The sequence below is a fragment of the Coptis chinensis genome, chromosome 1 (genome assembly GCF_015680905.1).
Source record: "Coptis chinensis isolate HL-2020 chromosome 1, ASM1568090v1, whole genome shotgun sequence".
In the NCBI taxonomy this organism is placed as follows: Eukaryota; Viridiplantae; Streptophyta; class Magnoliopsida; order Ranunculales; family Ranunculaceae; genus Coptis; species Coptis chinensis.
Window position 1 is genome coordinate 33,419,849 of NC_141456.1, and position 72,089 is coordinate 33,491,937.

The 72,089-nt window shown below is 37.6% G+C and overlaps 3 protein-coding genes and 3 long non-coding RNA genes across 6 annotated transcripts; 1 reads left to right on the forward strand and 5 right to left on the reverse strand.

Moving 5' to 3' along the window:
• Nucleotides 1-12,851: 12,851 nt before the first annotated feature.
• LOC147523573 (uncharacterized) lies at nucleotides 12,852-13,705 on the reverse strand. The gene is made up of 3 exons (XR_015196663.1): nucleotides 13,663-13,705; nucleotides 13,336-13,409; nucleotides 12,852-12,927 (listed from the first exon to the last, which is right to left on the reverse strand). It is a non-coding gene; the product is annotated as an uncharacterized LOC147523573 (long non-coding RNA).
• A 15,990-nt stretch (nucleotides 13,706-29,695) lies between these two features.
• LOC147523574 (uncharacterized) lies at nucleotides 29,696-31,600 on the forward strand. Its single transcript, XR_015196669.1, has 2 exons — nucleotides 29,696-29,846; nucleotides 29,937-31,600. It is a non-coding gene; the product is annotated as an uncharacterized LOC147523574 (long non-coding RNA).
• Nucleotides 31,601-38,476: 6,876 nt separating this feature from the next.
• Nucleotides 38,477-39,473, reverse strand: LOC147523575 (uncharacterized). The gene is made up of 3 exons (XR_015196676.1): nucleotides 39,375-39,473; nucleotides 39,008-39,134; nucleotides 38,477-38,860 (listed from the first exon to the last, which is right to left on the reverse strand). It is a non-coding gene; the product is annotated as an uncharacterized LOC147523575 (long non-coding RNA).
• Nucleotides 39,474-40,320: 847 nt separating this feature from the next.
• On the reverse strand, nucleotides 40,321-41,437 carry LOC147523576 (uncharacterized). Its single transcript, XM_086571528.1, has 6 exons — nucleotides 41,373-41,437; nucleotides 41,102-41,195; nucleotides 40,931-40,963; nucleotides 40,664-40,845; nucleotides 40,492-40,579; nucleotides 40,321-40,388 (listed from the first exon to the last, which is right to left on the reverse strand). Exons 2-6 carry the CDS (start codon nucleotides 41,154-41,156, stop codon nucleotides 40,321-40,323), a joined length of 426 nt encoding a protein of 141 aa, XP_086427654.1. The 5' UTR covers nucleotides 41,157-41,195; nucleotides 41,373-41,437.
• Nucleotides 41,438-42,216: 779 nt separating this feature from the next.
• On the reverse strand, nucleotides 42,217-53,621 carry LOC147523577 (uncharacterized). Its single transcript, XM_086599077.1, has 7 exons — nucleotides 53,615-53,621; nucleotides 53,404-53,531; nucleotides 43,990-44,098; nucleotides 43,591-43,899; nucleotides 43,417-43,518; nucleotides 42,928-43,213; nucleotides 42,217-42,851 (listed from the first exon to the last, which is right to left on the reverse strand). Exons 3-6 carry the CDS (start codon nucleotides 43,990-43,992, stop codon nucleotides 43,139-43,141), a joined length of 489 nt encoding a protein of 162 aa, XP_086455203.1. The 5' UTR covers nucleotides 43,993-44,098; nucleotides 53,404-53,531; nucleotides 53,615-53,621; the 3' UTR covers nucleotides 42,217-42,851; nucleotides 42,928-43,138.
• A 25-nt stretch (nucleotides 53,622-53,646) lies between these two features.
• LOC147523578 (uncharacterized) lies at nucleotides 53,647-54,895 on the reverse strand. The gene is made up of 2 exons (XM_086571539.1): nucleotides 54,829-54,895; nucleotides 53,647-54,239 (listed from the first exon to the last, which is right to left on the reverse strand). Exons 1-2 carry the CDS (start codon nucleotides 54,893-54,895, stop codon nucleotides 53,647-53,649), a joined length of 660 nt encoding a protein of 219 aa, XP_086427665.1.
• Nucleotides 54,896-72,089: the final 17,194 nt, after the last annotated feature.

A 72,089-nucleotide genomic window follows, 5' to 3' on the forward strand; every position in this document is an offset into this window, starting at 1 on the left:
CTATTGGAGGCGTACTAGGCCAACGACGTGATGACAAACCCATTGTCATTTACTACGCTAGTAAAACTCTTAATGACGCTCAACGCAATTACACAATAACTGAGAAAGAGTTCCTAGCTGTTGTTTATACTTTGGATAAGTTTCGCCCTTACCTAGTTGGATCATCCACCATCGTATATACTGACCATGCCGCACTTCGATACTTACTCGCGAAAAAGGACGCGAAACAACGATTGTTCCGTTGGATCCTTCTCTTGGAAGAATTCACCCTGGAAATCAAAGACAAGAAAGGAACCGAAAATGTCGTGGCCGACTATTTATCAAGGCTGGTTGGTGACATTGATAGTGATTCTGAAGCCATCTGTGATTCCTTCCCAGACGAATATTTGTACTATATTTTCTTATCTCCATGGTACGCGGATATCGTTATCTACCTAGTTACTGAGGAAGTTCCTTCCTCTTGGTCACATCCTGATCGTAAAAAGTTCTTATCCACTGTAAAATATTATTTATGGGATGACCCCTACCTCTTTAAGTATTGTTCCGACCAACTCATTCATCGCTGCATTCCCGATTGGGAGCACACCAACGTATTATCCTTTTGTCATGAACAATCTTGCGGAAGTCATTTCAGTGGAAAGAAAACTACGGCCAAAGTGTTACAATGTGGTTTTTACTGGCCTACCTTTTTTCGCGATGCACACAAATATTGCATAGCCTGCATTCGTTGTCAGCACCTAGGTCGAATTACAAAACGCAATATGATGCCCCTAAATCCTATCTTGATTGTGGAAATTTTTGATGTTTGGGGCATTGATTTTATGAGACCCTTCCCGATTTCTCAAAGTTTTCTCTACATTCTAGTCGATGTAGACTATGTGTCCAAATGGATTGAGGCACTCTCATGTCGCTAAAATGACCATAAGACTGTCGTGAAATTTGTAAAAGAAAACATTTTCTCTCATTTTGGTGTCCCCAAAGCTATCATCAGTGATGGGGGTACACATTTTTGTAATAATTTTTTTGTGTTTTTAATGAAGAAATATGGAATTACTCACAAAAGTTGCTACTCCATATCACCCGCAAATGAGTGGCCAAGTGGAAGTCTCCAACAGAGAGATAAAGTCCATTATGGAGAAAACTGTCAATCCATCAAGAAAAGACTGGTCTCTCCGCTTATCGGATGCCTTGTGGGCATACAGAACAGCTTTTAAGACACCTATAGGGATGTCTCCTTACCGCATTATTTTTGGAAAACCTTGTCATCTGCCAGTTGAACTTGAGCATCGTGCCCTTTGGGCCATCAAAAGCCTCAATTACAATATCAACGAGGCAGGTGAGAAGCGAAAACTGCAATTAAATGAGCTTGAGGAGATTCGGAGTGATGCTTATGATCTCTCGAAATCCTACAAAGCTAATATGAAAAGAGTACACGACAAGCATATTTTGCGTAAGGATTTTAAAATTGGCCAAAAGGTTTTACTGTACAACTCCAGATTACATATTTTTCCTGGTAAATTGAAAACACGATGGTTTGGTCCTTTCATTGTGTCAGCTGTGACACATTATGGGGCAATCTCTTTGCTTAATCCACAAGATAACAACATATTTCAAGTCAATGGACAACGCCTAAACCATTACCACGAATTACGCTCCCCAGATGTTGAACAGACTCTTCTTTAGGATCCGGTCTACATAGACTAGATGTTTCGTTTGGTGTACTCAATCTTGTTTCTATAGAGGGTACGCCATTTTGGTAGTCGAGCCATCTTCTATTTTATGATCTCAAAAGTTCTTTGAAGTGTGTGGTTGTAAGCGCCGGAACCTTAGTCCACGGAAACTCTATTTCAGAACTGATATAAATGTCTTTTGCAAAACGAGCAAACGTGCATGTCGATAAACGATGGGTACCTAAAATTTCACTTCCTTCCTTCTCTTCCCTTTTCTACTCTCTGCCTCGCGAACTTCAGCTAATCATTTGGTGTAAGTCTCACTCATCACGAATAGGGAATGGTCGTAGTACTTTTGCTCATAAATGACGTGTGCGAAAGATGAGATGGTGTATGCATTGTCAAACACCCTTCTGTCCAGGTCTCGACTTCCTATCCGATATTAGCCAGTTTAAGGTATACTTTGTCTGACACCAGCTGCTCAGGATAATCTTCGCCGCCGCGCCGTTTCTCCCACGGGTTGGGAATCGTCTTGAGAATCTGATGTTAAAAGACTCATAAACGTCTTAGGAATCTGACATTAAAAGACTCAAATCGTCTTGAGGATCTGACGTTAAAAGACTCACCTTGTAGATATGTATATATTGTTGCCTTTATAAACAAATTCCCCGTGCATTAAGTTGTGCAAATAGAGATTCGTGTTCAACCTCGGATGTTACATACTTGGAACACAAATAGGCAATAAATTCCACCAGACCAACCCCTAGAATTGGTTACTTTTAGTTCCCTTTAGGGCGGTTTGAGGATAGCCGTATGTAATAAGGGCAATATTATTAGACCGTAGTGCGCACGGTCCAGGATGGTACTGTCCTGCCCATAACCCAATAATACATAAAGGTAAAGCCACAGTCTGGCTGGATTGGGTTCACTCCAGAGCCGACATGACAGTTGCCTATGAATTTAGATGTTGAATCTTCTGGACATCCAGTGTGTTTCACGTAATCTCTCTTGTATATAAATAAAACATTTGTTTATAAATAAAACACCCTCATTTATTTTCAAAACTCTTGTGACCTTTGAGAATGACTTATATAATTGGATAGAATTTTTCGTGCTGATCATTTCGATATCTCGTTCATCCAATTCGGAGTCCAAACGAGTCGTGGGTGAGCGTTTAGATTTTTTAGGCTTAAATCGGGGTTTAGACTTGATTTGGGCTTGGGAAATTTTTTTGGCCCAACCAAATCTCGAAATCTCGGGCCATTTAAACCCGACCACACACGTCATCATCACACACTTCGTCTTCCCCAATATCCGAATCTTGTCCCCTCTCGATTAAGTCTCGCACGAGACAGGCCCACGTTATATCCAGGTCTCGCGCGCGACTCCTACAACTCCAATTCCAATTCCCTTCCGTCATCAAGTCCCATTTCTCCCCCTCACCATAAATCAATAGCCAGCCTCTCCCTAAGAGCAGTAATGGCCGGAAACAGGCGAATTTGTGTGGAGAAATTTTTTGGAAATTTATTCAAAAATGGGATGTTTGCTCCATTCTTTGATAATGAAATTCACTCTAGAGGATGGGAGTACTTGTTATATGCTAATGGTGGGCTTTATTCTAAGGATTTGGTGATGAAATTTTACGACAATGGGAGCTTTAATGGCGACCATTTTTGGGTTACCGTCGATAGTGTGCGCCAGTAAGTCACACCCGTTTTGATCTCCGGGATCACGGGCATTCCTCTGGTCGACCACGTGCTGACTCAGCAGCAGTCCATGTACCCATGGACTTCGACCTAATGCTCAACACGCTAATCGAGGGAGAGTACAACATAGATGGGAAATGCACGTATCAGCGCTCGGTGCGACAGAACCAGCTGGTTGGGACTCAATGGCTGGGACTGAACGTCATTGGCACCTCGAAGCCCTCGGACATCAACAAGACCTTCTTCCACCTTCTCTGGATCCTCCAGGAGCGAAAGGGTAACTTCTGCATAGTTACATTTCTTTTTGATATTATTACGCATGCCACTCTTAGGTCAGCCCCTCTTGCCGTTCTTGTAACACAAGTTATGATTAATTTGGGTTTCCTGTCTGCCACTTCGCTACTCCCTATACCACTATATGAGAATATGCTTGTCTTCAAGAAATGCATACTAACCCCTTGGGAACCCACAACACCAATGGTTGCAGAGCACTTTAACGTAGGACCATCTCACCCACCCTACTTTGATGAGACTGCTATGAGTAAGATGAGTCACCCTATGGATGCCTTACGTGCTATGAACAGTGGCATGAGAGACATGTACACTCGCCATGTATCGATGAAACATGCCTTGGGCGAGTTAAGGACGGATATGACCACTCGCCACGGGGCGCTGACAGACAGCATGGGCAAATTTCAGCAGGAAATGCGAGCTTCCATGAATGCATTTCAGGACCAAATGACTACTTGCCAGAACAAGTTCCAGCGAATATTCATGGCAAACCAACATCAGTTTCAGGCTCAGGTGTTGGATACTCTGGGTGATATCCAAGAGCAGTTAGCCTCCATAGAAGCTCGTCCTGCATGACGTCGCAGGACTCCTGGTTCTTCTTCTGCAGTCCCTGAGGATTCTCCTGCAGCCCCCGAGGATTCTCAGTAGACAGTTTATTTTCACCGTTCTTGTATATTAATTATGTCGGATATTTTATTTACGTGTTTGCATTTTATTTTCGAACTTAGGATGTCTGTCAATTCCTACATTCTCCAAAATTTCTGCCTTGTTAAATAGTATGTTAGTTATCTCCAATATTATATTATATAGGTAGAAACATATATGATAATATTAGTAATAAAAATATATATAGATATATAATATATACATATATTTTTAACGTCACAATTAACGGCAAAATTTTACCGTAAACCAACGTTTTGCAAAACGGTCATGAAATCATCGCATCCTAAAAACGGTCAGAAAAATGTCATGAAATCGCATCTAAAAACGGTCAGAAACGGCTCAATTTTCTTCTATAAATAAGTTCAACACATTCTTCACATTTTACTCCTTTCACTTTCTCCCATCTCCACTTTTTATTTTAAAAATCGTTTTTAGATCACTCCAAGTTTCAAGATTCATGGATGCACTAGAAAAGTTTGAGCAACAGCAGATTGAATATGCTACTCAAGTCTTCATGCTCGGTTGTTTTATTATAGTAATGTTGTTAATGTGGCATATAGTTCTATCTAATATTTATGTTTGTATTTTATTTCACGTATCATTAAAATGTGTTTCCACTCCTCTGTACGGTCTTACATCTTATTGTAATATTATATTTACATCTTCCTTTGCCTTCTACTTACGCTATTTATTTACAAAAAAAAAAAAAAAAAAAAAAAAAAAAAAAAAAGGAACTCCTTGTCACATGCCCCATTATTCTCGTCCACACTACATTAACGTTTGCGCCATATTTTAGAAAATACACGTGGTCTAATGATAAGTGTAATATGAATAGTCTACCTACGAAATGAACGATCAATTCTATCCGTAAGTAGGCTAAAACTGTGGTTTTTTTAATCTCAATTATCAAAGCTTCTACTCTCGATGCGAATTGCACTAAGTGGAGTAGGAAGTTCGTTCCACTCCTAGTTCTCTAGCATGGATTGTTTTCTAAGTCTAAGAAATCAGTCTTAAGTCTAATGAGAGTTTTACGAAATGTTATGCTAACAAGATGCGTTAATTTAAATAACAAGATATAATAAATAACAAGATAAAATATAAACTAAAGTTAATCTACGAAAGCTACGGAAATACGATTGTTGAATCTAGATAAAGAAATAGAGGGGAATTAAATCCACCTCGAATCCAACTTAATAACCTAGTATAGATTGTCGTATCTCGATTCTTACGTTTTCACGGCAAGAATTTCGAGTCTAATCCCTAGTGTTCATGACATTTCTACCAAGTACTAACTAGCATATGAAGTCGCCCACCCATTCTCATGGCGAAACACGACCTTCTAGAGTGGAATAAATTCTACAACGATTCTATACTAAACAACTAAGTTTTCATCAATGCTTCATCAACCCCTCTAATGGAGGTTTTAGCCTTGAGTCATCAAAACATCATTTCCCATATTATTATAACTAAACATAATATCAAGATTCAAAATTTACTTAATCTAAACTAAACAATGATTAAATTCTATCTAACAACTAAGAAATGGTAACCAACAATAATTAAAACTAGATCTATAAATTGAAATACCACAATTCGAAATTGCTAAAATAACTATTTTTATTTATCTAATCAATCAAGAATAATGATTCAAATACTTAATCTAAAACAAGAACTGAAAATGGAACTAAACTTAAATTAATTAAATGAAAACAGATCTAGATTTATCTATATTATTTTAGGTCTAACTAGCTACCATTAACTATCTACCATTAACAAAGAGCTAAGCTTTTGTTTTTATATGTTCAGATCCAAAAATCGTGCATGGGCTTGGAGTCATGTTTTGGGCCAGAGGATCAGGCCCAAAACCCAATTCTTTCAGTCCAAAAAGGCCTCTTCAGCTGCCGTTGGCTTCAGCAGACTTTTCGTCCACTTCTACTCCTCTGATTGGGTCAAGGCTTGGTCCATTGGAAAGCTATTTCCGAGCCGGTCGTTTTGACATAAGGTAGGTCCAATTCCAAGGTCTGAGTCCCAAGATATGGTCTTCGGAAGTTCTCTTTGTCTTTGTGCCTTTGTTTAAGCCTACGTGGACCTTGACTTTTCATCTTTTGACCGGGCTTTACAAAGGCTTTGTCTTCTTGAATCTTAGCCTTTAATCACCTAACTCCTTAGTAACCAACCATTGCTCCTTTATCTCATCAAAGTGGCATTCCCTCTGCACATAATTGACTTTGAAGCTGAAATACATAAAAACACGTAATCAGTATTAACTCTTACTTATTACTCACATAATTGGTCTAAAAGTATGACTGCTAAGGGGTTAAAACTACAGTTTTGGGCTCTTATCATCTAACTACCCTGTGACACCTCGATCCGTATTTTCTATTAAATCGGATTGATGCCTATTTATAACAAGGATAGATACCTCTAAAACACCAACTTTCCTTTTTCCGCTGAATTTTCTTCACTACTCCATCTTTAATGGCCCTCACTCGAATTTTTGTGCCCGAGCAAAATTTTATGGAAAATTTCCAAAACGGTCTTTTTCATCCATTTTTTGACACAGAAGTACGTCGAGGATGGTATCCTCTTTTACATCATAAGCAGGCATTTTTTTTCCAGAGAATTGGTCATGTTGTTCTATAAACACGGTTATTTCCAAAATAGGAAATTCTTTGTCCGAGCAAATGGATGCGAGCATGAATTGACTATGGAAATTATCTCCGAGGTACTTCAAATTCCCATTACAAACCAAGGGGTACACCTTCAAGATTCACCATTCGACAATATCAGGCATCTGATGTTTGCAACGATCCTTCACGGTGAATACAACTAGAAAAACCGTGTTGTTTATCAGTGATCCTTGCAAAAGAACCAATTATCTGTGATCCAATGGCTGGCTCATAATGTGCTCGGCACGTCTAAGACTTCCGAAATAACAAAACCCCTCATCCATCTACTATGGGTCTTGCAGACTAACTGCAATGATTTTTGCATTATTAAATTTATCTGGAACGCTATCGCACGTGCCAGGAAAAAGGCAGCTCCTTTGCCTACCATTGTGACACTTATCATGATACATTGGGGGTTTTCTAGTACTTCTCCTAATACACCTCTCAAAATAGCTAACATTCTTACCATTCACTCAGTTTGTAGGAACGGTTTCTGGAATCCCGACGTTGCAAAGAACCATGTCAGTATAGAAACCGAAAAAGCTTGTTCCGCTGACAACATCTTCACTGAAAATGCATTAAGCAATGTATTTAATCCTATGGAAGGCCTTTTAATTCAACAAGGACTCATGACATTATACAAACGTCGAACATTATCATCACCGGTCTCCTTGAATTTCGACTGCGGACAATACAGAAGAGGAACAAGCATAATTCTTGCAGTCACAACCTTTTTCTCGGCAAATCACACTCTCATAATGGAGAACCACTTAGATTTACCAGGACCTGAGTGAAATTATGCAACGAAATGGTACATTTGCCGGGATTAATGACATCGAAGATCTTATAAATGGATTCCTTTCACAAAAGGATCCTCGCCGTTACTTGGGCCCATGACACAATTTAAATTTTGCAATTTTATGTTCTTTGTCATTTTCTTTTTAGTTTTTAAATATAGTGCAATTTCCTATGGTAATTTGTTTTACTTAATTATTCTCACAATATTCTAATATTTGTTTATCTTTGTCTAACGGTAGCATCTTTCTTCACACATCTTCTACAATGGAAGCTCCAAAGATGATTCGGAACAATCTTTCCATTCGTTCTGAATTCTCCTGCATATGGACATCTTTTCAGGGACTACATCACTTGAGTCCGTTGGAACTCCCTTATTCTACACCCGGAGCAGACATACTCCCCAGGTTTGGCAACTTATTTTTACGATCATATGGAAGATCTACCTGTTGTACAGGGTTTCCCTTTGAACGGATTTACAATCCGTATTGGTAACACCCGACACTCTTTTTACGAGCCAACAGTTGCTATGGCTCTAGACCTTCCCCATCCAATACATGGTAGAAAACAACTTTAACGACTATTCTTGGGAAAAATTTGCCGCCCGTTATGGCGATGGCCTTGCCCAGGTCAGTGAACGTGCCGTAGCTGGCCAATGGCCAGACTTTACTATTCCACTTGCTAGTATGACCATAAATGTTGGAATTGCCATGTTATTTATTCTTCTCCAACATCATGGGGATTGGCATTTTTCCACCGTGATCAAAGTCGGTTTATAAGGCGTTCCATGTACTAGCCCAAAGAACATACATATACCGACATCACGACCCTAGTAATTGAGAACCTAAAGAGGGCTCTCGGTCTTTTTCGGCAAAGACTATATCACTTTGCCGATCCAAAGCATGCGGGGATAGTGAGGACGTATTTTCCACAGTTTGCGGCCACTTTTCAGGACTGGGTTAAGGTCGACTCTATGTGTCCAACCAACAAGATCATTCGTTCTTTGCAATTTCGGACATGGCGATGCCCTGCAAGGTATCTAAAGAAAGTGTGTTCCTTCCCTAATGATGATAAAATGATAGCTCATCTGGACACTGCAAAGAAGAGGAAGTGGAGCGAAGTCTGGAAAGCTATGATAGATTGGCGTGACACAAAGGAATGGCATTTCTACAGGGACAAAGCAAGGATGGACCATCCCCAAGTTCTTGGTTGGGGCAATGTGAGTTGATGCATGTACATATTTGTTTTACATTTTGATATGAGATAAATAAATAACCTAACAGTGTGCCAATCTAACAGTGTGCTTTCACTTTTATGATGTATAATATATAGTGTGTTATAATAAATTTATGTGGAAGATGTCAGCTATATTTTTGCTCAAAGCCTCTCAGGTATACTCTTTCTTTCTCTTAACACTTTGAGGACACAGCGTTCGACTGTTTGGGGGTGGTGAGAACCTTTCGCAAAAATTAAACATGCATAGTTGTATATAGTTTACTTTATGTCTAAATAAACATATTTAGTGACAAATTCTCGTTCCCTTTTCTATGATGAAAAATATTTAGAAATCTCACCATAGCATCAGAACTAGGACTTGTTCTTAGAAACTTAATTTACTACGTATGCAATAGTTTTTATATCTTTTCATGAGCATTCATGCACTGACTATCATTAAATGTACACAGCAGTAAGTTTCTGGAACCCATGGTTAGACAACTTAGTTTCCATATCCTGTAAGAATCTAACCAAAAAGCCTCAAAATGTGTGATATGTGAGTAATGACACAGATGAGTAGTTTTTTCGAATAGAGAAGTTCACACGTGTACTTACTTGATCACTACCCAAATCCTAGCGAGAATTTAGGCCTTCTTTGGATCGATATAGCAAAAAATTCACACCTATAAAATTTTTTTACCACTAGTCGCCCACTAAACCTTTCATTAACCCTTTCTATTTCACCAAAAATTCATTACCCATTTATTAACCATAAATAAATAAGCCTACCTAGATAATGAGTATGAGAAATAGGATGAAGTAGCAGGAAAATGAAGAGAAAAACCTTGTTATAAATCAAAATCAGTTACCTATTTCAGAAGAAAAGAAAAAGAAAAATAGAAATATGTTTCCAAAAATCAAAAGAAATATCAAAGTTAGAATTCCCCCCAAAATCAAATCAAAAGGGAATACAAAAGCTTGAAAAATCCAAGTATGGAAACCCATGTTAGAAGCAGGAAAGAAAATAAGGATTTCTCTAGTATAAATATCTTGAAGACCTTATTCTCTCATACTTATCATTTTTTTTTGAATTTTCTATTCCATTTTCTTCTACACTACCTCTTAAACTCCATAAAACCTAATAAAGACCTCTAGCTCAATTAGGAGTAAGATAGTGTGATAATAAGTAGTAGTTGTGACTTCTTGACCTCGGCTCCTCTGATTGTCATTGAGTATGTGAGGAAACGTGAGCCCACTGCACACTGGAGATAACAAAACTTGAGTGGAAAAATTAAGAGAGAAATTGTGTTTGATACATACCCGCGGAGAACCTACTTAAGGACGCTTATCCAAAGGATCCGAAACGCCCTGCTTTCAGTACATTTCATTATAAGATCACTGCATGCATGCTCATACGTAGATGTTTTGATTATTGTATGTATATTAACTTGAATTTCGAAAGAATTAAATCCTTGTTTCCCCCGCTAGTGAGATGTCTAGATACCTGAGATTAATTTAGGAAACATGCCTTTGTTACTGAGTCGTTGTAATATAAACGAAGTTTGTGAGTATCTTCTCTGGAAAACTCTCACGAGGCTATAACTCGTCCACTAGGGAATTCCTAGTGGTTCAAGGCCTTGTTGTATACGGTCAATGCAACCGCACTCTACGAAATGAGATTTAGCTTAGGACAACACATTTTTGACCACTTATCATTTTAATGTCTCTTCTTTGCTTGAGGACAAGCAAAGTGCTGTTTGGGGGTGGTGTGATAAGCACTAAAAACTGTAATATTAAACCCCGAGAGACATAGCATTTTGATCGATTATGTGTTTAATAATCATGTAATAATTATATTTTTGTACTTTTGCAGGTTTCCACAGTTAACATGAATATAATGATAAACATGTATCGAAGTACGGGAATACTAGAATATTTGAAGTTCCCCACTCAACCCCAGTGAAGCCCAACAAAGCCTGACTTGTCACGCCCCGAGACCCAACACACATCCCGAGGACGTGGAATGAATCTCGAGGCCGACACCTATCCCGATTCTACCGAAATTTCGGCAGAGTTTCCTTTGTTTGATCGACATTCGTAAACCCTAAAACCTGTCATAACCTGGAAATCCTAACTACAACCTTCCAACAACCATATATATACAACCCAACCTTCTAAACCACATTACATCCATCCACCACTGTGTAAGTGTAACTGCGACTTGAATACATCAAATATTACATCAAAATGAGCGAAGCTCTCTCTATATATACAACCAAAATGACTAGACTATTACTATACAACCAAAAGGAAAAGAGTTATGCTCATTATATACACACAAAAGAATAACCTAGATTATTTCTATACACCCAAAATATAAACTTGACTCGTCTCTCGTCAAGCATAAGGGAATCCTCCCAAATCACCATAACCGGCTATCACTGGGGTTAGGAAACCCTCCTCCATGGTAGAACCGCGCTCGTCTGAAATGTTAAGTAGGATGAGCAAACAACTATGCCCAAGAGAAGAAACGCATAGCCAATAAATATACTACTTCTAACAAAACGGTTAAAACATGCGAGGTTTTATAATAATATCAAAATATCGTTGACTATACAATAAGTCACTAGCTAGCATAAATCATATCGACATGCTTCTTTAATATTCAAAATATAGCTTTCACAACCATCATACAACTATTGTGGCGGCATCCTACTAGAATGGTGAGGGTGACGGTACTTTCGGCCCGATCCGCGAGCAATCTCGGTTCAAGATTTCCCGATGTGAACCATGCACCGTTGTTTTCTGATTTTACCGGGCAGGGAGCTGAAATGCCGTTGTTGTGTTCGTACACACAAAAATCCCCAAAGCTTTTAGGGCTCGGTGGGCCCCAGTGACCCGACCCCCCATACACGGGTCGTCACCTAACTTATGGTGGTCAACCGCTCGACGACTATGACCTTTCGGGATCCCGACACATCCGAGTGGACTAAACTCTCACTCCTCACGCCTAAACCTCATCGAGGTAGCATGTAACCCCACACAAACTAATCACCATACAAATATGGACAACCGTGACGCATAAGCATGGTTATCTAGAAAAGTAGAAAAGGAATTCCCGGACTACATCCGGTGATGCATCCCTTTAAAGGTGGCCCACCACCTCGAAGGTGTACACCACAGTTGGAATCTGAGCGAACTGCCGTCTCGAATTGTGACAAATTCCTTCTTTTTAGGAATTCACAATTTCTTTTCTAAATCCCTCGTGATAAGCATAGTAATATCTATATATATATACTCGTATTTCCGATTGTTTTCAAATACTCTAGTTACATATTTAGTTTTTCTTTTAAAACTGTTGATTATGTAGGTGTGAGTTCCTGGATTTCCCACCATCAAGTAAAAGCAACCTATGACACCCAAACGGGTCAGTCATAGTAAATAACAACCGATGATTCCCAAACGGCGAATCATCGTAAATAACAACCATTCCGGGAAAAATCCAGAACCTCACACCTAGTTACAAACAACCGGGTAATCCTTACCCGCATTTCAAAATCCATCTCTCTGTCTCCTTACTAAGACAAAGAGACGAACCTTTCCCAAAACCGGTTTCTTCACTTTTAACAAAGAAAACAATCCTCGCTACCCGATTTTTACGTAAAACCCATTTCACACGAAAAGCTATCTATATATATAGTTTATAGCGAGGAAATACAAAAGTAAAACATGAATATCATATATACATGCATGGTTGATACACAACTATCTATTTCCTATTTAAACAATTCAAATCATGCATGAAAATAAGCAGGCTATATATTGGTATGTAGGTTCCTACCTTAGCAAGCTCCTTCTCCTCAAGCCCACTTAACCAAATCGAGCCCGCTTAACCGAATCAACTCGAATTCACTCCTATAACAACATATACATATACGTCGGTTGTTAGAATTGATCGAACAACGAGGAATTCTTAACTTAGTATAAGCCGAGAAGAAATCTCGACGTTAAAAAATTGGTTTCGGGTATTTTTTTCCTATAACTACTGTCAACAGAGCTACATGCCATTTCGGGCACTGTTACTCTGACAGTCTCTACGGCTATTCCGGGCCATGGCAGGCCCTCATATCGACGCCAATCCTATCACATCTCAATTCAAATTCCACATTTCAACTACAACCAATCCCACGCCCTTCGATTCATATTAAATCTCTCGAAATTCACATTAACAGTTATAATCGACATGAATCTCTCGAACTTCACATTAACAGTTATAAATTGACATGAATCTCTCGAATTTGCAATGAATAACCAAATTCTTACCAAGTCAGCAATAAAAATCGTTCCTAGCTCGCTGCTCCACCAAAATCGCAGCTCTCCTTCTCCAAACCGAGCTACTGCCGAAGTATACAACCCCCAACTCAATTAATTCCATCAATACATCACAAGTTATTGACATCGAGTTTAAATTATTTGATGGAGGCGAAATCACTCACCTTTCACTTCGATTTCGCTTGGTATGCTCGAAATTCACTAGCTTCTCCAGCTGCTACTGCCGAATTATACACCCACCCCATTCAAATATCTTCAGTAACATATCCAATCCATTGAAATGAGTTTAAACTAATTGTTTGAAACAAAATTACTCACCTTTCGTAGAAAACACGACGCAATTCAAATAATTTTTCGAATCTCCACACTCGCGTTTACTGTTGTTGAGGATTGGGCGTTCGAATTGAGGTTTTTAATCACTGGAATTGGGTGAATTTGAGTTTCTCTCACCTAGGGTTAAAAAGGTGCGAATTGGGGAAAAAGAGAATGGGTTTCGCGATTTCGGTTTTGTTTGGTGCGTTTCTTTGTTTTCGCGATTTTGGTTTTGGGCCTATTTTTGGTTTAGTGCGATACGGTCAAGGCCCAAGCCCAATGTGACCCAATTGGGCTTAAGGTCCTAATTAACTTCTAACCCCCACTAATTCGACTTAGCGTCTTGATTATTTTTCGGCCCATCCCGCTAAATTTAATCTTCTATATTCTATCTCACCGCAGGCTATAACAATAACCCACTCATGCGCGTGTAGAAATTTTTGTTAACTTCGTGCCGCCTTCACACGCTAGAAAAACGTCGGCATTCTCATCAAATTTTTCGCATATGGTCGCTTACCTAACGTGACTTATGAGTCGGAGTTAAGTTTCATCCAGTTACGTACGTTTGAAACATAAACCCGACGACCAATTTACATAACGACCCTAGAGTTGATATGAAATTTACAAAAATACCCTTAATACTAATTCAGGACTTTACATGACTAGAGTCAAAGTTTCCAAAAGAACAAAACCAGTGCAGAACGGGTCCACATATAAATAAGCAACAAACTTCCGAAGCTCACATCTGATAAATCTGGATGCCGACGTTGGCTAGTGAACTGCCAGAGCGACCAGGGCGACGAACTCTACGCAAAGACAGAAAGTTGTAAAAGTAGCAAAATTAGCACCGCCATTGGACATACTAAGTGAACCCACTCTGTGGGCCCAAAGGCATGATGAGTCAGCATAGGCAGGTGGCAAGTGATGGTCACAAATTTGTGCCACCTTGCAATGGGAAAGACACGTACCAATTCAATGTTTGAATTGAATTGGGCTAAAAGACAAAACAAATTATAATAAAACAAAACTTTATAAAAACGAAGTTTTGATCTTAACAAACTGAATTGGGCTAAAAAACAAAACCTGTTAAATGTTGGGACTTCACGTGAAGGGTCCCCAACCTATATATATGTGAGGGGGGGTCTTCATTATTCGGCCTTCAGCATTTTATGCTTTAGCTTATGCATTAGTTAGTTTTCATTCCAGTACTTTAAATTTTGTCATTTTCATTTCAGCAGCTTAAATATTGTAAGTCATTTCTTCTTTAGAAAAGTCATTTCTTTGCAAGTTTAATTCATGTCCTGCATTTATTTATTTAATGTATACAACAAGTTTAATTATTCCTTCAATGACCATGAGCTAATCCCCCCGGAGGAGGGTTATGCTGCTCGTGTGAGAATCTGGATTGACTCTTTAATATTCTAGAATCACTACTTAGGAATTAGGTGTAGATTAGACATCCGGTCCCAAAATGATCGATCATAAATTTGAGATCTTGATGCTCGAAATAGTCTCGAGAGACCCAAAATGTCTCGTAGCGACTCTGCAGTGTCGAACTTCTCTCCAATTTGTCCAGCTGATATAGAATCGAACCAGGAGCTGAAATGATATTTTAGAGATGAAGTATTAGTTCAACTTCTTATGCTAGTGCGATGCGGCTCAGAGATGGGGGCATTTCGCTAGGGATCAATACTCGACGTCGTCTTGGATTTGTCTATGAACTCGAGACGAATTAGAGCTGTAGTGATGTGATAATATAAACTGTTAAAAAATAATTCTTGCATAAGTATGATTAATCCTCTCCCTGTTTCTCTATCTTTGTTTATTTACATCGAAATCACCGTTAGTAATTTACATTATTTATATTTTCGTTAAATTAATTAAACCAACTAAAAAACCTAAAATCCTACTCACTAAAAGTTATAATTCCAGTTGTGAACCTTGCCAAGCCCTAAGGTTTGGATGATCCCTTACTCGACCTATCCTACCAAACCCACGTGAGTAAGGTAACTTGACTAAAAAAACGACTATACGGACTTTGGACTTTGGACTTTGGTCTTCGGACTTCAGACTTCGGACTGTGGACTTCGGACTTAAGTAACTAAAACCATAAACATACATTTAGCATTTTATCACTATGCAAAGATGATAAAAAAACTATCCTACTATGCTTGAATGCAATTAAACTAATATGCAACTATTCTAAATTATACTAATATGCAAAACTACTTTCCCTCAATTGGGTTGGGCTTTGCAGCTAGTATCTTGCCCGTTGTCTAAAGCTGTCTCTTCTAGGGTTATGGTGAATCACTTAGATTGCTTAAGTACCACGACCCATAGACGATAGTCCGTTTGGCAAGATTCAGACAAGAAACATTAGAGTTTAATGTTTCGCTGTGTTGGCTTACAACTTCAATTGTTGAAAAGGTCATAAATGCAATTATACTAGAAAGCAATAAAACTAAACTATGATGCAACTATATTAAGAATGAAATAAAACTAAACTACGATGCAACTATACTAAAAATGAAATAAAAAGAATGAAGATTCGACTAACTTAGATGGTAGATCTCGTCTTCGAGATGTCCTTCAAGCTTCTCTCTTTCACAAAAGGATGGATGATGCGGCTAAAATTACCTCAAGATCCAAAGTTCTAATCTTGAAATAAAACGTTAAACATAAACAACTTAAACCGGCAGCGGCGCCATTTGACACTTCTTCCAGGGTTACAATTAATTATATCCCCGGCAGCGGCGCCATTTGACCTTTGCCTCTTTTTGTGTGTGAGATGGTATATGGATGATATAGATAGATGATGGTCGTTGAACAAAATAGAAATATATCAAAATATAATTATCCCTCAATGAGTAAAGAATGAGTAGGGTATCGTTTCACTTTTAAGTGACAGGACTGGAAATGGGGTTTGAGGGATTAAAAACTATGATTATAGATATTGTAGATTCTAATGCTAAACTAAACTAAACTAACTAAACTATTAAGAATTTATAAGAAAGGGAATTCAAGATATTAGAATCCACCGATACCTTTAGATTCAATGACCTTACCTCGCCTTCATAGTTGTTCTCACAAGTAAATTACAATTAGGCAATCGAGCGAAGAGTCGATGCCCTTGATCTAAAACATCATTAATAATTACTCTACTTAAGGTTGTTCCTATGTTCACACTATTAATATCTTCTTTCCTTTTATGTGAGCTTGGGCAGTTATTCAATGAATCACCATCTAAGGCAAACACAAGGAATACTTCCCTTACTCTAAAACGCTACACAACTAGAAGAAAAGTAAAGAATAATATTATAATATTCAATTATAATAAATAAAACCCTATTCTAGTATTATATTCAATTGCAATAAATAAAAGCATGTCACTAGCAAATATTCAATTGCAATGAATAAAACCCTAAACTAGTATAATATTCGATTGTAATAAATAAAAACCTTAATCTATACTTCCATCTCCTGGTATGGGCAATGAAACTAATAACTAAAAACATAAAGAACTAACCCTCGACAAGAACACCATGAACCAGAAGAATCATTAAACCCAAGCACGCTTCATCTCCTCCCTTGAAGGAGAAGATTAGCCTTCCATAAAGAATGAAGAACACGAAGAACGAGAAGAAGAAGAGTGGAAGAACATAAGACTAGAAAGATTAATTTATTAAGACTCAGCTAGTTAAAACCGAATCTTTTATTATTAATCTCTCTCTGCCTCAAGTTCTGGAGACAAGAATATAAGTGAATTGGTAAATTACATGAGGCACTTAGGTCCTCTATTTATAGGGGTTACAATGAGTTCTAGAAGCATTCCAAACCGCCATTTGTTTCCTAATACAAATAGACTTCTTTTCGAGTCCAACTTCGCCTCCAAACCGAAAAAGGAATTGGCTCTGATGCCATTTCATACGATGCGATGCGCACGATCCATGCATCTCAGACACAAGCAATGCGTCTGGACGCGTGATCCATACGTCTCGGATTTGATCAATGCGTCTGGATGCACGATCCATGAATCCCAGATGCGGAAGTCTATTTTGTCTCTTCTACACTATCCTTATATCCTCTTTTACGGGCTTTGGTCCAAGCAACGAATCCTTTGGCCTTGGGCTTCCAAATAGGCTTTAAAATAGGTCCAAGTTGCATCTTTAATAGCTTCAATTCCTTGGCCTTCTCTATGATTGTCCACGGGCTTCCCATGTGATCCTTAATGCTCTGAATTGCTCCGTTTTACCCCTTTTTCTCTAATATTCCACAAAACTCTCTCTTTCACCTGTAGAATTATAAAACATAACTTACAAACACTATTAGTCCACTAAGATAGATAAACAAGAGGCATAATCGAGGGTTAAATTGCACTTTTTGAGCAGTTATCAGTACGACAGATTGAAGCAAACTGTGCAGCATCCTGGTAGCGGTGATGGTGATGTGGCTGAGCTGATTAGGATGCGTACTACCTGGGTGGCTGATAAGAAAAAGATGAAGGCCCTGAGGAAAAAACATCAAGACGCGCTAGAAGAGAAGGCTGTTCTGGTTAAGTTAATGATGGATCTGCAAGGGGACAAAACCGTCTGTGACTAAACTAAGCACGCCAAGGCGGTGTCAAGTGGTGGCTCCCAAAGCGCAAAAGGAATATGATCGAACTTGTGAAGATCATGCTATGTTGGCTAAACTGTACGTTGAACTGGTGGAAAAGCAAGATCGTGATGCTGAAAAAATTGCTGCACTTGCCGTAGCACGCGACCACGAGTAATATCCCTTCTACTAGTGCCGTTCCTACTGATAAATATTTTGTTGGTGATGCTTGACTGTGATGTTAGACTTGTTCTCTTGTAAGTGAAGAGGAATTTTTGGTTATTCTGTTAGTTATCCTCTCTGTAAGATAGTTAAACAATAGAACTGGTTTCTCAGGTTTGTCTGAGCAGTTCGCCTTTTGATACAGATACTCAACGAGTTGGTTTCCACGAAAGTGGCCGTTTGATATTTTGCAACACTTGCAAGGAATACCGATCTGGATTTTCTGGGTAGACCCAGCAGATCGGTGCATTCGCGAACTGGTTTCCTGGCCTTGGGCAGGCAGTTCTATTGATGAATGTCTATGGAATTCATGTTTTTGCTTATGCCTGATTGCTTGTAGCTAGTGTTTTGTTTATGATGCTTACGGTGTATAATGGCTAGGGAGCCTGAGATTTAGCTTAAGAAAGCATTTTGCTCGTTAAGTATTGCTCAAGAGAGCATTCTGCTTTGCGGAGAGTGTACAGGCTTATGAAAGTATATTGCGCGCTGAGAGCATTTTCATTTAGTTGATCCTAGAAGTATAGGTCCTCAACTAGTGAGACTTGGAGAGGCTTAGAGCCTGTAAGCTCAAGAGAGCGTGCTGCTCGCAGAGAGCGTATTTAACTTATGAAAGCGTATGACTCACTGAGAGCATTCTCACTGAGGATCTTAGAAGTATAGGTCCTCAACTAGTGAGAATTGGAGAGGCTATGGAGCCTGTAAGCTCAAGAGAGCGTGCTGCTTGCAGAGAGCATGTTTAGCTTATGAAAGTGTATGGCTCACTGAGAGCGTTCTCACTGAGTTGATCCTAGAAGTATAGGTCCTCAACTAGTGAGAATTGGAGAGGCTATGGAGCCTGTAAGCTCAAGAGAGCGTGCTGCTCGCAGAGAGCATATTTAGCTTATGAGAGTGTATGGCTCACTGAAAGCGTTCTCACTGAGTTGATCCTAGAAGTATAGGTCCTCAACTAGTGAGAATTGGAGAGGCTATGGAGCCTGTAAGCTCAAGAAAGCGTATTTAGCTTATGAAAGCATATGGCTCACTGAGAGCGTTGAAACTCCTGAGAGTGTTAAAATGTGCATACACTGGTGGTGCTTTCAGTGCAATGTTTGATGTTTTGTTGATGAAATTGGATAGAGTAGATTGGAATACAAACACAAGTGACCTAAACCTGAAAAATAAAAACCATGGAATGTACAACAAAAACATTTTTATTGATAAAACCTCTTTAACAAATAAGTGTTCCAAGGGCGTGGCAATGGTTTTCCTTCTTGGGTCTGGATTCAGTACGCTCCGTTGCTAACGACTCGCTCCACTATGTATGGTCCTTCCCATGTTAGTGCCAGCTTGGAGTCATCGTGAGTTTTTTTTTCAGAATGAGATCACCAGGTTGAAAAGAGCGAGGATGTACTCGCTTGTTGTAAGACTTTTTCAGAGTTTGATGGTAAGATGCCACTCTGATGGCGGTTAGGTCGCACCGTTCTTCCAGCAAGTTGACCTCCCGAGCTAGGACGGAGTCATTGTGTCCAAATTTGACGAGTTCTAATCGAGTCGTAGTGATTGTCAGCTCGATGGGAATGACGACTTCATAGACACCCCATTTTTGCACCCCAAGCATAATTCATTCACGATTTTACCTTGAATTAAATTTGATCATATAAGGTGATTTGCTTTCTAGAGTCTTTATTTCTATATCAATCTTCTTTCTTTTCATCTTCTTTTAGCATCTTTAGACTCTCCTCATCATGTTCTGGTTATGGCTAAAGTTTCGTTGCTTCTGAGTTTTGAGCTAAAAATTACCAAAATGCCCCTGTAACCCTTTGGAGCCCAAATCTCATTTTTTCTACTCTTTCTTTGATGAGATTATTTCATATTTGAATTCACCTTCAAAAATCCTTCAAAATAAGTACAAGCTTGCCTAGGTTCCTTTTGGATTTCAGAAACCCTAATCTTGCCATATCTCGTTTCAGCCCGTTGTGTGCGCTATTCAGTGCAATATATTATTGGAGTAAGATTTCGACCTAAGGGTATTTTTAAGAGTTCATGGACCTTCCTAATGGATTAATTAACATTTTTTATGAAGAAGATCTTGCCTGATTTTGACCCGGTCAAAGGGAATTTGCAGCATTAAAAATATGGTCAAAATGGGCCTTTTTGTGGATTTTGGACTTGTGCTCGTGGGCTGTGGATCCAGCTCGAGTTGGACCTTTTCATTAGGTTTTCTAGCCCATTTTCAAGCCTCTAAAAACCTAGATAACCTTTCTTATTTGTTTGATTTGATTTGATCCCTAAAATCAAGAATATTCTAGAGAATATGCCATTTTGGAGCCATGTTTGGAAACCCTGGATTATGGGCTCATTGAGGACGTGTAGGGCTTGATTTTTTTTCCTAATCCATCTAAAAGATCCAAAGATCAAGGGCCAAGATCGCACCCCTTATCCCACCTCTTGAATCAACGGACAGATTTAGGAGGTGCATCCAGAAAGATATCAAGCCATTGGATTTTTCTTCATCAATACTCAGCCATTGGATCAAACTCATTACCATATTTGAATCCATGCCCAAAATCTATAAATATGGGTCTCATTCACCCACAAAAAACATCTGGAGCTAAGAATATGGAGATAGGAATTCGGAGTTAATAATCTGGACCTAGCTATTCAAAGCCAATAACCTATTGTCAATTCCAAATCAAGTTTATCATCATCATTCATCAACAATCAATCAATCAATCTACAATCAAGTATGAGGCAACATTCAAAACAAGGTGACATCTTTCTTTTCTCTTTTCTCTTAATTAGTATTGTATATTAGGATTATTTGTTTTTTTTTAGTTTTACTATAGGATATAGTCATTTGCTTTTAAATAATTTAGTGAAGATCATCCAACTTGGTAGATTAATTTTTCAAGCTTTCTTCGTTCGCCTATCTTAATACATTACACCTCAATAGAAGTAAGGCTGGTTTTTACCAGGCGAGCGTGGGTGCCTAACACCTTCCCACATCGTACCTTGACTCCCGAACCCAATAATCATCTAGCTTCGAGGGCTAGTCCTTCACATAGGTTTTACTCAACTTTTCCTTAATAAAGTTAGTGGCGACTCTAAAATCAATTGCATAGACCTAGGTACACATTTTTGTGCGTACATCTTCTGTGCCATAACATAAGGAGAATGGTGACTCGCCAATGATGGAGCGAGATGTGGTGCGATGAGCCCACAGAATGTTCTCTAATTGATTTGGCCATTGACTCTTGTTCTTTTCGATCTTTTTCTTCAAATTTTCTAAGATCGCTTTGTTGCTAGCCTCAGCTTGGCCATTGCTTTAAGCGTACTGAGGAGTGGAGAATGCATGGATGATCTTCCATTTGGCCAGAAACTCCTTGACCGTTCTTCCCTTGAACTGGGAACCATTGTCCATTACCAGTGTGTGTGGTAAACCAAATCTGGTAATGATGTGGGTCCAGATAAAGTTTCTGACATGTGATTCCTTGACATGAGCTAAAGAAATTGCTTCGACCCACTTAGTGAAGTAATCAGTTGCAGCTAGGACGAAGCAAAAACCAGTACTTTTCTATGGGATGAAAGGTCCCATGATGTCCATTCCCCACATGTGAAATGGCCAAGGGCTCGCAATGTTGATCAACTCGTGAGCTGGTTGGATGATGTTGTGACCAAAGGTCTGGCATTTGATGCACTTCAGGATATATGCTTTAGTATCAATCTGCATTCAAGGCTAAAAGTATCCTTGGGAGATCGCCTTGTGGGCCAAGGAGCGACCTCCAGCATGGTTTCCACACTCTCCCTCATGAATTTCTGCAAAAATTAACTGACCTTGTTCTGGGCTTATGCACCTCAAAAGAAGTCCGACAGCGGATTTTCGGAATAACTTGTTATGTACCAGGCAATAACGGCGAGCCAGATATGAGATTTGTCTAGCTTTGGCACGCTCTTCTGGGAGTGTACCGTGCTGGATGTACTCAATGATGGGCTGCATCCATGTTCGACTCATCTGATCTTCAGAGAGTGGGCATAGGTCGCTGACCTCTAAGATGTGTTCAGCTTGGTAAGCAGGTCGGTCGACTACTTCAATGAGTAAACTGCCTAGGGGCGCAGTTCGGTGTTTGGGTAGCCAAGTAAGCTAAACTGTCTGCATGACGATTTTCGTCTCGCAAAAAATGGTGTATCGTGGCTTTCTTGAAAGAAATAAGTAACTGATAAACAATATGAAGGTATTTAGAAATGTTACCTTCGTCAGTAGTGTACTCTTTAGCAATATGGTGAACGACCAGTTGCAAGTCACTAAAGACCTGCAATTCTTGTACACCGAGCTGTAACGCCATTCTGAGCCCCATGATTAATGTTTCGTACTCTGTCTCATTGTTGGAGGTCGCAAAATCGACGCGAAATGATTTCTCCATCATTGCTCCATCTGGGGATACTAGGACCACTCCGATTCCACTTTCTCCGGGGTTGCTAGATCCATCCACAAACAGAGACCAGATGGCCTTGTCATTCTTCTTTGTGGAGGAGATAACCGCTTCTAGTTCCCAATTTAGGTCATCGACAGGAAAGTCGGCTAGGAAATCTGCAACAACTTGACCCTTCTGAGAAGTGTGTGGGACGAACTCAATGTGGTGTTCGCCGAGTTCTTCCGCCCACACTATCATGCGAGTTGTCTTGTTCTCCTTATGAAGGATCTTCTTTAATGGGAGGTCGGTGAGTACTTTGATTGAATGTGCTTGAAAGTAAGGCTTGAACTTCCTTGCAGAATATAACAACGCTAATACTGCTCTTTCAATTTAAGAGTAATTCTTTTTAGCTGGAGTTAGTGTCTTACTTGTGAAGTAGATCGGTTTATCAGAGTTGTTATCCTCCTTGAAGAGAACTGAACTGATAGCAAAATATGATATTACTAGATAATGCCCCAGCGTTTCCCCGTCTGTTGGTTTGGCTAGGACGGGAGGTGTGGTCAGGTACTCTTTGAGGGTGGAGAACGCTTGGTGGCACTGGTCGTTCCACGAGAATTGCTCACCCTTTTTGAGAAGTTGCAGGAACGGTCGACATTTGTCTGATGCCCTGGATATGAATCGGTTGAGTGCGACAACCATTCCTGACAGCTTCTATATCTGCTTCTTTGTTTGCGGGTCGGGCATGTCCAAGAATGCTCGATTTGGTCTGGGTTAGCCTCGATCCCACGCTGTGATACCTGGTACCCCAGAAACTTCCCTGAGGATGCTCCAAAAAGACACTTTTATGGATTTAGCTTCATTCGAGTTTGGCGTAACCTAGAGAACGCTTGCTCAAGGTGGGTGAGGTGGTCACCTGTTTTCTTGACAACCATGTCATCAATATAGACTTCCATGGTATCCCCTAACTTGTCCTGGAACATGTCAGTTACCAATCGTTGATAAGTCGCTCCAGCGTTCTTGAGGCCGAACGGGAGGACGTTATAGCAATAAATTCCTAGTTCGGTTATGAAGGACATTTTCTCTTGGTCTTCTTCTGCGAGTGGGATCTGGTTGTATCCACTGTAAGCATCCATGAAGGATAGTAGTTCGTGACCGCAAGTCTGGTCCACAAGTCAGTCGATCCTTGGTCAAGGAAAGCTGTCCTTAGGTGTTTCTTGGTTGACGTTGGTGAAGTCAACACAAAGGCAAACTGTGCCATTCTTTTTTGGAACTGCAACTATGTTAGCAATCCACTCAGGGTAATCTACCTTTCGGATGAAACCTACTTGCTTGAGCTTGTCAACCTCATCATTAATTGCTTTTTGAAAACATAGTGATAGTCTCCTAGGTCGCTGTCAAACTGGTCAAGCGTTTGGGTTGACATTTAGTCTATGACACGCAACTTTAGGATCTATACCCGGTACATCAATATACGACCAAGCAAAAACATCTTTATTCATGGATAAAAAGTTTACAAGCTGGGCTTTAAGTGTAGGATCAAGGTTAGCCCCTACATAGACGAATTTAGGATCGTCTTATGTTCCTAAATTCACTTTCTGCCTTTCTTCAGTTTGTACTGTGGCATGTGGTGGTGGAGCGTCCTCTGGGGGACTGCACTCTGTAGTTTCTTTGTCGATTGGATGACTAATGGGAGTAGCCGCAAGAACTGGAGCGCCTTCTGTGGTTACGACAACAGGGTCTGGTAAGATTTATGTGGTCGTGACAACAGCGGCTGAAGTGATCTTCTGAAGCTGTATTGGTTGTGTGAGACATGGTGGGGCGATTGCTGGGGTCTTGATATGTGGATTTGTGACTGTTGGAGTGACTTCTGGATTCCTGACTGGTGGGTCTCCAACTACTTTAGAGACCTTCGGGGTCTGGATTGGCAAATAGACCTTCTTGCTGGAGCCCCCAACGTTCTGTTTGTGTGCTTTGGCACTGACTTCCGCGACCAAGTCTTTGGCCATTGTATAGCTGGTGGGGTCATTCCATGTGTGGACAAGTGAGTCGGTGGTCTTATTCGCTGAGAGGATTTGGTTACAGTGATAGGCCTAGAGCTGGTTGCTTCGAAGCTCCATCATACCCCTAGGGCCTGGAAAGCGGAGAACTTGATGCAGTGTTGACGGTATAGCCTGCATCTGATGGATCCAACGTCGTCCTAAGATGGCGTTGTAGGACGACTTAATGTCAAGGACGCTGAAATGTGTATTGAAGCTGACTTTATCTTCTCGTGATCCCATTGAAACTGGGAGTATGATATCATGCATTGGGTCGGCTCTGGAGCCATTGAACCCATAAAGAGGAGCAATTGGATCTATGAAGACTGATTTGGGCAAGTTCATCTCCTGGATTGTATGATAGAACAAAATGTCACATGAACTACCAGGGTCAATCAGAACACGCTTGACTGTCCAGTTGCTGATTTTGACGTGGACTACGAGCGTGTCATTGTGCGAGAGGCAAACCTTGTTGAGGTCGGCCTCTATGAAAATGATATCCCCTATGTTGCGACCTGAACTTCACGGGGCAGGTGCCGCTTGTGAAGAAACGTGGTAGACCTCTTGAAGGGCACCCATGCGCCTTCTTTTCTCTCTAGACGACTAACTGAGTCATCTGGAAAAGTGAGCATATAAATAGTTCTTTCATTATCGCGACCGGAAGAGTGTTGACGTCACTCATGATGGGAACAATCTCTGGGATGCCCTCTGCTATATGGGCGAGCCTGGACATTGTGGCGATCATTGCGAGGTGGAGACCTACTGCGCACCCTTCGAGCCATAAGTTTATGGCGCAGATTGCCATCAGCAATGTTGGTGTATTGCTTGATATGGCTTGCTTCAATGAGGTCCTGGAGGTAATGCTTTAGCCCCCAGCATGCATAAGTTTCGTGACATTTTGCTCGGTGGAAAGTGCAGTAAGGCTTGTCAGGTCGATTTGTCGATTGCCGCACGTCAGGTTGGTAATACGCAGCTCGCTTGATCTTGTCCAGTATGTAGCTGGGAGATCGTGTGAGGACAGCGAACTCTCGGTCGTTGTTTGTCCTGTTCCCTGGCTCCTGCTCCTGCGGTCTGGACCGCTTTTTGGTAGGTGGGGCATCGTCGGAGATCGCTACGACTTCATGTTCCTTTATTAAGCCGTGAAGTTTCAGGCTTTCTTGTAACTTAATGTACTTGTCCACTTGAGAGTATAGCTCGGATAGTGTTTATGGACGTTCCTTCATCAATGACCTGGAGAGGTCTGTGTTGCGCACTTGACGAGGTTGGAGAATGCCAGTGTGGCAAAGGATTCTTTAAGACCACTTTCCATGCATAACAGTTCCACTTTGAACCGTCCTAGAAACTGGCGAATGGTTTCATCTTCACCAAATGATAGCTAGAAGAGTGAATCCAGATCAGCTTTTTTATGTCTGTTGTGGACGTACTGACTAGCAAACAGATCAGTGAGTTGCTCGAAGGTCTTTATCGAGTATGGCTCGAGTGAAAAGAACCAATCAAGTGCGCCATCTTTGAGACTAGCGGGAAACAAACGACAATGAAGATGATCAAACTCTAGTGCACTATAAAGTGCGAAACTTTGAATGTAACAAGCGACGTGCTGACCAGGACACGTGCTGCCATCATACATTGGAAAACGTGGTTGTACAAAATCTGGAGGAGATGCTCTACTAAGTACCTCAGAAGTGAACACGGACAAGCGGTATGTCTTCAGCATTTTCTGGACGATCTGGGTGGCATCCTTCTTGACTGCGGTTTGGTCGATCCGTTGTAACAGTTTGTTAATCTGTTGATTAACCTCATTGATGCCATCTTCTGGTAAGGTACCTGGCGGATTTTGCATGTCCACTTGAGCGCGTAGCGCAACGTTTTCCTGCCTGAGTAGGGTGATTTGCTCATTCATCATTCCTAACTGATCAGCTAAACCTTGGATTTGAGCTTCGAGGCTTGCCATGCTTCGTGGGCTTGAGAACTTTGCTTTTTGGTTTTAAGATTATTTAAGTGGTGTCTCAAGAAATCGAGACCACAGACGGCGCCAATGTAAAGGTGCGTTTTGGTTCACCTTTACATACAATATAAGAAGGAGATTGGATTTGAATGTGGGAAAGACCGAGTTCGTTGATTTGAGCGAATTGCCTACGTATCTTCCTCTCAATTCTGGGGGGAGAGAAAAATCAGGTCTGGTATAGTTCATATGGGGAGTATTTATAGGCGATGAAAATGAATCTTCATCTAACACGTGTAAAGATCAGTACAAATATAGGGTGGAGATTGCTGATTTGTGTGAGAACTATGCTAGTAGGTCTGCTGTAATAATGGGGATTAGTAGCCTGGGTTAGTAGCTTGCGGCAATGGTTAGTAGCTGGCGGCAGTGATTTGTGTACGTGTATCTTTGTACATGATCGCTTCTAGAAGGTATGCTGAGTCATGATACAGAACGATCTATGTAATGATACGAACTGTTCTAGAGTGATCTCGTAGTTTGTGGATGCGATCTAGTGACATAGGTCGGTAAAGTAAGTCAGAGGTCGGTGTGGTATCTCTACCATGCTAAGCACGTGCTTGATATTCCTGGAGGAGAATATCACTCCCTTACAGTGTCCATTATTCTTCTTCTTCACTTTCTTCCCGCTCATACCTGCAATATTTCAATATATAGGTGTCGATATCTCGATATTTAAACATTAGGGGTGAAATATAAGCTACGATATTTGCCCACGACGTCGCCCCCTCTCGAAACTTTCAACTTTCCCTCTTGAAATTTGAATGTTTCAAAAAGAAACAGCAGTCAAACATATTTTGAAATTCGAATTTTTTGGGAAAAACGAAATCGTTGCTTTTGGAAGATGAAAAGACGCCCAAACTCGTGAGTATAAAGCGTAGCTGTCACTTTCTCTCTCTTACCTTATTCTCATTTTTAGAAATCCCAAAAAAGAAAGCAACACCGCCATTAAAACACTCATAAGCTTCTATTTGGATTTTCTCTCCGGTCTTTCCATGAATCACAGATCTCCTCACTCTCTGCAAACTCAACGAACAGGTTAAAAAATAACAAAAACCTATTATCTTACTTTTTAAATTCTTATTTTTATCATGTCTGTTCCCTTGTTAGCAATTCGGGATACGACAAAAATTCGGTATGAGAATAATTCAAGAATTATTCGGTGACTAAAAAAAACGGTACGGTCAAATATTCGCAATACGGCAATTATGCGGTGTTAAATTAATACACGTTTTAAACGTTTGGTTGCAAAAATTCGTGATATTATGTTAGTAAATATTAATAATAGTTGTCATTTTTTACAACATAACAAACATATCCAACAATTTAGCTACGAAAATATTGAAACTAATTGAACGGTCCACATAGATACTTTCATTTATTTGTTATTGGATTTAAATTACATTTCAAACTTCAAAATACACACACCATGGCATGAAATTTTAAATATTGCCCAAAAAGTATAAAAAACAAAGCTTTTGGATTAATTTATCACTAAGAATGTAATAGTGGGGGACTTAAAGTAAGAGTGAGGACATAGAGTATATAAAAAATAACAAAAACGCAACTGAATTTTCATTTATTTTTTTTTAGCCGAATTTTTGAAAAATTTGCCAAAAACCATATTATATGTTTCAAGGCAAAAAATCACGAATTATTCCAAATCTTTCAAACATTCGGAAGTATTATATGTATTGCCCTTCAAAAATTCTATTCACGAATTATTTACGAATAATTCGGCAAATTGCTAACAAGGATATGTTCATCTTCATTCTTACTTTTATTGTGTATGTTCATCTTCATAGTTAGAAAAACTAATTTCAGGGTTTTTATTTCATACTATGATGCTAAGTATTGTTTAAACTTTTAGATACTATGATAGCTTTATATAGGGTTTTTGAATTTCATGTTTTTACTTGTTTCAGTATGGCTATGAGAGAAACCTTTGGTAATTTTAGACAAATTACCTCCATGCACTTCTGGCTTCGAAACCGAGGTCTTATGACAAGACGATGGTTCCACCTCTTAGAACTCCATCACCACCACCTCGAAATTTCTATACATGTATTATAAATGATATATCATATGACCGTAATTAATATAGTGATAGTAGTACCGATAGGGGATATAATTTTAATTCAAAATTTATTGTTTCTAGTGATTTTGAGATGTCAAGTGAAGACACCGAGTCTGAAGTAAGGGTTAGTACCTCCACCTCAACTCGGCCTCGACATCTGATAGGGATGTCCACAACGACCAAGCTTGGGAAATCACCTACTTGGCTGATGGTCTGCCTTGCCATCCCTTCGAGACGGTGACCTCGGAGTCGGAGCGTGATATCACTGAGGATAACAGTGTATGGAGCCGCGGACTTAACCTTTGCTTCCCAAAAAGACCCAACCTAGAACTGGTTCGAGCGGCCTATTGGATACCCAACAGCATCTAGCTCTGCTATTATGCTGGATCGAGGAGAGGGACGAAGTTCCAAAGTGGTAACCCTCGAGCCATTATTGTAACTGTCGGACAAATAGCCGCAAGATTACGCTTTCCCCTTACTAATCTTGATCGTGAAATGCTGAATCACCTGAATATCTCTCCCAGCCAAGGCATGGGCAATTTTTAGAGACTGATGTATATATGTAATTATTACAATACCCATTTAACCCCCAAAATGCAGGAGTCAAAACAAATTAGATTAACCGACATCCTTAACCATTATACCTTTGTTGAAGGCACTTTGAAAGGAATAAGTGAATAACTGGTCCAGAAAAGTATACTGGCTATTATTATCCCAAAAAACGAAACCATACTGAAATTAAAGGGATCATAAGGGTAAACCGAGACAGTGATAGACAGTGGCCTCTCTATCCAATCATCATCTCTAGCCAATGGGAATCAGTTGAGACCGAAGTTGTTCCTACCATGGTGCATCATGTTTTCAATTTGGAGGTATGTTATCTTTTATTGCCTTTTTATAAAATCCCGCTTCGTCGATACCGACTCCCTTTCTGATCAATCCACTTGTTCTAAAAATCTCAGTGTTAAGGCCTGTCACTTCAAGGACTAAGGGAAATTCGGTTAGAATCATGGAGCTTTTAAAAGGCTCCAAAGAAGAAGTCGATGCCAAAACTGGTGCCAATATCTATGGGAACCCTGCTTTGGTTGTCACGCTGCAAGATGCAGAAAACTATCTTGCTCCTTTATACGTTCTCATGGGTAGTGTATTCAAAATGGATCAAACTCGAGGTCGAGACCTTAGATCAATGACCAAGGCTCAAGGTTCCCTACAACCTTGCTCTTCTTGTGCTTTTCGAAATACGTTTAATTTGGAAGTACTTCGGAATGTGCCTCAATGTTATTTTGATTATGTAGATAGTGTCTTAGTAATGACTGAAGATCTTTTCCCCAAAATCAAACAAAAAGTTCTTCTATAATTATGTTCTTTTGTTTGATCACCATTCGCTACTATACACAGAAATGACTTATAGAATCGGGAAAAGTGCCACTCTGCAAGGGTTTCTGATTGCCTTCCAGCTATCTTCTAGAGGTGAATCTTCTAAAGCTCCTTCTCAAGATAAAGATGCTCATACCGACTCTCACTTGAGTCGAAGAAACAGGAAGAAGTAATCCGAGACCGAGGTTGAGAAGACTGAACCACCTCCTCGTACATCGACTATTGCTATATCTCGCCCTCCGATGGCTGGTAACACTTCTTTTGAACCTTAAGTTCTACTAGAAAAGGATCAGAAAATTCCTCTATATGCCTCTCTTTTTGTTGAAAAGCCGATATCTAGGCTCAGCCGATTACCACCACTGCCATACTTCCCAAAGATCGATCAGTGATAAGCATCGCAAGCTGTCCGATCTAGATCATTTCGACATTGTTTGTGATTCGATAGAAAATGTATGTATTCTTTGCCCCTTTCTTAATGTATTACTCAAGGCTCTGTACGTTTCTAAATACTTTATTTATCTACTCTTAGATGAAAGTTGCTGTGGTGAGTCAGTTCGAGGCCGATGCTGCTACATTTGGTATTTTTAGGCGAGAGAATGAGACTCTGAAAGACTCACTTGCCAGAGAGATAACATTCTAGTCACCTTACTAACCAACTAGATGCTGCAAAAAAGTCTAAGAAAAAGTTGTGGGATGCCTTGAAGGAAAAAGAAGAGAAGCTGAAGAAAATGGATGCTGAATGAGATGAAAAAGAGGTGAAATTGAAGAAAATGGAGGCAGATTTTGAAGAAAAGCTTAGACTCATATCTGATTATGAATCTGAAGGCAATACGTTGGTGGCTCAAATGGAATTCTGTGTAAATGTAATGATGAGTTTCACACCTTACTTGCCTCAGAATCTTATTGACCAGTATCACCTTGGCTCAGGAAATGACAAGGAGGATGCACCTGAAGAGAGTGGTAATGAAGTTACTGAAATTGTGCCCCCCTCCGATTATGTGATTAAAGAACCATCCGTCCCCGAAGCCGAAGCTGTGGATCCTGATATTTTACAAGCGAGTATTGACCTTGCTGCAGTCGATGCTGCTTTGGAGCAACGGTCAACATAGTAGTGTCTTGTTGAAATTTGTAATACTTAGATCATTTTCGGGGTTACTCTTGAAACAATTTTGACATGTTTTTGTAATATGAAACTTGTCTTTATGCTCTCTATTTTTTATCTTAAAAAATCCTATCTTGGCATTATCGTCGATTTAGATACTAACACAAATAGTATCAATTGGTACTTAACATGTTTTAATTTGAAAAGAAATCTTCGATTTCGATACTACCATAATAGACAAATAGTATCAATTAGTACTTAACATATTTAATTTGAAAAGAAATCTTCGATTTTGATACTACTATAACAGACAAATAGTATCAATTGGTACTTAACATATTTTAATTTGAAAAGAAAACTTATATTTCGATACTACCATAATAGACAAATAGTATCACTTGGTGTATAAAATACCTGGATTTTTCGCTATCAGCCTGGTATTGAGATAAAGTTCCAAATATCAACGAGTTTTTATTTTTGACCTGGATCGAAGTCGATGCTACAGATCCTAGGAGTTTTCATCTTTGACCTGAATTGAGCTCGACGCTACAGATCCCAGGAGTTTTTATCTTTGACCTGGATCAAGCTCGACACTACAGATCCCAGGATTTTCTTTATATTTACCTGGTATCAAGCTCAGTGCTACAAATTTTCTTTATATTTACCTGGTATCGAGCTCAGCGCTATAGATACCATAATTTTTTGTCTTTGACCTGGATCGAGCTCGACGCTATAGATCCCAGGAGTGTTCATCTTTGACCTGGATCGAGCTCAACGCTACAGATCCCAGGAGTTTTCATCTTTGACCTGGATCAAGCTCGACGCTACAAATCCCAGGAGTTTTTATCTTTGACATGGTGTCGAACGTTTGATAAATGAAATGAATATTGACATGGTATTCCACCGATACCAGTATACTTAGATATTGGCATGAATATTATAATTTGGAAAGTTTGAACATACATAATGACAATGAACAAATATATTCTTTATTGACAATGAACTACTTTGAAGCATACATAATGACAATGAACCAACATATTCTTTATTGATAAAATATTTTCAAATTACTTACATTTTGAGACTTTGGTAATATTACACCTTCAGCTGTTTTTAAGTAATAAGCTCCATTGATTCCAACCTTGTGAATGATGTAAGGGCCTTCCCAACTAGCTGCTAATTTACCAGCCCATTTTTTCCTTGGTAGCTTGAGTTACCATCTTCAAATCCAGATCACCTTCTTGAAAATGTCTTTCTCTTACTTTCTTGTTGAAGGTTTTTCTGAGTTGTCGATGATATGTATCCAACTTTATCCTGGCTTCATCTCATTTTTCTTCGAGATTCAGTACTTTTGCTGCCATTACATCCTCATTATGTCCATTCATAAGGACTTTAGTTATGGATGTAGCTACCACCATTTCTGCTGGAGTTACTGCCTCCATACCATACGCTAGAGTGAAAGGAGATTCTCCAGTAGCAGTACATGGTGTCGTTCTCCTTCGAATTGGGGTCCGCTATCTGATATGATAGCATAGGGCAACCCATATCAGTAGATTACTCTTTGGAAAAGAAAGTTAATTACATCTTGCTCTTTTATATGTTGTAATGCTATGGCTTCTACCCATTTGGTGAAGTAGTTTGTGACAACGAGCATGAATCGTCTTTTACCTCTTCCAGGTACTAAAGGATCGACAATATCCATTCCCCATAGAGCAAAAGGCCACGGATTCGAGACGCAGTGTAATTCCTCAACTGGAACATGTATAGTTTTTCCATGTATTTGGCATTGTACACTTTTTAGCATATCGAAGACAATATCTTCGCATCTGAGGCCAAAAATAACTTTGCCTTGTTATTTTATTTGCTAATCATCTTCCAGCTGAATGATTTCCACATTCTCCTTCGTGGAGTTCAGCAATGATTAAATGCACGTTTGTAGATGATACACATTTCATATGCGGATATCCTGGATTTTTCCTATATAGTTCATTATCAAGTAAAACATATCTTTGAGCGCCTGACTTAACCCTTCTTGCTTCGTTTTTGTCCTCAGGTAATTTATCATTGGATAAGAATGATATATATACTTCCATCCATAACGCCCTAGCGTGTCGATTTCCATAATTTCTGCTTCATCGATATCGATGTTTGGCCTTTGTTGAACTCCGATATGTAAGATGCGCCCCTCGGTGTTTTCCAACATTGCTGCAACATAAGCCAGAGCATCGGTGTGCCTGTTTTCTCGTTTTTGTTGAGATGTTGAAGCCTTATCTTATTAAAATATCTGAGCTTGGTCTTTATGAAACTCAAGTAATCCACCATGTTTTCACACTTTGCTGAATATCATCCATTAATTTGGCTGACGACAAGATGTGAATCACTAAAGATTGATAAGTCTTTTACTTTGAGAGATTTGGCCATTTCCAGACCTGCTATTAATGCCTCATATTTTGCCTCATTGTTAGATGTATGGAAACCCAAAGTAATTGTTGTTTTGAGCCTTTGATTATCGGGTGTGACTAATACCACTCCGATGCCACATCCCTTAATCCTTGATGATCCATCAACAAACAGTCTCCACCCATTTGCTTCAGCCTATGGATAATCTTCATCAATAATATTCTCAGGCTCTTGCAGCGTCGAAAATTCCTCTTCTTCCATTCCCCAATTAGCATCTTCACATGGAAAATCTGCACGAAAGTCTGCCAACACTTGACTCTTCTCCGATACCCTATTTCGATATTCGACACTAAACTCATTTATCAATACTGACCATTTCGACATCCTTCCTAACTTAACCATCTTCGCAAGAGTCTGCTTTAGTGGGAGATTTGTCATAACAATCACAGAGTATGATTGAAAATATGGCTTCAACCTCTGAGATGAAAATAAAAGCACTAGAGCGTACTTTTCCAGTATCGAATACTGTGTCTCTGCCTCAAGCATTGTTTTACTTTGAAAATATATTGGTATTTCAACTCCATTTTCAACCTTCACCAACACCGAACTTATGGCAAATTCCGATACGGTGAGATAGAGAAGCAAGTTTTCACCCTCATCTGGTTTTGTAAGTGTTGGCATCTCTTGCAGATACTTCTTTAATTCAAAAAATGCATCTTCACATTCTTCATTCCAACAAAACTTAGTATTCTTCTTAAACAACTTGAAAAGTGGCTTACAGCGATCTGAAGTTCGTGAAATGAATCTATTGAGGGCCGCTATTCTTCCTGTTAATCGTTGTATCTGCTTCCTTCTCGTTGGTGATGGTATTTGCTGAAGTGCCCATATCTGATCTGGATTAGCATCGATACCTCGCTTGGTGACAATATATCCCAAGAATTTTCCTAAACTAACACTGAAAGTACATTTCTCAGGGTTAAGCTTCATGTTAAATTCCCTCAATATCCGAAATACGTTATCGAGATCTTTCACATGGTCGATAGCTTTCATAGATTTTATAACCATATCATCGATATACACCTCGATGATTCACTTTATCAGCTTTTTGAACATCCTTTCCACCAACCTTTGATAAGTGGCTCCTGCATTTTTCAAACAAAAAAAACATTCTGATAAAGCAATATATTCCTCCATTTACAACGAACGCCGGTTTGAGTTGATCTAAAATGGCCATTAGAATCTGAAAATATACAGAATATCCATCACAGAAGCTAATTAACTCGAACCCAACTGTCCGATCCACCAACTCATCTATATCCTTGGCATCGGATAATGATCTTTGGGGCATTTTTTATTCACATCAGTCAAATCGATACAGATTCGCACTTTCCCATCCTTTTTGGGCACCACTACGATATTGGCGACCCATTCAGAATGATCTACCTCTTTAATTATTCCATTATCAAGCATCTTCTGTATTTCGGCTTGCACCGCTTCTTCGTACATTGATTGGCCTAACCTTCCGATGCTTCTGATGGATAGGAGTTGCATTCTCTTCCATATTCAGTTTATGTGAACAAATAGCTAGATCGATACCGGTGAGATCCGACATCAACCAAACGAAAACATCAATATTTTCTTTTAAGAAAACCATCAATTCATCTCTTATTGTCAAAGGCATCTCAGTGCCAATGAATGTATGACGATCATTCTTTCCCGTGCCAATATTAACATTTTCCACTGCCTCTATTGTTTTTCTTACCCATGTCTCTTCATTTTGTTTTAGCTCGTGTAAACTTTACCTGCTCCTTTATCTGCCTCACATCGGTATAGGCAGGTAAAGTTTTCTTTAACTGCTAACGAACTAGAGCTTTCCAAGACACCCCCAGTGTCTTGTTTCTTTTCCTTCATCATACCCTTTACCGTGTCAAAATTGCATTTTTCTGATTCAAATTGGTCTCCTCTTATCTCATGTAGACCATAAGCAGTTGGGAACTTGATTACTTGATAGAAGGTACTTGGAACTACACACATATCATGAATCCACTTTCTACCAAATTAAGATTGCATTGGGATGTGAACGATGTTTGATAACAACAAATTTTGTCATTATCGTTTGCGGTCAAACTCACATTGGTAGCTTGATCTCCCCAGCTAGCTTTGTAGAGCTTCCGTTAAAACCATAAAGGTTGAACTGTGGTGCTTTTAAATGAGTCTTGTCCAGACCAATGCCGGTGAATGCTTTCCAGAACAAAATATTCACATAACTACCACAGTCCACTAAGATCTTTTGTACATCATATCCTGAAATGCGCAAAGTGATTAATAAGGCATTGTCATGAGACAGCATAACCTTCAATAAGTCTTCTGGAACAAATATTATTGCTCCTGGAATGTTGGTCGATACCAGATTAGGATTTACCGAATGGGCTCAATATTGACTTCAAGAACCTCCCTTACTGTTGAAATTTTCCTGATTTTGTCTCGAATGATCTTCTTATGAGGTATGACCCCTTTATAAATCATGTTAATGACTCCCAACGGTTTCTCATGTATTGTAGTTATGACTTCTGGTTGAGCATCATACTACACCATAACAGGTTATTACTAACGGCAAAAAACCGTTACTAATAATTTTCGCAACGCTTAAAATGCGTTGCAAATAAGGCGTGGGGGTGTTAGAAATGTTTGCAACGATTATAAAGCATTGCAAACCAAATTTTCCAACGGTTATTAAACGTTACAATATTTATTTGTAATGCTTATTTATACCGATTTCATACACAAATTTAAAACTTTAGCAACGCTTTTTGATTTCACCAACGCTTTGTGAACATTAGTAATTTGTTAAAAATATTACCAACGTTTCTTAAGCATTGCAAAGTTGTTAGCTAATATCTCACTGAAATTTCAGTTTGTTCCCGCATATTTATTTGTAACGGTTATGAACCGTTGTTGATGGGTTGCTGATAAAAAAATTATAATCTCATATTTTATAGCAACCAGCTAAATCTACAAAAAGACACCCCCTCTTGCACCATATACAAAAATCATGAATTCTTATACAAAAGATTCCTAACTTATTATGAATAATACTGCAACAACATAAGCATTCACATCAAAAAACATCACCAACATAGTAAATTTGACTGGCAATCATTACATAAAATACTCCAATTACCCACAAATAACTACAATGTTGTATCATTCATCTTAGATGCAAAGTCCACAGACAAAGTCTTGTAGTAACATACCTACACCACTATACAAATACTGGCCTCTTACTACTCTGACTGCCTATTACTATCACGTTCACAAAAAAAAATATCACAATAAAATTGGAAAAGGAAATAAAAAGGTACACCTGTTTGCAATGCACACCAAAGTCTTCATTCTTATTCAAAGGAATAGTCCGATACTCAAACAGTTCACCGGAGGCTTGTACCCTTCAGATAAGTCCTAAAAGCACCCATTTCAACTTTCCCAGCAGAAACAGTCCTGGTTGGATCAATAACAACAGCTAAAAATGGTTCCCTGAAATTGCTGATTAAGCATCCGAAATCGAAACATCAATACCGGATAACCAACACCCATATCCCGGATCACGAATGATACCAACCCACAACATTCTCCGATTCGCCCGCCTAACATAAAAACAAGTATGTATCTTAAGATTAACCAAATGAGGAAAAGGCAAACAAGTAGTAATCTTTTAATTGGCAAAATATATATATATATATATATACCTTTTATTAGTCGTGAATAATCAACCATATACTCATAAGCATCAGCTTGAGCATTAACTCTAGTTTCAAATCCCTTCAACAGTAAAGCAAAAGCATCCATAACAATAATAGCTTCCCCATCCGTTTTCCCTTGCATTAAACCCATTATCTCAATATTCCCACCGGATCTCGCGATGAACAACCATCTTTAACAAAGCAAGTGCCGATATTTTGACACGTTTGAAATAATGTGGGTCATTTGTCCACGGTTTTTCTTTCTGGAATTTGGTCTGGGCTGATTCGTCGTAGTGGTATATTCGTCGTAGGGAGAAAGCCAGCTCCTGGTACATATGCACAAACAACCTTCAAAACACAAGCGACTTCTTAGGAAAAAGTTCAGATATATACATACCTATTGTAGTATAGTATCAAGAGAATCCTCACCCAGTAAATAATTTGTGCATCATGTCCTCGTTCTTTTCATTGTTTAACTATCTTTGCAGCAGTATCTCGTTGTTGATCAAGTGAGTTTGAAACTTTTATGAATAATGTGACAAGTTGCAGACCCACCAAAGAAGCAACCTAACCATAGACACTTGGAGGAGAGCTGCAATGGTTGCACAGGGGTGATTTTATCCTCTTCCTCAAAATCGAAATAACAAAAGCAAACAATTCTTGTCGGCTCCTTTAGTTTCCTCTCATAGATGGTAAACTACAACACACAGACTAAAGTGATTTATTTGTTAATTTTTCTAAAACAAGTACGATATCCTTTTCATTGACCGTAAAAAGGTGTACCATCATGAATTCGAATAACTTCCAAAAGTCATAATCGCGGCAGGATTCCTACTTTCAAGTCGATGGCTCAATCACCTAATGCAAAGAATCGGTCCCCACGTACCGCAAAATGTGTCATTTTAACTCATCAACTGAAGCACCTATTTCAGCACACCGAGAGGATTAAAAGTAACAGAAGTGTGTAATACTCTAAAAAAACTTTCCAGAGTGTGTAATACTGAATGCAAAACCCTCAAGCTGTATAGACAATGTTTTTTTTTAATAAGATAAATAAACAGAGTATGCACTTGAAGTTCTTGATTGCTTTCATGGTTGTGTTTGAGAACCAAGCTCACCAGTTCCATAAGACTAACCATTGGGTATCTAATATTATTGCTTTAGCTAGAAATATATGGTTTTAACACTATACAACACCTCAAAACCAGCATCAAATGGTAGACGTGAGAACAGTTCTTGGTCACTGCCACCAAAATAACGACCGGAGCTGAAATTTACCAACACATATTTATGTTAATAAGAAAAATAATCATTTTAGAAGCCAAATACCTTAGAACGAAAACAAAAATTAAAATCATGAGCCAATGTCAATAAAGAATAATATGTACCATGAGGTAGGAATCAAGAAACTTACATCACTAGCATTTACACCAGCATAAATGACTTTGACAAGGACATGATGTGGTTCAATCGGTAATTTTAACGAAGTGCGCACAATGCTAGTTGCACTTCGAAAACTATGGCTCAGAGTGTGAACAACCCTAGCCAGCAAAACCAAAATAAGTCGACAATCAACCATACAATGCCATAAATGGACTGAAGCCAAAAGTTGAAATGAAATATCAATGGCATGAAACAGATTCTAAACTAAAGTGCCATGCTTAACTAACCGGTCATAATTAACCCTCTATGGATAGTATGTCGCGAACAATATGATGAGACTTTAGAAAGAGAAAAGATAAAGTTGGACAAAGCAAACAAGGTTCAGTGGTTTTACTTACGTCTTCTCATAACTCTGAGGGATTTGAATATAAAAATTTTCTATGTTTGAGTATACTTTTCTTGCATTTGGTCATTTTAGTTCGGTACTTGGCTTCTTCATTGGTGTGTAGGCCAATACTCCATGCCTCTCAAGGTTCGTGATCCATAAACATGCACCAGCTCTACGCTCATCTTGTATAAGCTCAAAAGCACCTAGACAAATTAGGAGCAAACCTATCCACAAGTCCAGTTATCACCAATTCAACTCTTTTATAGAGATAGGGATGAAAATATTGAAATGGGTAATTAATATCGAACTCTGCACATGAGCATCACCCACAAATTCTTTATGCAACTGTACTTTTTCCCAAATATAAGTAACACCAATTGTTAGATAGGAGGGTAACAGCCTGGTTAAGACCAACAACTCTACATCTGCTTATGGCATCTGAGATTCTTCTTTTCTTTTTCCTCAGAATACCATGAATTACAGAAATACAAGCATCACCAAAATGTCAAGAGATCAAAGAAAAATGGAAAATTAGTTTAGATCATTTATTATTCAACTTATAAAGATGATTTGGGAGGAGAAGGGGGATCAACGTAGGGTAACAATTAACGCCTATCAAGACAAATGTGTAGCATAGCTCTAGTCTGTAAAATCTGTTTGGTATGTTTTTGAAAAGAAGATGAAAAAAATGAGAGCACATGCCATAACAATGTCATTATAGCATATGTAAACATTTCTGGTATCCAACAAAGAAAGATAACAACAGATGGAGTAATTAGATCGTGTGAAATTCAAACAATTACAAAACGGAGGCTTGTCGCGAGCAACAGATAAGAAGCAGAAGAGATACTATTATTTACTCAATAGCATGCTGATTATGCTGAACCAGAATTCAATTCCTACAAGTTGAATACAAATTTAAAATGAAAAGCGAACGAGTTGACCAGAAACTGATTTCACTCGTAAAAAGGCATTTCTTGACGTTTGTACAGAAGAAGTGATCTAGTAAATAACACCACACCACCTATGGTATTACCATACCAAGGAACAACGCATCAGGCAGCAGAAAAAGTACAAGTATGCATTCACAAGTGAATAGCAACTAAGCAAAATAAAAGAAAACACACCTTTGGAGCCGAGTATATAGGTCCGAAGCATCGGATAAAGTCCCGGCCGGGCGCCATGTTTATAATCACCCCCTAGCATGGCTTGTATCTGCACATGGAACAAAAATCGAATATGGCTTATATAATGTCTAATACATTGATAAATTTGTAATAAGAAAAACAAGACCCATACCGCACGCTGAGTGCAGTCAATAACAGCAACCAAGTTAACATTAACAGCATGTCTCCAAGAACTAGTACCATCAGTTTTATCATCATAAAATGATATAGGAGTACTTATACCAGCACAATTAATACATATATCCAATCCTCCATATGTTTCCAAATGCTTCTCAAAAGCAGCCGCCACTTCTCCTGTACCATTACCAATTATTACCTCACGTTATAATAAATATATATATTCACCATATGTAAATAAATGAAATAAACATTCTCTTACTTGTATTAGTGATGTCACATTTGACGAAAATAGCTAATGGATGAAAATTTAAGTTAGTATTATGATGAAACTTGGCAATCTCTGAAGCAACTTCTTTCCCTCTCCGTTCGGAGAAATCCAGGATTGTTATATATATTCCTTTTTTTGCTAGTGCTAAACTAATTGCTTTACCGATTCCTGATGCAGCACTAGTGATAAGTGCTAATAGTCCTGCTTTAAGTTCCATTCTTTCTTTTTTGAAAGGGTTTGGGGATTGGACTGGCTGCTGAGGAACGTTTTTTGATTGCCAAAAAGAAAATGTTTTAGATACATGTTTAAAAATAGAGGGATGAATAGATGATCAATGAGTGACCAAGTCCCCCATGGTGAAATACAATCATTATTATTCTACTATTCTTCCATACGGAAAGATATAAAATCAGTAAAATAAGGTGGCATTTACCTTTTCCTTTATGTCCAAGAACACCTCTCCAACTTCAACAGAACCCGATGTCTCTTACGTGGCTCGATCCGAGTGGTGAAAACCTACTGAGTCTCAGATCAATCAAAGAAACCAAGTAGATGTTATCCAATGAAAAAAGATAGCAAAAAGAAACTGGTTCCAACACCACAACAAAATATATAAACAAGGAGCTCTTTTTCTCACTAATCAAACGGTGTATGTTCAACTTAGTGGCCTTATTCCAATAGCAAACAAAAACTATTTCCCAGGCAATACATTAAGCATTTTCTAACACACCTAAATTATGTTTACCACATACAAATTTTTTTTTTTTTTTTTTTGGCAAGCCTGTTTTAAATGAGATCAGTAACTCTTTGATGCTGGCAGGGTTTGAGCCCCAGACCTATGATATCATCACCCAAAGTTACCGACTTTGCTAGTTGGCACCACATACAATTCACTCTCCCTCATCACTAATTGCTTGAAAAGACTATAATTGGTCAATAATTAGTCATTTTCTAACACACCCAAGTTCACTTGAGGTCAAACAAATGTCACAAACAAAAAAGATTTGGTTTTTTTTTTTCCAAAATGAAAAATTAGCAAATTCACTACTGACTACAAAAACAAATACAGCAAAACAGAAAAATAGAGCTGGAATGAGTAGAGAAATTAATACCATCTAGCCAGAATTTCATACCTACTCTTACCATGACAGCAACACTCATTCCAAAGTTCCACTATTCTCCCTCCTTTATCCGGGCTTGGGACCGGCAGCGCAAAGACTTTCATTACTTTGCACTGGCAGAGTTAAAAACGGGTTGTTATCTCTTCAACTTGCAAAAAACCAAAAAACTTTCATAATATAACATTCAGACAATAAACATTCTTATAAACCATCTAGCCATCATACCATCATAACCATCATAACAAGCTATAGTGCACAAGTTCGTTATGTCATTCTTACATCTTGCAAAAGGCTTTTACCATTACTTACAAAAAACATACTCAAAAAACCAAAATAGATGAAGTTTGCATATCCCACACAATAGATTACTCATACTGCAACCTTGATTCAAGCCAAATCAAAGGCCCCCCTTCAACAAAATCACTAAGTTCCAAACAGCCAAATTGAGGTCCATCATAAATAGGAGCATTGGGAACCAAAACTTCCTGGATGTAGATCTTTTTCTCCCCTCTAAGGACATCTCTGCCATGACAAATATTAGCGGTGGTTGTCATAACATATCCCCTAGCAACTAGAACACCATCTCTACCTAATAGGGTAACCTTAAGAGGTGGACTCAACGTTTCAGCAGGAAGGTTCACATGAGGGTTCATAGATTCAAACATATTCATTAAATTCTGTTGAGACGGACGGCAAACTGAATCGGAACCAACATTGGTTCCGGGTGTTGTATCCCCACACGGCGGTTGACTATTCAACATTCCATTGTTGGTTACAAGCTTAAGCATATCCTGACAAAATGAATGACAAAACTAAGATTTATATATATGATGAAAGCAATAAGTTTTATATTTAAGGCAAACTCACCATCAACACACCCTCAACTCTAGCTATGGAGGACTTCATCTCACTCATTTCACCCTTAAATTCAAAATTTGATGAAGACCTTGCTTGTGCTAACATCACCTTCGCAATACTTGTACGTTTTAATTGCTTCTTAGAGAGGTTAAAGCTGATTCCACGAGTCCTACTCCTTTTGTCCGCTCCTAAGACTTCGGTCAATTCGTCATTATCAAAATCAAGATGAGTTGCACGGCCCTCTCCCACTTGAAGTTGCATTTTTTCTTTTCTTTTGAGCAGCCTCCACCAATTCCTATAGTGTTTTCCATAGAAATTACTTCAAAACTAACAAGTTAGTACAAACTTAAAGTAAATCAGTCGAGAAAAAATTGTCTATAATAACAAAGTAACGAACTAACAGCCTGCACACTAGTTCGTGCATCATTTACAAAGGGAAATACTATGCCAAAGACTTAACAAAATTATAGTTGGAACTCAAGTGAAATGCAAACTCACATAACGGGCTCGAGCGCTCTCCAAAACAGTTTTATTACGACATTCATGTCCTACTTTCCAGCTGTCTACCCGTCCGTGTATCTTGTTAGGATTTTTTTTATTCTACATGTACATTGGTAAATAATTGTTAGCATATCGTGATCAAAATTTAAAAGTTTATGAAAAGACACCTACCATTTTATGCAACATGTTGGCATACATATCCCACCCAAGTGTATGTCGAGAATCATTCAGTTTTATATTCTCACCATTCTTCGCATTTCTTGCCATCACTTCAGGAGTGTTCTCATATAGTACAAACTGTTCCCAATGATTTGGATCAATGCCAGCTGGGCATGCGGCGATTTGTTCTTCCAAGGTCTCAAACTTACTCAATATATTTTTTCTCAAGACCCATTTTCCATATCTAAACTTAGTACAAAAGTTTTTTTCTGCATGTGAACGAGCTAGTGCTTGATCAACATTTGTAACTTCAAATTCACGCTGTAAAACACAAGTTATATAGTAATGTGAATGAAGCTAGAACTCAAAATGTCTAGTATGTATTAAAAAAAAATCAGAGGTAAATCTTACCATTAAGGCATTCCAAACCTTATCCTTGAAGTCATGATGTACAAGCCTCCAATCAGTGTAACTAACTGGGATACGAGCTCGAATGAGACTACCAGCACGAGTATTCCATCTGGAGGCATTATCACCAACGACAACACCATTAATATCAATCAATACAAGTAACTTCCTAACATTTTCTGATTCTTGCATGTCGCCTAACATATATTGCAAAATAGTCTATTAGTAGTCTGGTACTGAAAAATATAATCATGAAAGGTGAGAAAGAAGAATAAATAAAAGTATATACACAATTCAATCCAAACAAAAGTATTTCATTACCTTATCACACATACCACCAATTTAATAAACCCCAGAGAGATACATAACAAACAAAATGAATAATAATAATAATATACACAATATCATACATATTAAGACTGGAAACTTTAAAGCAAAAAATTGCATCATAGTTTGGAAACTACAACAATTACAATCAGGTTAAACACTTTATCAAAGGCTTCAAATTAGGTTAGTCCTCAAGGGTAGATTGGAAAACAGTTGGTACATCTAGTGAGTCAACTCCACACGTCAATTGCCTCGGTGAATGGATGACTACCGACCAATTAGGAATTTTCAAGTCCTTCGAGTAAAACACTTGACTAGCTTCGGAAGCAAGAATAACCAGCTCATCAAAGTACTGATCAACACTTTTCATCTTATTAAGATTGACCAACACCAAATTAGAGTCTGGACAGAGCTTGCAGCTATTGGTTTTGTCCTCCGCCCTCACCCAATTGCAATAAAAGACTACTTGTTGAAAGTCCAGATAGTCCAAAATTCTAATATTTGTTCAATAACCCCATCCATACCACTTCGTCGATGCATCTACTGGATTTTTGTCTTTCCTACTTGACGTAAATGAAGTGATTGCCTCCATGCAAACACCACTATCTTGTGTGGCAACTGTTTCATCATGCGACTAGTAGAAAAGACAAAACCATTGATGCGGTACTTTATATACGTTTTAGCTTGGTGCAATGGTCCTTCAACTAATCCCCTTACGTCACTCTTGGTATCGTTTGCAGCCAATAACTGTAAAAAGACGATAGTTAGAAAGCTAATATTACTAACTTCAGATTTCCTATTTAACTAATTAATGAATTAAACAATACCTTGTTATATAACCAGACAATGAAATCTGTTTCTATCTACACTTCTGACTTTGCAACCCCTTTTCCTCTACCATGAGATTGAAAGGAGTGGTATTCACTACAAATCGTTCATGCAATTACGCATGAGTATTTTAATGTAGAGTACTAAAGTGGGTTTAGAAACCAAATGTGTCAAAAAAAACACACCTGTAGTAATCATCAAGTTTTTCGACGTCTAGTCGAAATAGGATTACAGGACCCATCTACGTATTTGAATCCATTGTTAAGTTTAACACATAAGGTCACAGTTTTACCATCGAGCAAAGTCCCTTCATCACTATACTCGCCTTCTTCATCCAGAAAGGCCACACGCTTCGATTTATGATTTCCATCCCGTGAATTGGGCATATACTCTATAGTATACCTAACTGACTCGGAAACAATATACTAACTCTGCAATGGACCCTTCAACATATCGTTTATTGCTGGGAATATTTTTACACTCTTTCATCGCCCTATTAGAATAAGAAATTTAAGTATACACTTTCAATTTTTAAAATCCAATTATAGAAAAAGCTAAAGAAGATATTAAGGTAAAAGTAATTTACATACCATTCAAAGTAGCGCTTCATCAGCCAAATGCACCATGAGGTGGATGTTGATATCAAAAAACGATAGTGGAAAATATTTTTCAAGCATGCACAATGCTTCTGCAACCATGTACTTGGCCTCTTGGATATGTTGCCGGACTAAGACTTTAGAGCACAAGTTGAAGAATAAGCTCATCTGATTAATAGCTCTTCGCAGGTCACGATGTTTAGGAAAAGCATGTTGAAGCAATACAGGTAGCAAATATTACATAATGACATGATAGTCATGTGATTTCATTACGAGCAAACTAGGTGGATTTAAAGTGATAATGTTGCTCAGATTTGATGAGAAACCAGAAGAAAGCTTCAAGTCCTTCAAAATTTTGCAGAAGTTTAACTTCTCGTCTTTAGTTAAGACAAATGGAGCCTTCGGTTTTATTGGTTTCCCTGTGACTGGGTCTGATTGCATCCACTGACCACTATGAATTCGCATCTTCCTCACATTTTCTCGCACACCTATTGTATCCTTTAACTTGTCTTTCTTGTCTAGGATGTAATTTAGTAGATGTTCCACAACATTTTTCTCAGTATGCATCACATCAACAACATGTCGGGATTTATGAGTGGGCCAATAGGGCATATCCCAAAAAAATAGACCTTTTATACCAAACCTCTATAACTTGAACATCTTCATCATCTACACTATTACCCAAATTCACATCAGATGTGCTTCTTTTGCTACCTGTTGGAATTTTACCCGGCTTATACTTGATATGACCCACCTGCTACATAAATTTTTCTCCACTTAACCTTAGTGGAGCAATATTCAACTCTTCAGTCTTAAGTCCCAAGTATTTGCCTGACCGAAACGGGTGACCCAACGGAAGAAAGGGGCGATAGTTTGTGTAAACAATCTTCTTTGCATGTTCAAAATATATCGATTCAGTGTTATATGAACAAATCGGACATGCTTTATAACTATGTGTTATGCAGTCCGCTAAGTTTTCAAAAGCAGAAAAATCATGAATACCCCACATTAGCATAGCTCTCAAGGTAAAACTGCTGTTTTTTATGCATGTCATAAGCCAACACCCTTTCCTTCCACAACTGTTCCAACTCTTCATACAATGGCTGAAGAAAAACGTCGATATCTTGACCCGGTGCCTTCCGCCCAGGTATCAGCAAACACATCATTTGGAACTCTAGTTTCATACATAAAGAAGGGGGGAGATTATAAGGTACCAAGTAAATAGGCCAACAACTGTAGCTAGTGGATTGTATTCCACGGGGATTGAAACCATCGGTTGTAATTCCAAGCCAAACATTCGCGCTCTTCCCGAAAGCAAAATCAGGCCAACTCTTTTTATATGTTTTTCAATCGGATTAAGTCGATGGGATGTCGATATGATCCCAAGAAGGTGTAGCTTCGGTCGTGCCATGTCATTTCGTTAAGCTATCCATGGGATAGTGTACAACCTCTTGAGCCTTGGAATCAAGGGAAAATGTCTCAAAACTTTATTCGCTCTTTTGTTTCTTTCTTACCCATCTTTCCTTCTTTCACTTTGTATCCGGGTGCTTTACAATGACATTCCCGTTAATTTAGCATCATCTTTCCAAAGATAACATACAATTGTTCTCACATGCGATACTTGTGGCATTCATTCCTAGATCTTTTCGGCATTGCTTTCATTCTGAGTGGTACTTTGATGGCAAAGTGATTCCTTCGGGAACCATATCCTCAAAAGGACAAAAGTGCGCGGAAACACTAGTTCCCGACCAACCATATTTTTTTCAAGTTATTCAAGTTATGAATGTCAACAATTGCCGAAAGTGTAGTAAAAGGAGCCTCACATGAAGGGTATAGCTTTTGTTCTGCCATTTTCTTGTATTCATTGTACCTCTTCCCCAAATCAGGTTCAAGAACAGGTGGTGGTTCAAAATCCCCCATATGATTTTCTTCATCCTCATTCAAATCGCCTGCAACTATTTCATGCACTCCATAAAAAGCATCAACAAAATTCACCATCCCAAGCCCTTCAAATTCGGTGTTTTTCTTCAATCAATCAGCTCTACCATCGATCCGCATACATGGGTTCGCACCATGTAAAACCCATACACGATAATTCTTATCCATCCCGTACCTAATCAAATGTCTAGAGATTGTACCAAACACAAAGCTTTTTCCATTTCAACATTCTCTACAAGGACAAGGACACGTGGTCGAGCCGCGGTTGTTCACAGTCGCAAATTGAATGAAATCAGCCACCCTTTGTTTGTATACATCTCCAAATCTGTCCAATTCATTCATCCACACTTTCTGAGAGACATACATGTGGGGGGTTGAACAAGCACATTGTGTAATCTATCGTTTTGATATAACATAATACACAATCAAACCTTGAATATAGACACAGAGTACTAAGGCTTTTGTGTAAGTAGTTGAATCCTAAATTTGACTCCAACTACATCAAAAGTAAGCTCTAAGTTGGTCCAGCACAGCTGGCCTAGGTAGCAAGCAGCACTAGTATTCTCGAAATTCTAGCTAAGTCTATGATATTAAAAGAATAGCTATAAATGGAATTAACTAACTACGTAATTGGTGTGTACACTACCAATTAACTCCTAGGGATACATAGAACAAGTATACATTGATCCACAAGTGTAGAGCAACAAGAGCATAAACAAATTGCATCAGGAATCTCCTTTTGCATTAAAAGCCAACAAGTGCACAAACAAATTCATATTAACAATAGCAAATACTTCTATATTCAGCAACCAAATCATAGGCAAAATTAGAAAAAACATAATAGACCCATAGTATAAGGAGAAAGCCCAGGAAGATCAAGTCCAACGTAACATCATAGAACACATAGATAATATATAAGGACTCCCTGTTAAATCCCCATGAATATCATATTGGCCAATCATATAAGGACGCCAAGTGAATATTTTGCTGCCATTTTCGAACTGTAACAGTTTACGCAAAATCATATTAATCTAAAAAATGTACCTTCAAGCAAGAAAAACACTTCTCGGAATTGTTGGTTCCTAGATGGAGAGTGAAATAGAGATGAACATCAATAAAGCAACAGAAGAATGATCCTTCAAGTAGAAAAAAACAAATTTTTTTATAAAATTTGCAGTAACAATGAATGAAATAGTATCAACCCATCCAAAACTAAGATGGAAACAAATCCTTCAAACCAGTAAAACAATAAAAACTTTTTCTTTTTGTGAAAAGCTCACTCCTTTTCAAGGTTTGTGAAAAGCTCACTCCTTTTCATTGCTAATAGAAACGGAAGAGGAAGGTGAGAAAGTAGTTACCTTAAAAATGGCAACAACAGTGGCAATGGCAGTGGCAGCAAGTGCGACTATGGACGAACATCAAAAAGAGAATAAACCATTTAGGCCGAGAGGGTAAACAAAGAGAAGAAAGAGAGAGTAAAGAGTTTAATTTTACTTGCATTGGCAAACCCTAGCTTTTCTTCAAAGTTCAAGTTGTTATGAGATCCTGAAAATTAGAGTGAAGAGTTTGACATATATTTTCAGAGAAGAGCGCGATATATTTTCGTTTCCCTCTCCCAAAACTTTCTAATGTATTCCCAGTCTTCAATTTTTCAACAGATAACCAACGGTTTAGAAGGGTAACAAATTAATTCTGGAAATTGTAATAATTATACTAACATTTACATCACTATCCAACGCTAAATAAGCGTTAACTAAGCCTGCAACGGTAAATAAGTGTTGGTAAGTAAAAATTGGTGGCATTGCTAATATCCTTATATGATGTAGTGTCAGCTCTAAATTCTCGAAGTTTTCCATCCTTCATCAGCCTATCAATCTCCCTTAATAATTGCTGACATTTGTTTGTTTCGTGATTCTTGACTTTATGAAACTGGCAATAAGGCTTGTCTGCCAATTTTGTAGGAGTAAATTGTGGATGTCTCACATAAGCTTCCTTACCCACTCTTCTCAAAATATCTTTTGGGTTGTATTGATGGCCACGTAGTTCTTTGGATCTAATTCTTCTTTTAATGTCCTCTCATATCTCTTTTTCGCTGGAGGTTGAGTCTCCAATCTTGCAGAATCATCATGAGATCTCCTCTTATCTGGCTTGGAATACTCTCAACTCTCACCTCGATCTCAAGTATCCTTTTCCTTTTTTCCCGAGTCCGATACTTGAAGCACAGTTTGAATTGTAACTACTTGGATCCCTTCCTCGACTCGAATATCCCTTTCAACTTTGTCATATAATTCTTGCAGACTTTTAACCTCCTTGCGTAACAAGTATTTATGCATATCCAATGCTGGGACCAAACCAGTTTGAAATGCCATGATTGTCGTCATCTCGGCCTCGTCTAGCTTTTCAACAGACTGTGTTTCTGCCTTGAATCTAGCCGGAAAATCTTTAAGCGACTCTTGCTTACTTTGCTTCAAATGAAATAAAGCTGATACCTGCTTCGGTTTTATTCGTTGATGGCCATAATTTGTCAAGAATTTTTCCTCGATTTCCCGGTAACAGGCAATTGACCCTTCTTGCAACGAACAAAACCATTTCAACGCCTTACCATTCAGACTCGATGAGAATGACCGACATAACAACGAATCCCAATACTCCGTTCCTTGGTATACCGAAAATTGATGTCGGTAACCGAACAAATGATCCATGGGGTCCGTTGTCCCGTCATACTGATTGCACTTCGGGTTTTTAAACTGAGGGGGTAACGACATCAGTTCAAGTTCCTTCTTGAGAGGGTTTCGACCAACATCGTCGGCCAGTTGGCGCACCGATGCCGACACCTTTTCTAATAATTTGTTTCCAAACTGTCGCTACATCATCTTTTGAACCATTTCTTTTGTGATTGGTTGTGCTGCTTGCTTTACTTCCTCTTCATGAACCCTTTCTGTGTTGTATTCGCTACAAATTGTGCTTCTTCGAAATGGCTCTTTCTAGCCACTGGAGTGATCGAGGTCAACTCAGCCCATCTTTTTCTTAGAATTTTTGGCGTGTAAGCTTCTCATTCATTTCTCTGACAGCCTTATTTTCTGCCATTAACTCCTTATTTTGCTTCTCCAATTCATTGAATTTCCTCAATAAAGCATGTAAAGAAACTTCTTCTTCTTGTATCTCTTCCATTTCATCTCTTACTCTGCTTACTGATCTTCTCGTTCGTCTTTCCTCATTCTTAGATGTGTTTTCCTCATTCACTGCTGCTTTACTTAGTGCACGTTTAGGAGCCATTGTGAAACTAGAGTATGAAAACTGATCCTAAAAAAGAGACTTCCTTGATACACTTCGCTCACCAAAGAAAGCTTGATGATGATCAACAAACTAGTTGATGCCACTCTCTTGATGAGCAAACAGCGCCAATGTAGTATGCCAGATGGTTCTTCTAAGGATCTATGTTGTTTGTTTGATGAATTTGAATTCGAGATGAAGGAAAACTAAGCTTTTATTGATCAGTAATGGTGATTACAAATCTCTCTGTTTCTCTCTCTGGTTTACAATATTTTTTGTGGGAAAAAGATAATGATCTACTCTCTCCTGGATCAGTCCTTATATAGCCTTTCCAAATAGCTTTACTCCAATCACCTGATGATGCATGTCCATTCTTCTTCTTCTTCACTTTCTTCCCGCTCATACCTGCAATATTTCAATTATAGAGAGATATCGACCTTTATATTGATATCTCGATATTTAAAACATTAAGGGTGAAATATCAGCTACGACATTTACCCACGACAAGAGACTTCTTACAAACAATAAGAAACCTTGTTTCTCTTAACTGCATTGTTTTTTTTTTTTTTTTTTTTGGTAAGCCTGTTTTAAATGAGATCAGTAACTCTTTGATGCTGGCGGGATTCGAGCCCCAGACCTCTGGTATCATCACCCAAAAGTTTTACCGACTTTGCTAGTCGGCACCTGCCTTAACTGCATTGTGCTTCTAGCAAAAGTTAATCTTTTAACTACTCTTATTTCGGTGGTTTGTAATCTTCCCGATCACCTGAACTCTTGGATAATAAATACTTGTTCTTAAAGTTCAACTAAAGCTACGTTTCTACTATTGCAATTTGCAACGTCACTAGCCTTCTCCCTCTTTCAAAACCCTCATACTGCAGAACCTCAGGTAAGCTTATAGTTCAAAAAATTGGAATAGTGATACTGTGCTTCTTTACCCTGTAAATTTGCAGAAGTTATGTTACACAACCAAAATCCTAGCGTAGGGGATAAATCCAGTTAAGACTTTGCCTCCATTTCAAAAGGCAAAGTTTTTGAAAACACCTACCAAGTCCTTGAATTCCCCTGCTAGTTCAGAATGTGTCAGAGTAACGTTTACAAATTCGCATGATAAACAACTACACCAAATGATTTTCTCTACTCGGGGAATGAAGCTCAATTGATCTTCAAAGTTTCTATTGCCAAATCATTCCAAACTTTCATACAGCAAATTGAAGAACTCGACAGAGTTCCTTGCCACTGCAACCTTTCCTTCTCCTTTAAAATCTTCAAAGAGAAAATCCACAGCTAGATGCTTTTCTTTCAAATTTGAGAAAGGGCAAAAATGATTTCATCAACTATAGGAAATGAAATCCTGTTGTTGATCTTTACATTTCATATTATTCTTAAATTATTTCATATTTGCAAACAAAAATATTAGGAACTCCACATAGCTCCTTACAGAGAAACCCGAACCCAACCTCTTAGACTCTTAGTTAGTAAGCACTGCCAAATTCCAAGGAATAAAACATCAAACCTATCTACAGAGACTAGACTGATACACAATGGGAACCTTATGACACTGCAAAAAAAAATATTATCAACCAATTGCTCCTCAAGATTGAATATAAAGTTTGGACCCATAAACAGAAACAATAAACCTAGGTCTCCTATGTCTCCCTACTACACAATTGATCCATCTCCTTAGCTTTATTATGGACATAGAAGTTTTCTCTTTTCTCGTCCATTAGGGAGTCTATCAAAAGTTTTTAGACTCATTGAATAAACTGTAAGAGATTCCATTTACGAACTTTAACTTTGATGAGAATGTAATCTGGGTTTAATAAATTTAATTGATCGGCAGTGGGGGGAAACAAAGTAAAAGTTGGGTACTCTGAACTGAATTTAGCTCAACTACATGAAGAATTCATCGTCATACCCTTTACTGCCTCACACCTTATATAATCTTCTACGATAGTACAAGAAAAGATTCAACAAAGTAACCAATTTCTTTTACAATTTTCTGAAAACCATCTATTCCCCAAACAACCACATGAGAGGATGTAAGAGCTCATCGAACCAGGAAACAGTTACTTAAAGCACTTATGAAACTGACAAATTAGCTCAGGTGACCTTCTCCTATCAAAATAAAAAGAATAAAAGGGAATCATTATAAACAGTTGACACGATTTATGGCCTCAAATACAAATTCACACTATGGGCGACATTGTAGGTGGAATCACGCTAGCGTGTCCAATGAGCTGTCTTATTATGGGCACCAAAATAGAAAATCATGTTTTTCCCACCAATGGTTTGTCCTGGAAGTATTAACTCGGATTCTATGTAGCCGAGGCTGTGATCGACCATTTAATTCTAAACAAGTTAAAGGGCTGTGTTATTTATTCATCTATTTTTTTCTTGGAATGCATTCATATAAAACAGAAGTAGCAGTATAAGTGACACAAAAGTGACATACCTCACAAAACAGAGCTTCCATGAAATTGGCAAATCCAAGTTCAGAATACTAGAACCATAAACCTCACCAAGTATTTCATCAGAGGCGCCAGGCAATACATAACACTGGTTACTAAGGCTTGTATCAACCTGCAGGACTGATGTCATGACCAGTCTCTGGCATCCATACTCTAAGAAGCCGGTCATAAAATGAGCAAGTAGCTACTACAGACCTTTCTCTTTCACCTCTCTGCCAATCTGCTCCTTACGCCAAAGAGTTGTGCTTACCATAAGTCTCCATCAATAGAACATTATCATTTTTAGCGCTCACAACTGCAAATCCATTGTGCATACAGGCTGCCAATATCAGGCCTGGAATTGAAGGGTGGTGCTTGATTCTCCACACTCCTCCCCCTAAGCATATTGAACTCTCATTTATGGGCTTAGAGATAGATCTAACATCCCAAACCCTTAGGTACTCATCATAGCTTCCAGTAAGTAGCGTATTAGGATCTGCAGGACTCTTTGCAATGCAGCAAATACCCATCTTATGAGTCTTTTTGTTTTGAAAGGCCAAACTTGAAGGACTCTCCCGCAAATCCCAACAACTGAATCTACAATCATCTGATCCAGTGTACACCAGATGGGGTTGGTGGGTATCAAAGGAAGTCGCCCAGACCTCAAAGTCATGTGCTACCCAGGTTTTCTGTACTTTCAGCTGGGCCTCTCTAACGGTAATTATAGAGACGGAGCCATCCAAAAGCCCTACTGATATGGATGTAGCTGATGGGTTCCAGTCCAGGCACAGACACATGGAATAGCTGACTTTTTCTCCAGCAATTTCTGTCAACAGGTCCCCTGCACAATACAAAATGCAAAATGTGAGTACAAAGAATCAGAGCTCTCTGAATTAAAAATGTATTGACTTCATGAAATATAAAAGCTTGAGCTTTTCTTGCTAACATGTATTATCTGGAAGGATATGGTTAGACAAGGATTTGTTAACTCCATTTATTTTTCCAGATAAAGATAATGTCAAAGCACAAACACTAAATTCTTAAATTTTAATATATTTGAAAATATAAACATCACTATTCCATTTGTTGGTGCAGGATATAATTCTTATTGTAACAGCTAACACTTAAGAAAAATATGGAGCAGAATCAATTGCTTTTAAGCCTAGTAAAGATGGCCTCAATAGATTATAGTTTTCGCAACCTTCAGCTTACAACTATAAGGAGGAATATCAAACCTTTTTACAGGTTTATGTTTGTCACATGCGTACTTCTACTCTAGTACTAATGCCTAAATCAAAATACTTAATATCAAAATTATACTTGACAGTAAATGCATATGCATACGCCGACAAGGGAGGAACGGGTTACAATGGAGGAGATGAACATGTTGCAGAAGTAGGCGTGTGTGCACAGCTGAGCTCCACGCCCACCTTTTGCACGTACTCTATGCCTAGCAATCTGGAGTGCATAGACTAGACACCTTATGATGAAATACATGATTAGAGTACTAGTTTACTTTTGTTAATTTCTATCTTTAGCAGTTACTTAACAGTTTTGCTTCCCAAATTGGAATCCTTGTGTCCCAAAGAATTTCTTGCGTAATGTTAGGCATATCGCCCAACACATTGAGAATATTGTAGAATAACAGATTCTTTTCTGATTAAAAGTGTGTTGATTTTAGGGTTTATCCCAAATCCACTTTCCCCCCTAGAAAATCAGGGCTTAAATCAGCCCTAATTTCATCATTGTGGTGATTCAAAAGTTGCTTCCACCTTCAAAACCCATCACCATATGAAAATGAAGTAAACTAACATAAACTTTACATATAGGCGAGGCAAAAAAAATAATAGAAATAAAAAAATCAAACCATATATTTTGTTGATATAGCTCTTAGTATCACAAGTTCACAACAGTAAGGAAAATAGAAAAGTGCTTGTGGAAATTTCGTTGGCCTTTCGCATCTAATTTACCTTTAACTAAAGTTCAATCCAAGGTAAGCATTCTGAAGTAAAGAAATTATGTGATAAGGGATGCTGAATCTATATATTACCTCCATTTTGTTGTTTATCCAAAGTACATCCTAAACTGTTTACTCTCAGGTAGCCATCAGCATCAGCTTGAGCGAGTAGTGGAACAACATTAGCTCCGATAGGATTCCATTTTATATCAAAAATACCAACAGTCTCCACATGATGAAACAAGTCGAGATTGCCCTGATCAGCATCAACAGCAAAAAGTGATAGCTTCCAGAGCGATTAGGATGATCACCTTCTTGTAATGTGTATGTAGAAGCAGCTAGAACATGGTGGAATGAATCATGCAGGCAAAACTCTACTGCATCAACATTGCCATCCAGATAGCAATTTGCAACATCCATACCTATATAACACCAAGCAATGTTTACAAATCAGGAACCTTATTAAATACATTCTCATTTGCCTCTTTATGAGTCTAAGCAAGCATTCGCTGTTTGTGTTCAAATTCCCTTGATTTTTTTTACAAAAAGTAAATTTCAAAAACTAATTACTCCTGGAAAGAAGATGTGCCACATCGGTTTATAAGGGTGCTACTTGGTAAATTTTGAGTTTGCACCTAAGGATAAGTTTACATAACCCCCGTGGTTAGAAATGAATACAGTTCATTTTAATATGCGGTGTGTCTATACTATATGCCCACACAGCCTAACTTCAGCCGCACCATGACTGCAACCAGTTCTTACTAGAATAACTGCATAGCAGTGGGCATGAGCGGAGCAGGTAAAGAAAAAAAATATATGAAGTTAAAGAGTAACGGTTTTCCTAGAAAACAAACTATCCAAGTTAATACAAAACAGGAACATGTACAGCGAGGATATGGGAAAATTTTAACACCTTCAAGAACCTAATGAGAAGAAATTTTTACATAGGCAGGGCATTGCCATAACTATTATGGAAAAAACTTTCCATGGAAGTTGTTGAGGGTAGATTTATGCAAATATTCATCTATGATTCCTATAATTTACTGATGTTGTTATAGGGTACTATTCAAGTATATGGAAGTGCAACTCATCCTATTCGTCAAATGCAATCACATAACTAAGTAAGCATTAAATTCAAAAGCTCAGAATATCAAGTCTGCATATCATAAAGAACAAAGAGAATCACATCCAGTTGACTTCCGAGATGAACATTGGTGCGGTGAGAACAAGCCTTACACTGGGATAGAGTAGAGTTGAGGATCATATACCGACATGGTATCCAGAAGGACAAAAAAAAAATGTAGTATGGTACCACATTTAGCATCCCTGATTACAATTTTCCGAAAAGGATGGTATAGAGCCTCTATAAAATAGAGGACACTAAAGTGCATCTATCATTTGAAGCTATACTTAATTAGTTTATTTACACTAAAGGATGTGTATATGTGTGCATTTTCGTTTAATTCGAAAATTCTTACATGCTTTTAAGCACTGATTTTCCTTGGCTAAACGAATAAGTTGCAGTATTCATTGAGATTTCCCATCATCTTATCAAATTTAATAGTCACTTACCTGTACAGAATTATCCATGCTCTCTAAGGCATTAGTATGACCTGAACCCTTTATCAATTTCTCGCCTATATATAATACTACTCCACAGCTTTCATGAGTTACTCCACTATAGAACTGAAATTTTTGACCATGACATGAAGTACATTAGTGAGAACTGAACCTCAAAGAGGGGAACAAACAGAAACAATCAATCCATGATATTCATGAATGTCCATGCATCACTAGTATAGATATAGATCTCAAAGTATAAACCCTGTGTGCCATATATCATTCTTTCAAGTGTCAATGTTATATATATTACAAAACCCAACACAAAAAACCATTTCAAAAAGTGGAAAGCAGACTTGGCAAAGGAGCCACCTCATAAACTCCTGCACCAAAGGATCCCCATGCTGAGCATGATGATGAATTGCACCACCTTTCAAAACTCTACAACTATCAACCAAAACAGCCATCAATTTCATCTTAACCATTGGCTCGGCAAACCAAACCGACAACCTCCTCAATGAAAGATAATTCCCTGAACTCACCACCTCCAAAACCATCGGAATAGGATTCATCGACTGAGCTTCAAGCACTGCCCACAACTTATAATACTCCGAAAGCTCATCCTGCAACGCAGCACAAAACGCTTGTCCAAGTGTCCCAACATCTGCAGCTGGAAAATTATCCATACTCTCAGAAACATACCCTTTTACTTTCTTAAACAACCAACCTAACTCACATAACTTCCAAACCATAACCCTAGTCGCGCTAGGCACTTTAATCGAATCCAACACAACATAACCATCTAAACTCTTATCAAACCTCACACATTTCCCATCAATCCCTTGACAAGCATATAAAACATCTCTAACTAAAACCCCTTCATTCACCTCGCTCTCTTCCTTCAACAACCCCCAAACTATTTTCCCAGTCTTTCGAAACTAACAAAACCCCATTAGTCCCTTTACTCTTCCCTACCGTTTTTCGATACCCATTACTCGAATCGTCATGTATAACAGGTAACATACCATTGACAGACACTACTAAAAATTCAATAAAATCTCTTAATATTCCATGCATAAAAATTAAAAAATAAATAAAAAAAAAAAAAAACGGCGGGAAAGGAATGGAAAAATAACTAAAGCTTAGTAAAAGCGGTTACCGTTATTTCCAGTTAGAAGTTGGCTGTTCTTGCACGAGTGAACAACTCTAAAATCATCGGTTTTATACTTTTCAGGACCAAAATATCGAATTCGGTGAATATATCGATGTATCCAAAACCAATAGATATATCGTAAATACAAGAGATATTATTATTTTATTTTTTTTTGACAAGTTAAAATTTTGATTTGTATATAGATATATCGGAAATAACGCTGATTATATCGGCAATATCATCAATATATCGGTCAAAGTCAACAATACCAGTCAAAATCAGCAATTTATATCAGATAGATTGTATATATCAATTGATATATATCGTTATATCAGAAATTACAAAATATATTGATAAAAAACAGATTTAATATTCGGTTGAAATATATCGGATATTTCCATCTCCGTGTACCCAAAAAACAATATATATTGGCGATATCTCAGATATCTCGGTGATATTTTGGGCTTGCTTTTCAGTCAAACTGAGAGTGCTCAAATTGGGCTTGAGATTGAGACCGAAGCCCAAACTAGGTACCATCTCTAAAGTCCACTAATTAGTCACTGGTTTACTTCAGTGTCAACTGTCAGGTTTTGTCTATGCATGTGTGTGGTGAAGACAATGCCCTTTTAAATAGGGCTGGTCATTGAGCTACCCGAGTCGAGTTTTGTTATACTCGAGCTCGACTTGCACATGTAGAAGCTCGACTCGAAATCGCATTCGAGCTTAATATTGAAGTTCAAGCTCGACTCGTCTAGTTATACTAATAGCTTAAGCTCGACTCGGCTCGACTCGTTTTACACTTCAAGCTCAAGTTTAGGTTCGAATTCAAGTTCAGTTATACTCGTTTGAATTCGAACTCGAACTCAAACTCGAAAAAAAATGTATATAAAATATTAAAACTAGTATAAATTGTAAATTATAGTTGGGTATAAAATATAAAATGACGTATAAATTATAAATTATATAGTACGTATGGGTTTATAAAACGAGTAGCTCACGAGTAACTCGCGAGCTACTTGAACTTGAACTACTCGCTATCTAGAATGAACTTTAAATTAAGCTCAAGCTCGACTCATACTTTTGTGCGGACGAATTTGAGTCGAACCTTCGACGAGCTGAGCTCAAGTTACTCACGAACAGCTCGACTCGATGACCAACCCTACTTATAAAGATCATAAATTCTGCATGTTTTTATGTCTCCCTTCTTTTTGTTCTCTTGGAAAGAGAAAATGTATAGTGGTTGTTTTCCAAGTAGTGATTTTAGGGAGCAATCTAGCTCCTCTCAAGTCTCAATCCAACCGAGCCCCATGCCATATCAAGATCAGCAAAACATGTCCCATATGATAAATGTGTGACCCTTATTTCATCATCTTTTAGTCATTCATATATGCATTTATCTCCAAGTTGGTCGGCAACATGAACCACAATATTTCTCCTATTTAACTTTATAGGAAAAGCCATTATCTTAGATTTGTTAATAGACGTTCCTTCTTGTATGATTGCCAGGTTCATTCATAAGTCGTAACTTTGTTTTCATTGGCTTTAATTTGTGGATGTTATTTGATTACTGGTTGTCGAAGTTATGGCCCTTGTTTTATGACAAAAACTTGGCTTTTGAAACCAAACCAATTAACCAATGCCAATTAAGTTCTAACACTTGAAATGAGGCCCAAATAGCGACTGTTGTGGACATAGTGATAATATTGGGCTGAAATGTTTGCTTTTTGTTCGGTAGAGTGAACTGAAGTTAAAATTCAGCAATTCAGACGGGGTTAACTAGTTGACAGTACGTACTACGTAGTCTACTACCCAGTAGGCCAGTAGGTGCTACTTCTTGTGTTTATATATATATATATATATATATATATATATATATATATATATAAAAGATTGTCACAAACGTTCGTTGATATGAAGTGCCCGGCCGGCCATCATCGTACAAATTTATTGATTTTGCAATGTGCAGTCTGACCTTCAAGAAAGAAACCACAAAGTCCAGACGTGCACATCTTCAGATCTTCTTTACAGTGCCATGATTAATCAATTCATTCAATTGATTATAACTATCAGCATTTATGGTCCAACTAAGACATGTTTTTTCTTTGATAAATTAAGACTCGTTTCTTTTATTATCAAGCACTAAGTTAATTAGGACATGTGTTAAACAAGCATAGTTCACAACTAACCGCGATCTCTATCTCTATCATTTTCTTTTCCCTTTCCTTTTGACTTCTGGAACAAGACAAGGAAAACTTACCACAATGTGGAAAATTCTTTGTATCATTCATCATTTCCTTTAGTGCCGTAATAGAATCGCGAGTCCTATGGTTAAGAATCAGCCCTCTAAATGCATCTCAAGTGTAATTGGGTGAGAAGATAATGGGAATATTATAGCTTAGCAACAAGATTAAAATAACTTTTCTTCATACTCTATGTTGATCACCATTCCATTTTTGTCTCCCAATGCAGCATAAACTAAAATACTTTCCCCAAAAACTGCCAGGAGAATATGGTTGTTCTTTTGACCCAATGATATAGACTGGACACAAGTCTTACTAGTTATACTTAATTAGGGATCACCAATGAATATAAACAATTGGGCGTTATGGGACTATGGACACATGGCTAGATATAAGATTGGAGTTTAATAATTGAGCACCTTTAAGTAGCTCACATAGCAATATGTGTTAGAACTTTGAACATTAGTATTCATTTCTCTAGCATCTCATGTGATTTTGATATTGGCTTTTCCAATTAATTTGCAGTTCTAAACTTCTAATATATCCAGCAATTAAGCTATGTGGTTGACCATTGCTAATAACACTTTTGAGATTTGACTGCTATTAACACCTGGTTACCACTCCGGTCTTAGGACATGCAACTGATGAAAATTTTATATTTTTATATCCAAAAGTTTGGTGCATCAAATAGGATTTTTTTGAGTCAAATGGAAATATAAAAAAAAAAAAGTATGATAGGGTTTGTTTTGCACTTTTGCTTTATAGGACATTGATGAGAGAAAGGAAAATCAATTGTACATTACTTAATAAAGACGTCATTTCTCAAAAGTATATGCATATAATTCTCATCATGCAACCATTTAAGAGCTTGATAGATTTAACCAAAACTCAAAAATACAAAATTTACATGTAACTCTTCGATTAAGACTAAGGTTCACATTAAGTGGACATTTGGAAGCCAGGCATGATTTTGACTTCAACGAAATCTAAACTATTTTAAAATCCGCAATCCTCATTTACAGTACTACCGATAAATTATTTTTTTAATGTATCTTTAAATTTTTTTGGTTATTTTTTGTCTTACATTGGTTTTGTTTCAACTATTTTACTCTTGTTTTTTTAGTAGATTGATGATATTATCTTTTTATGCTTTATGCAAGTTGTGCGTGTATCAATCTAGTAAAATAGTAAAATATATGAGATTGCTATCTTCTGGCTTATTATATTTTTTTTGGAGAAAGCCGGTGATTGGTAAGGATTTGATTTGCAAAGTTATTTTTGCTCAACTTGTAAATCTAGGAGTAAACTGATTAAGCAGCATGAAATGAAGTTTAGACGTTCGATCATTTGTGATTCACTGGTTTGGTGGACTTGGGCTGTAATTGTTTAAAAAGATTTTCAATTGGATCTACAGACATAATTTCAACTGAATAACACGAATGTATATCAAGGATTCAAGGACCATACCAGATGGTTGTATAGTTTAGCCATGATGTCTTCAGTGCAATCAATTTTAAAAAAAAATTATAACTTTGGCTCTATAAAAAAAGGCTAAATCTATGGTGCGTAGGTTGTATGGTATGCTATCAAATCTGAACCACTCATACCAAAAGGTGTGTGTGTATTGCATGACAAAAGTACTGATCCAAAGGCCTACATTGCCTACGCACCATACATCTCGCGTACTGAAGACATACTCATAAAAAAAAGCCCTATGGAGTTATAATAAATCGTAATAAATTAAAAAAACCTAGTAAGAGTTAAGCTTGTATAGAGTATGAACGATAGAGTATCTTACTAGTTACTGCCCTTGCCGCTTGCATGTGAGGTACGTACTAATTGACATTGGTTATTGAGTACTAAAACTTGCAATGGGCCTATTAGCATCATGTTTTCAGTGTTTTCACTTAGTTACTCCTACTTTGCTGTCCAGAAAATTAAAAGCGAAAGAGAAACCGAAAAAGGAGCTTTCTTTTTCTTCAGTTTTCGCGTCAATCAATCATAAGAAAGGTGGGAGTGTGGGACTCAGTTAGCATACCTAAATAATGAGTTCTGCCGAGGCTATATGTATTTTCTTAAGAAATACATTTTCAAATTAATTATCTGAAATCCTGGTGTGTGCGTGAAATCGAACGGAAGAGAGCTAATTAAGCAAACTGACATTTGTTCTCAAGGTGCACGTAGCCTGTTGTATTTGTATGTGGTACCGACAGGGAAAAGAGTATAACATTAGATTGGTGAAAGCAAATGTAATATCTTTATCAATCATAAACACAATTTTGGACAATAAGGAAATCCAGTTGAAGCCAACTACTGCACTTTTCTCTAAAGGCCGACAGTGAACTTGATGGGGTATATGAGAATCAATTGCGTTTTTATTTTCTATAAGATGACAAGAGTGATGTAGTACATCATGGTGATGTAGTACATCATAGACTGCCGTGCTAACCTCTTCCTAGTGAAGGCCATATAGCCTGAGCTTGATGTATGTTCTGTGCGTTCATGAATCATGTTGTCCTTAGTTATTCTTTCCCATCCGAGGGAAAAGTTTCGAATAATTTGTCTACGACCGTGATCCCAATGAATTTACTTCTCGCGGCATGCATGTTGTTATACGAAATGTGTTGCCTGCGCGCATTCCTCGGTAACTAATAGAAGTATCAGGTGGCTGGAGACGCTGTCAACACTCATCGCGTTTTAGGACACATCTATGTTTCTGGTTTCTTTCCCCGTCCAATACTATACCCGCTATGAGATCAAACCCACCCCACCCCACCCCAAAAATAAAAAACAAAAGGGAGAACTAGTTAGAAATATACCTGGACATCCAGCCATCCAGCATTATGTGTGGCCGTGTGGGGGATGGGCAGATGTATAACCACCTGCCGCCTTGGCTGGATGAGCAATATTTTGATTTGCATAGGTTGGCCCACGAATTATTGCAAAATTTGGGTTGCGTTGAAAGTTGAAACATCAAATAATTGACATATTTCCTTAGTACTGTGTGGTGCACACTCAGCTTCCGGAAAGGATCGGAGGTGTTTATTCCTTGCACAAATGTATAGCAAACCCTTTCACCTTGTATATTTACTCGTACTTAGATTGTCTCTTTCTCTAGTGACATATGCTGATAGGGGCGGAACCAGGATCTTGTATAAGGGGGGGCTACTTTGAAGTTAAACGTCTAAGGATTTTTTTTTTCTCTCAAGGGAACCAAACAATATTTCACACAAACAAACAAGATGTTTTTTTTTTATTGGTTTTAATTTTTTTAATTTCCATTTTTGATATTTGAGAATGAATTTGGAGAATAAGAGAGTAAAAGAGATACTGGACTGTTAAATATATATATTTACCGTGTGAGAATGCCCCTATTATTCTTTTTCCACTCTTAGAAGAAGTCAGGTTAGGAAAGAGGAGACATACTAGCATATAAAGGTTTTTTTTTTCACTAGAAAACTGCCCGTGTTCTTTATTAGTACATACTACATAGGATATAGTATATAGAGTTGGTATATTTCATAATTTTCGACAATTTTGTTAGTATAGATATAGTATATATATAGCCCCTGTTAGCCCTCCTTTGGGTCCGCCTCTGTATGCTGATATGCCGTTGTAATAACTGCTTCAAAAACGGTCCCAAAATGTGCCTCAAACAATCCAGTTACTGATAGTCTAGTCGCTGGCCGGCTCACATGCCACAGTCCAAAGCATAGTACAAAATATCCCGATATATCGCGATATTTGGGGATATCTATTCAGATTTTAGAAAAAGATATATAAATATCATGATATGTTCAGAGATATATACGACTGCAAATATCATTGATATTTTGATGATATTTGCTATATTTGTGATATTTGGGGATATTTTGCGATATTTTACGATATTTTTAACGATATTTTGTGTATATAACAATTTTATTTAATATTTACCATTATATTTTAAATAAATATAAATAATGTATCATGATATATCAATAAATATCCACAATATCTACGATATTTGTCGATATTCTAGATATATCCACGATATTTGCATGTGAAACAATGTCAAATATCCCCAAAGAGAGGGATATATCCACGATACATATCCAGAAATTGAGTATCGATAAATATCCATATCCTGCTATTTTGTACTATGCGTGCAACAACGAGTACGACCCAATTTTTTAGAAGCAGCCTAATTTCGATTTAGTGCATGTATTTTCTATGTACAAATTAATTTTCTGTAAATTTAGAACTTGTTTTCTTGATATGGTATGCATGATTCCATCTTAGACGAAGGATGCTTCTCTAAAGAAGTGTTCTAGAGAATGATGTGGTTTAACATTGACACTACGGAATTAACCATCTTAGGCGAAGAATACTACGTTTAGGTATGATAATACTTATGGATTTTTTTGTCAAGTATTGTGTAACACCAAGTCATTAAGTACAGTACTTGAGAGACGCAGCTCAACTGATATGGAGTTACACCGTAGAGACATTCAAGTTACTAAGGGAAGTATAGGGACCCCTTGGTTAGGGGATTGCTGCTTTAAAGTGCCTAGTCTAGCCTCCAGACTAATAGACTATTGGCCGCCGGTTGTATGTTTGAAGTCTTGACCTAATGCTGCAAGTTGAGATGAGAAGTAGCCTTGCCTACCCGAAAAACACTCATATCCATGTCCATATAAGAAGTTGTTGGACATTTCAGGTTGGACACCATCGTTTTCCTATATTCAATTTCACTCTTATTTTGGCAATTCAGGCTTTACATAACAAAAAAATTATTCGAAATGATTCAAAATTTGATCAAATATGGAAATACCCCAAATTTTCTTTTTTAAAGTACATATACAGATTTTATTGATTAACCTTAGTAGTTCTACTCAGACTCTCTCTATAACTCCCTTGGGATTCCATTTTATATGTGGCATCCAAATCCCACTTTCTCTTTCCAAAAATCAAAAACCAAACATAGAAACAAAATAATAACAAATAACATACCTAATTAAATACTAAAACTAAAAATAGTAATAAATGAATCAATAAACTTACTAATATTTCGACAAGCAAAAAAAGAAAGAAAATATTTTCTTTATTTCTTACTTTCTCTTTATTTTTTTTTCTTTATTTTTTGTTTGGTTTCTACATGCAATATAGGTCAGTTTTTGTTATTTATATCTTACTATTTTAGGTTTAGTTATTTAATTGGGTAAAATATAATTATTACTCATTTATTTGTTTCTATTTTTGTATTTTGATTTTTTTGGAAATAGAAATATAATTTGGTAGTTAAAATTCCCGCTCAAGTTTCTACCCCTATAGAAACTTAGGAAGTTGCTATTCCAAGATGAGGGGAGTCTAAATAGATTTTTGAACCTACAAATACAAATACACCTAGGTAATTCATAATTGAACTTTAGCACACCATCAATTGCTAGATATATGAAAATATACAAAACTGATTACCATATTTTTTTTTTAAGCTTTAAGAACTTCTTCAATACCGAAATTACGTTGTAAACATGAGAAAATTGCTTTAGTATTACAATTTGTATTTTATTTTGGTAACAAATATTAAAAACTTACAACCTTTATTTCAGCGAATTTCTCAACATTTTTTTTTGTCTCCTTTTCTTTCTTTGTCCCTCTCAATCACTGGAGTTTTTCAATTTATAAGTGGGAACTGACACAGGAAGTCACAGGGAACGAAAATAAGGATTAGTAACTAACGTTAGGCAGGGAGACTTAAGAAACGAAGTTTTTATTGGTCGTTAATGGAGATTGAAGAATTCAATATTGGCGGAATTTTTCGATAGAGATTTTGTTTTGGGTGGTGCGAGAAGAAGAGGAAAAATTGAAGTGGGCAGAGAAAATGTGAAAGGCACTAGTTTTAATGTCTTGCATTTATTTTGTTTTAATTTTCCGATAACTTCAATTTGTTTCATTTTTAAGGGTTTTTTTTTTTTTAAATTTAATTATTTGATTTTTGATGTGTTAATTCGAATATTTTTTTTATGAAGGGAAAAAAGAACATCGAGGACATGGATTGATTTCATCTATGTTGTTGCTATTAAAATTAGTTTTAATTTTAACTTTATTCTTAATAATCTATAGTGCAAGTTTTTAATATTTGTTACCAAAATAAAATACTAATTGTAATACTAAAGCAATTTTCTCATATATGTTTACAGCGTAATTTCGATATTAACGAAATTCTTAAAGCTCTAAAAAATGCGGTAATCATTTTGTATATATTCATATATCTAGCAATTTTCCTGGTGTGTGTTTGCCCCCTTGTTAAATTCAAGGTCCTTTAACTTTGATATGCATTGTTGTGCCTGTCTTAATCAGCTCGGACTTTTTGAATAAATTGGTTCTCAACATGGTAGGAAGTAGTAGATTTACATAAATCGTCTTCCTAATTTTATCCTCACAATATGTCGTTGATTATTTTAAATTATATATTTTGTTAATATGTTTTTTTTTGTATAAACATATGTTAGAAATGACCACAAGAACTTGCAAGTTTGGCCAGATTGAAGGGTAGACTAATGGGTGTAGATGTAGGACGAGTCTTCTTAGGGATTGCGTTGAATGACGACAGCTGGGTAGCCTATGCGAGACATACACTCAGGATGTGCGACATGGAGAAATCTTGTGCTTTTCTACTTGTTTTAGTAAATTAAATTTGAATTTGAATGACCCCACAATAACTTATATATGAGTATATATAGCAAAATTGAAGAAAGGGTAGACTCATGGGTGTAGATGCGGGCTCTGTGCATTTAGGGATTGCGTTGAACGACGAAAATTTGGTAGCTTATGCAAGACATATAATAACGATGTGCGACATGGAAAAAGCTTGTGCTTTTCTACTCAATTTGGTAAGTTAAATAGGAATTTGGATGTTTTCAACCAGAAAAACCTAGTTTAAATTCCTTTAGCTTATATTATCCAGGAGTCATGCTAAATGCTATATATGTTGGTAAGTTAAGTCCAAAGTTCCCTCCTCTCAAAGGAGTTGTTGGAGGCATATATAATTGAGAGCTGGAAGGATGTATAATCTCAAAGGAGTTTTATTTTGTTTTCAACTAATATTGGGTGGAGCGAGAGGAAGAGGAAAAATTGAAGTGGGTAAAGAAAATTGGTTTTAATTTTAACTATATTCTTAATAATCTACAGTGCAAATCTTTAATGTTTGTTACCAAAATAAAATACAGATTGTAATACTAAAACAATTTTCTCATGTTTATAACGTAATTTCAGTATTGACGAAGTTCTTAAAGCTCTAAAAAATGCGGTAATCATTTTGTATATATTCATATGTCTAGCAATTGATGGCCTGCTTAAGTTCAATTATGAATTACCTACGTACTTATATATGTAGGTTTTACTTGAAAGCATATGAGAAACATATCTTCTATTTAAAATAGGTAGATGTCACTATTTAGGATCGCAAATCCTTTAATTATCACCAAATTTCTTATGGAAAAAGTATGGTATCTCACAACAATAATGATATTCTGCCAATTTAGAGGACTTGGAGCACGGGCTTCAACTAGGATCTTGTAGGGTGTAGTCAATGTTGTAGGTGGCTAGTGCCGGCTTTTACATTTTGGTGGCCTAAATCAAGACAATAGAATGTGGCCATATATGCTTTAATGTTATCAATTGTTTTTTTAACTTGTGTTATTCAATATAATCCAAGAGAGAGCGAGTTAAGTGATTTTGTGAGTGATTTTGTTATTTGACAGAGGAGTTCTATTTGTTTTTTTAGATATAGATAAAAATTTGGGTTTTTTAATTGTGAGTTGGTTTAGTATTTTTTGTTTTTTTTAATGGTTTGTAACGAGTGGAGTAAGTATTGCCAAAAGTTTAATAAGAAGTTGGATTGAGGGATTAATTGAAATCGTTCTTAAGTATGGTTGGTTTTTTTTGTCCTAAATAAGTGACAACTAACTAAACTCTTTATTAGAAAGTTTACTGTTTTATGTTGATAATAGTGTGGCCCATATTTTTTGGTTTGGTGGCCCAAAAAGCAACTCGCTTTGCCTGAGGGCCGGCAGCGACCTATATATTACCAATAATACATACCATAACACAACGCTACCCAGACGAAGAAATGTTGAATGGAGAATATGATAGAGACTAGGATATAACATTTCAAGTTCCAAAAATACATCACGCATAAAGATTCAAAAACGAATCGAACTAAGAGTACAGTAAGGCCAAAAGATGCTCCATCCCTTTTCAGCTTGGTAAAGTCTGTTTCAGGAGGATTCCAGTAGCAACTTGATCATTGGAGGTGGCTTAACATTATTGTTGAATTTTTAGTGTAGATAGAAATGTGTATCTCTATGTATTGTGTATGTGTTGTTTTTATAAATAACTAGGTCAAAGTATTTGAGATACGACAGCTCTTGTGTAGGAATTTATATCTGGTATAGCACCTTCATATAGAACTTTTAATGTTGGGCTCGTTTATAAAACAAGATCTAAGATGCATTTAGGCTCGGATCATAACACCGAAGCCCAAACCCAGCAACTCTGCTCAAATTCCACCCAGACAAACTTATGTGCAATTTGGAACATAAATTTTTACCATGGCAGAAAATGTTGGTATTTTCCGATATAAAATGGACTATATTTGTGCAACTGTAATAGCAGTGATTAATGGATACAGTGATGTTTTCAAAAGTACGATATTTTTGCCAATAAAAGAAATCATAATACTCCATAGATGTGTAGATCGATATCTTCCCACTGATTTTTCTGAGTATATTTCTGAAATATTGGAATATCTTGCGACCTTTTCTGCCATTTATCCCTTTGTTGTTTTGCAGGTGCCTAAAAAAAGGAAGGTTGAAATTAAGAAATTAAGGCATCCCTAGCCTATAGTACAAAATATCCCGATATATCGCGATATTTGGAGATATCTATCCATATTTCAGAAAAAGATATTTAAATATCACGATATGTTTAGAGATATATACGACTGCAAATATCAGTTATATTTCGATAATATTTGCGATATTTGCGATATTTTGAGATATTTGGCGATATATAACAATTTTATTTAATATTTACCATTTTATTTCAAATAAATATAAATAATGTATCATGATACATAGTACAAAATATCAGGATATGGGTATTTATCGATACTCAATTTCTAGATATGTATCGTGGATATATCCATCTCTTTGGGGATATTTGACATTGTTTCACATGCAAATATCGTTGATATATCTAAAATATCGACAAATATCGTAGATATTGTGGATATTTCTTGATATATCATGATACATTATTTATATTTATTTAAAATATAATGGTAAATATTAAATAAAATTGTTATATACACAAAATATCGCTAAATATTGCTAAATATCACAAAATATCACAAATATTGCAAATATCGTCAAAATATCGCCGATATTTGCAGTCGTATATATCTCTTAACATATCGTGATATTTATATATCTTTTTCTGAAATCTGGATAGATATCCCCAAATATCGGGATATTTTGTACTATGTCATGATATACAAAAAATATCCACAATATTCACGATATTTGTTGATATTTTGGATATATCTACGATATTTGCATGTGAAACAATGTCAAATATCCCCAAAGAAAGAGATATATCCACGATACATATCCAGAAATTGAATATCGATAAATACCCATATCCTGATATTTTGTACTATGGTCCAAAGTACGGATTGTTAGATCGATCAATTAATTGGCAATGGTGCTAACGAGTAACAAGTATGTGCTGTGTGCTTAACTGCTTGTACTTTTGAGTTGGGAACTTCGGAGAAAAATGTCAAGCGATTGAAAAACACTAGACAAGATAGGGCTTGGCTGATTGAAATGAAGGGGATAGTTTTAAATTTTTTATTGATTGATAGTAGTGCCACAATGGGTGGAAGGGCACTTGAGTCTTGACAACGCTTAGATCAGTGGGCCTAATACTCTGCTACATCTGAATCCTAAAATAACCAAGTAGCTCTAATTTGATTAAAACATAGTTTAGCTGTAGTAGTTTATTTTTTTACTCCCTCCTAGGGATTCGAAACAGTAACCCAACTCTCGCGAACTCTCTCCATTTTCTCGCCAATAACTATTCCAACCCAAATCGCTTGATCCCCAACCCAAATTCATCAAATTCATCAAGTCCGTACCCCAAATCTCTAAAACACAACTCGAATCCATCAAATTCCAACAATTTTCTCACCTCCAATTTTTAATTTATTTGATTTTCGGTTTTTGATTCGTGTGAAATTACTTTTGGTAACTGCGATGAAGAAAAAGAAAAAGAAAAAGAAATGAGTTTTTCCGTTCTGAACTTGTAGTCGATAAATCGTTTTTTGATCGGCAATAGTCATGGTCTAGATTGTTATTCAATTTGTGGTTGTGTTAAGGATTTTTTTATGATTTTCTTATTGAAATATCTATTGTATTTCTAAATACTAGTGTGTGTACAAAGTGGAGGAGATAAACAAATAGTGTTTTCTCCACTTTAATGCATAGAATATAGTCCCATATTAGTTATCCACCACTAGCAAGTGAAGTATAAGAGATATTCCTCTACTATAAGGGGGTGCCCTTAGGGTACAAATGTTTTATGTTAGGAGGGAGAACTCACCCAAAGCCACACACGCACGCGCCCGCACCGAGTCGGGTTTGGGCTTGGGCTTGATGTCTAGTTCCATGTTTATCTCTTTTGGAAACCGACTTACAGTAACAATATGAGTCCTTTTCATATCTGGAAAACCGACAACCTTACCTCTATAAATTCAGGACCATGCGTCCATATAGAGATGATCCCAGAGACAGCAACTCACACATCCAGAGAAACAGAACTCGCAAACCCCAGCCTATTCTTCTTCTCTTCTTACTGTAGCCGCCAAAGAGAGTTATATTAATGTTCTAGATAGTAGTTTGTTCTATCTAGATAGTAGTTTGTTCTAGTGCAAGTCAAAATGTTGTACACCATTGTATCCTGTGAAGAAGACGCCACTACTACCTTTCTGCACCACTGGAAGAGGCGAAATCTTTCCTTAAGGACAACCTAATCCGCGCCTTGATTGTTCCATGTTACTGCTGTACGTCCTTGTCTCTTTATTGTTTTCTTTATTCGATTACAACATTTCTTACTCATAACTTTGGAGTATGATATGCTTGATATGACCTACAATAAGCTAGATCTGTATATAGCTTTTAGTGTGGTTTGGTGTTCTCGTTATGCTATCTTTGATTGTTATAGTTGCAAGTCCACACCCACCAGTTTGAGTCTTAAGTTTCTACTACGGAACCATGGTGTGTGTCGGTTATGTTTGTTGAATTACACCTCTCATCTTTTACAATGCATGTTTTCGGATTCGTTTTCTCCTCTCTGTCCACCTTGGTGTATCAATACATTGCCATTGATTCCAATCAGGGCACCGCTGCACCTCAGTTGTGCACTTGGGTGGGGAGTTTTCATTTGAAAGCGTCACTTTGACGATCGAGACTTTCGAGTCTTCTGTTCTGACCTTCGATCGGATTTTGGTTATTAACCTTCGGAGTCTTTTTGGAGGGACCGGGTTGGAGATCGATATGTGCTTTGAAGGTTTTGATTTGGTGTTAGTTTGGTGGATGTACATCGAACACTCTATGTTTTTTAATGGGCAACAGAAGGAGAAACTATTGGGGTTTGTCTACATGGGTTTATTGTAATTCATCTTTGCTTTAGCTCATGTAATTTCTTCTGGCTTGTTAGATGTTTGTTGTAATCTTTGGT

What these genes read in the sequence shown, in the direction of transcription:
- LOC147523577 (XM_086599077.1), bottom strand. An exon ending in CCAACATGTTGCATAAAATG is followed by an intron (nt 43,519 to 43,590) that starts GTAGGTGTCTTT and finishes ATGTACATGTAG; the next exon opens with AATAAAAAAAATCCTAACAA. An exon ending in AGAGCGCTCGAGCCCGTTAT is followed by an intron (nt 43,214 to 43,416) that starts GTGAGTTTGCAT and finishes AAAACACTATAG; the next exon opens with GAATTGGTGGAGGCTGCTCA.
- LOC147523578 (XM_086571539.1), bottom strand. Translation starts at nt 54,895, where the DNA reads ATGTATTTCATCATAAGGTGTCTAGTCTATGCACTCCAGATTGCTAGG. An exon ending in GCATAGAGTACGTGCAAAAG is followed by an intron (nt 54,240 to 54,828) that starts GTGGGCGTGGAG and finishes TGTATTGTGCAG; the next exon opens with GGGACCTGTTGACAGAAATT.
- LOC147523576 (XM_086571528.1), bottom strand. Translation starts at nt 41,156, where the DNA reads ATGGAACTTAAAGCAGGACTATTAGCACTTATCACTAGTGCTGCATCA. An exon ending in TAGTGCTGCATCAGGAATCG is followed by an intron (nt 40,964 to 41,101) that starts GTAAAGCAATTA and finishes TTCATCCATTAG; the next exon opens with CTATTTTCGTCAAATGTGAC. An exon ending in TTGACTGCACTCAGCGTGCG is followed by an intron (nt 40,580 to 40,663) that starts GTATGGGTCTTG and finishes TTCCATGTGCAG; the next exon opens with ATACAAGCCATGCTAGGGGG.